At 38.1% G+C, this 72,089-nt stretch overlaps 1 long non-coding RNA gene across 1 annotated transcript; it reads left to right on the top strand.

The window, feature by feature from the left end:
• The first annotated feature begins 33,224 nt into the window (after positions 1–33,224).
• On the top strand, positions 33,225–56,470 carry LOC116912031. Its single transcript, XR_004389414.1, has 3 exons — positions 33,225–33,365; positions 45,416–45,498; positions 56,267–56,470. It is a non-coding gene; the product is annotated as an uncharacterized LOC116912031 (long non-coding RNA).
• Positions 56,471–72,089: the final 15,619 nt, after the last annotated feature.

Below are 72,089 nucleotides of genomic sequence, written 5' to 3'. Positions count from 1 at the left end.
ACTCATGAAGAAATGAAGCTGGGAAAGTTAGCCATATTCTTTACTGCATGCTAAGAAGTTTGGATTTGCCTTTCAGTGTGATGGGAAGTCATTGATTTGCTGCTGCTGTTTATCAGAATAGCAAATCAGAGCTAATTCTCAAGTGTTAAACTGTAGAAAGTATTTTATGTGAACAGAAAGAGATTTCTTTGTAAGCTTCATGGCAGTTCACTTGAGAAAAATGATAGAAATTTAGAGTAGTGAGAAATTCTAATAAAATTAAGTAAACATATTTCACACTGCCACAGAGCAGAAGAAAAGAATAGGAATGATCAGCACAGTATTATAATAAACACATACAAACATGCCACAAATCCATTAGATTAAATAAAAATTCAAATCTTATCACCTAAGATTTTAGACACGGGGCAACTTTCTTCCATTTTTATACTGTTGTATTCTACAAGAAATAAATTTACTAGAAATATCCAAGGCATGTTTATACTCATTTATACATATATATTTAGCTCAATAAAAGTTGGAAAATCATCTTCTGTATGTATCTTCCTTTCACTTGATGGCAATTTGTTTATTCAACAAATACTCTACTGAATCCTTAATATTGGCTAAATGCTTTTCTAGAAAATGGAATGTAATTTAACACATATACACAAGCACACACACAGGTGCACATGTGCATGCACACGCGCGCGCACACGCGCGCGCGCACGCGCGCACATACACACACACACACACACACACACACACACACACACACACACACACACAGAGTAAGCCTGGCTGAGAGGCCTATGATGCTAGTCATTCTGGAAGACAAGGCAGGAAGAACACAAACTCAAGGTTGGTCTTGGTTACTGAGTGAGTCTGAGGTTAGCCTGAGTAACATAACAAAACCTCACCTCAAATAAAAAGCTAAAACATGCCTGAAGGCGTCATATAATGGCAAAACACTTGCCTACCAATTCAAATCTTAGGTTGAACATCTAGTACAAAAAATAAAAGACAAAATATTCTTAGTCCTTATTGAGTACAAATTTTATTTTATTTGAAAACACAAACTAGAAACAAGAGTAGAATATAGGAAATTTTGTTTGGTGACAGGAAATAGCAGCAAAGACAAGCTTTTGTTGAGAAGATGTGACAGCTCTACAGTTTAAAATCAGAAGCATTGTCCTAATGATTTAAATAATGAGCCAAATATTTTAATAGTTCTCCAGTATCCCTTCTGTTAATCTAACTTTAAAAGTCTGCTTTAAAAAACTCATATATATTCCTTGGGCTCCATGCTTTTTGTGAATTCTGAATGCTTCTATTGATTTAAATTTGGTTTACTGTATATAATTTTATGTAACCCTTTATAGACATGTACATTTTTCTTATTTTCTTTGAAATAGTATTAGTTAGGAGTCTTAAAGCTTGAAGCAGCTTGCCTTCCAACAAGAAATCACAATATATATTTCACACAACAGTGTTTGGGAAAGATTTGCTAATGAGTACTTATGTGGGGCTCTTGCTTCCTAAAACTGGGAAAAAAAGTTGCCATCACCAAGAGGACTTACTCCACCTTTATTTTTAGTAAGAACTGCTGCATGACTCACCACACTCAAATCATGTTTGTAAGAGGTGAAGTTGATGCTCAGAGGAAACTAGACATTGGCTAGGTTTTCAGAAAATTAGTACAGATTCTGGGTGATGTCCCAAATTACCTAACCCACAGTTCCCAAACTCTTGCTTCTACTAATTCAATTTTTTTTGTCAAGCAGACATAAGACTATATGTTGTCCAAGGAAATTTATCATATAATTACCAACATTACTTTTCCATGCCGTACCTCCAAGTGTGTCTCCCATGGTGTGCCTCACTCTCCTATGAGCATGGTTTAGGGACAGCTACCTATATATTTCAGCACCGAGGAGAGCTCCTTCTAATGCGTGACCTCTGATATTCATCAGGTTTCAGAACTTCTTGGTGTCTAACCTCCAGGGATAATTTTACAAACCTTAAGATATTTAATATATTAATGTGAACCCTTGTCTTTTATAATGGTGGCCTATGCCTTTTCTCAGAAACTATTGGTGTCATCTATGCTAGAGAACTGAGTTCTAATTTCACATGGGTAGAAATTTTGGGTGCTGTCCTCAGGTTTGGGATATTAAAACATCAGCATTTTCTTCCATGGGTAAAGCCACTCAGGAAAAGCCACTTGGCAGAGTTATGTCATATATAGCAGTGATGCCACAGGGAACTGTTTAGGTAGCTCACACTGAAGTGGCCACTGCTTTTCTGGTTCTCGTGAGAAATCTCCCCCCAACCTCCACACATAAGCCACTGTGTATTACATTATTCTCATGTGTAGTAGGTTTACTTTATCCTAACAAGCACAGAAGTTGTATGCAGTCTTTTGAAATTGCAGTTTACAACAGAATCTGCTGTGTTCCTCATGTTCTCCCTCCTACTTACACTTCCTTTTTCTAATGAACCTCTTCTCTTAGTATCTATCCCTTTGCAGTTTCTCTCCTGGACATCCATCAAGTATATCTTACTTTTCTTATCTTTCCATTTCTTTTCCTGAAGGAGATGTGCCTATGACTTTCTTCTCAATTATATCTTCTCTCATCTTCAAGGATTTGTGTGTGTGTGTGTGTGTGTGTGTGTGTGTGTGTGTGTGTGTGTTCTATTACAATTATCTGCTGTTTCCACTGTAGCATCAACTTCTACTTACATAGAATTCAACCCTTGTCTCTATCAGAGTGCTGTGCTTTTCCTCATCGGTCAGCAAATTCTTCCCTTCACTCTTCTTTTTTGCTTTCTCATTGCTACTTTTGCTTCTCCTTTATCTTCATTTGGCAGCACATTATGAGACAGCTCATCCTATATGAGCTGCATTGCTTTTCTTTCTGAGAACACTTTTTCTCTTGAGTTTAATGTATTTCATGCTTTTTGGCTGGGAATTCCTTTCAGAAAGGTCAACATCATGCCATCCGTGGTATTTTTGCATTGTACTCTGCTTGACTTCTCATGAACTTTGGATCTGTTTATCATTTCTTTTTTGAAGAGACTACGTACTTCCAAGCTACTGGCATTCAGGATTTCCTTCCTGTATTTCCATCTTTGTCGTTGTTGTTGTTGTTGTTGATTTTTCTCTCAATGGGCTGATGATGCTTAAAAGTAAATATTCCCTAAGGATGTCCCTTCCCTCTGGGTCCAATGAGTTTATTCTTTTTCCAATACTACTCACAATAAATTCAGACATAATTGAAGACCTACTAGGATTCAAATTTGAGCAATTTATGTGACATTGCTCCTTTTCCTTTTTGCTTAATTTTTTTATTTGTCTTACTTTATCTTTTTTTCTTTATTAACTTGAATATTTCTTATTTGCTTTTCGATTATTATTTCCCTTCCCGGTTTCTGGGCCAACATCCCCCTAACGCCTCCCCCTCCCCTTCTATATGGGTTCCCCTCCCCATCCTCCCACCATTACCGCCCTCCCCGCAACAATAACGTTCACTGGGGGTTCAGTCTTAGCAGGACCAAGGGCTTCCCCTTCCACTGGTGCTCTTACTAGGCTATTCATTGCTACTTATGAGGTTGGAGCCCAGGGTCAGTCATGTATAGTCTGTGGGTAGTGGCTTAGTCCCTGGAAGCTCTGGTTGGTTGGCACTGTTGTTCATATGGGGTCTCAAGCTCCTTCAAGCTCTTTCAGTCCTTTCTAAGATTCCTTCAACGGGGGTCCTGTTCTCAGTTCAGTGGTTTGCTGCTGGCATTTGCCTCTGTGTTTGCTGTATTCTGGCTGTGTCTCTCAGGAGAGATCTATATCCGGCTCCTGTCTGCCTGTACTTCTTCGATTCATCCATCTTGTCTAATTGGATGGCTGTATATGTATGGGCCACATGTGGGGCAGGCTCTAAGTGGGTGTTCCTTCTGCCTCTGTTCTAAATTTTGCCTCCCTATTCCCTGCCAAGGGTTTTCTTGTTCCCCTTTTAAAGAAGGAGTGAAGCATTCACATTTTGGTCATCCTTCTTGAGTTTCATGTGTTCTGTGCATCTAGGGTAATTCAAGCATTTGGGCTAATAGCTACTTATCAGTGAGTGCATACCATGTATGTCTTTCTGTGATTGGGTTAGCTCACTCAGGATGATATTTTCCAGTTCCAACCATTTGCCTACGAATTTCATAAATCATTGTTTTTGATAGGTGAGTAGTATTCCATTGTGTAGATGTACCACATTTTCTGTATCCATTCCTCTCTTGATGGGCATCAACCCCATTGATTCTTATACTCAGTATGTCTCATACTGAAGATTCCCCCTAACTCCTAACCCTCATCCATTGCAGATTTCCATCTAGCCATCTCTCCTTCCCCACACCTGATTCTGAACCCTCCATTCACCACCCCACCTTCTGCCTCCCATTTTCCTCCCTCCATTTGCCTCTTATGACTACCTTATTTTCCCTTCCAAGTGAGATTCAACTTCCTCTTTTGGATCTTTTTCCTTGTTTAGCTTCTTTGCATTGTGAAGTGTAGAATGCTGCCTGTATTTTATAGCTAATATCCACTTATAAGTGAGTATATAATCTACATATCTTTTGGGGACTGGGTTACCTCACTCAGGAAAATATTATCAAATTCCATCAATTTGCCTGCAAAATTCATGATATCTTTGTTTTTTAATAGCTGAGTAGTATTCCATTGTGTAAATGGACAACATTTTCTTTATCCATTCTCCAGGTGAGGGACATCTAAATTGTTTCCAGTTTGTGGCTATTATGAATAAAGCTGCTATGAGCATAGTTGAGCTCCATATCATGGCTACCATATGCTATCTAATGATTATTTCCTACTTTCTCTTCTATGCAGTAGTGTCTTGATCCACTTGGACTTGAGTTTTATGCAGGGAGATAAGTATGAATATATGTTCATTCTTTTACATGTAGACATCCACTTAGTCAACTACTAATTGGAGATTGTTGAAAATGCTTTTTTCCATTTAATAGTTTTGGCTCCTTTATAAAAACTTGTAGCCATACATGTGTGGCTTATTTCTGAGTCTTCAATTTCTGTCTGTTTTGTACACATATCATGCAGAATTTTATAACTATGGCTCTGTAGTACAACCTGAGATCTGGGATGGCTATTCCTCCCAAAATTATTTTATTATTCAGGTCTGATTTGCCTATACTGGCTTTCTTGTTTTTCCTTATGAAGTTGAAATTTCACTTTCACATTATCTAAAAATTGAGTTGGAATTTTGATGGGAATTGCACTGAATATGTTGATTGCTTATGGTATGCTGGTCATTTTCACTGTTACTCCTACCTATCCATGAGTATGGGAGATCTTTACATATTCTGATGTCTTCTTCAGTTTATTTTCCAAGGACTTGAAATTGTTGTCATACAGAGATCTTTCATTTGCTTTGTTAGAGTTATAGCAAGATATTTTATATTATTCATGGCAATTGTAAGGGTGTTTTTCCATAATCACATTCTCAGCCTGTTTATTATTTGTATAAAAGAGGGCTAGTAGGCTAACATCCACTTATCAATGAGTTCATATCATGTGTGTTCTTTTGTGACTGGGTTACCTCACTTAGGATATTTTCTAATTTCATCCATTTGCCTAAGAATTTCATGAAGTCATTGTTTTTGATAGCTGAGTAGTACTCCATTTTGTAAATGTACTACATTTTCTGTATCCTTTACTCTGTTGAAGGACATCTGGGTTCATTCCAGCTTCTGGCTTTTATAAATAAAGCTTCTATGAACATAGTGAAGCATGTGTCCTTGTTATATGTTGGAGCACCTTTTGGGTATATGCCTAGGAGTGGTATAGCTGGGTCGTCAGGTAGTACAATGTCCAATTCTCTGAGCAACTTCCAGACTGATTTCCAGAGTGATTGTACCAGTTTGCAAGCCCACCAACAATAGAGGAGTGTTCTTTCTCCACATCCTTCTCAGTATCTGTTGTCACCTGAGTTTTTGTTCTTAGCCATTCTGACTGGTGTGAGGTGGAATCTCAGGATTGTTTTGGTTTGCCAAATGTTGCACATTTCTTTAGGTGCTTCTTGGCCATTCCACATTTCTCAGTTGAGAATTTTTATTTAGCTCTGTACCTACTTTTTTTTAGGATTATTTGGTTCTCTGGAGTCTAACTTCTTGAGGTCTTTGTGTATATTACATATTAGCCCTCTATCAGATGTAGGATTGGTAAGGTCTTTTTCTAATCTGTTGGTTGCTGCTTTGTCCTATTGATAGTGTCCTTTGCCTTATAGAAGCGTTGCAATTTTATGGGATCCCATTTGTCAAATTCTTGATCTTAGTGCATAAGACATTGTTGTTCTGTTCAGACAAATTTCCCCTGTGCCCATGTGTTTGAGGTTCTTCCCCACCTTCTCTTCTATTAGTTTCAGTGTATCTGGTTTTATGTGGCATTCTTTTATCCACTTGGACTTGAGCTTTGTAAAAGGTGATAAGAATGGATAGATTTACATTCTTCTACATGGTGATCTTCATTTGAACTAGCACCATTTGCTGAAAATGATGCCCCCCCATTGGATGGTTTTAGTTCCTTTGTCAAAGATCAATTGACCATAAGTGTGTGTGTTCATTTCTAGGTCTTCAATTCTATTCCATTGATCTAACTGCTTATCTCTATACTATATAATACCATGCAGTTTTTTAAAAATCACAATTGCTCTGTAATAGAGTACAAAGCTTGTAATACCCAAGATACCATTGATGGACCATATGAAGGTCAAGGAGAAGGGAGATCAAAATGAAGATGCATCAGTTCTTCTTAGAAAGGGGGACAAAAATTCACAGGGACAGTGAGTGGGGCAGAGGCTGAAGGAAAGGCCATCCAGAGACTGCCCCATCTGGGGATTCATAACATATGCAGCCACCAAACTGAGTCACTATTGCTGATGCCAAGAAATGCTTGCTTACATGAGACTGATATGAATGTCTCCTAAGAGGCTCTTCCACAGCCTTACTGATACAGATGAGGATGCTTACAGCTAAACTTCAGACTGAGCATGAGGATCCCAATGGAGGAGTTAGAGAAAGGACTGAAGGAGCTGAAACAGTTTGCAACCTCATAGGAAGAACAACAATATCAACCAACCAGAACCCCCCTGTCCCCAGAACTCACAGGGACTAAACCACCAAACAAAGGGTACACATGGGGCATCCATGGCTCCAGCCACATATATAGCAGAGAATGGCATTGTCTGGCATCAATGGGAGGAGAAGCCCTTGGTCCTGTGATAGTTCACTTCCCCAATATAGAGGAACGCTAGGGTATTGAGATGGGAATGTGTGTGTGGGAGGGCGAGCATCCTTGTAAAGGAAGGAGGAAAGGGGGTAAGAGAGGTGGAAAACAGGAACGGGAATAACATTTGAAATGTAAATACATAAACTATCCAATAAAAAAGTATAAAAAATGAAAAAAAAAGAGGGCTAGTGATTTCTTTGATTTAATTTGCATGTAGCCACTTTGCTGAAGGTGCTTATCAGCTGTAGGTGTTCTCTGGTAGAATCTTTGGTATTGCTTATGCATACTATCATACTATCCACAAATAGGGGTACTTTGATTTCTTCCTTTCCAGATTGTATCCAGTCAATCTCCTTTAGTTGTCTTAATGCTCTGGATAGAACTTCAAGTACTATATTAAATAGATAGGGAGAGAGTGGGCAGGCTTGTCTTGTCCCTGATTTTAATTGGAATGCTTTAAGTTTCTCTCCATTTAGTTTGATGTTGGCTACTCGCTTGTTGCGTATTGTTTTGATTATGTTTTGGTATATGCTCTGTGCCACTGATTTTTCTAATATCTTTAAAATGAAGGGGTATTGTATTTTATTAAATGTTTTTACATTGTCTAATGAGAGAATTATGATTTTTTCAGTTTGTTTATATGGTGGATCATGTTAATAGTTTTATATATGGAAGCTGCATCCCTGGGACAAAGCCTATTTGTTCTTGATGAATGGTATCTTTCATGTATGTGTTCATGGATCCTGCTTGCCACTATTTTCTTGATTTTTTTTTTGAGTCTTTGTATGGATTGGGTATCAGGGTGACTATGGCATCATAGAATGAGTTTGGCAGCATTCTTTCTGTGTTCCTTGTGTTTTTATTCTGTGGAATAGTTCGAGGAGTATTGGTACTAACTCTTTTCTGAAAGTCTGGTAAAATTTTGCATTAAAACCTTCTGGCCCTGAGCTTTTTTGAAAAAGAGACTTTTACCTACTAGTTCTATTTTTCAGGGGTTACTGGGCTGTTTAAATAGTTTAGCCTTTCTTGATTTAACTTTGGTAAGTGGTATCTGTCTAGAAAACTGTCCATTTTTTTTAAAGAGTTTTCAATTTTGTGGAGTACTTGTTTTTGCAATAAGACCTAATGATTCTTTGAGTTTTCTTAGTATTTTCTGTTATGTCTTCCTTTCATTACTCATTTAATTTATTTGGATGCTTTCTCTCTTTCTCTTGGTTAGCTTAGCTAAGGGTTTGTTTATCTTGTTGATTTTCTCAAAGTTCTGTTTTCATTGACTCTTTGTATTGTTCTCTTTGTTTCTAACTGGTTTACCTCTGCCCTGACTTTGATTATTTCCTGTCTTCTACTCCTCTTTGGTGTACTTGCTTCTTTTATTTTTCTAGAGCTTTCAGGTATATTTTTAAAGTACCGATATGAAAACTTTCTAATTTCTTTATGGAGCCACTTAGTGCTATGAACTTTCCTCCTTGCATCACATTCATTATGTCCCATAATTTTGGGTATGTGCCTTTATTTTCATAGAATTCTAGAAAGTCTATAATTTCTTTATTTTCTCCCTGATCCAGAGATCATTGAATAGAGGGTTATTCAATTTCCATGAGTATGTAGGCTTCTGGTGTTTCTGTTGCTCTTGAAGTCCAGCTTTAATACATGGTGGTCTGATAAGATACAATTATTATTTCAATTTTCTTGTATCTCTTGATGCTTGCTTTGTGGCAGACTATATGGTCAGTTTTGGAAAAGAATACATGAGGTTCTGAGAATATGATATATTTTCTTGTGTTTGGGTGAAGTACTCTGTAGATCTCTCTGAGGTTAATTTGATTCATAATGTCTGTTAGTTTTATCATTTTTCTGTTTAGTTTCTGTCTGGATGTCTTGTGAGTTGATGACAGTATGGTATTAAGGTCTCTGACTATTAATGTGTGGGATATGATGTGCGATTTAAGCATTGGCAATGTGTGTGTCCTACCCTGTAGTCTCAGTTAACCTGGACCCCTGAGATCTCTTAGACAGTGGATCACCAACCAGGCAGCATATACCACCTGAGATGAGGCCTCCAGCACATAGATAGCAGAGGACTCCAGGTTCTGGGTTCAGTCAGGGAAGATGCACCTATTCTTCAAGAGACTGGAGGCCCCAAGATGTTTAGAGGTCTGGTGGAGTGGGTGGGTTGGGGACATCCTTGTGAAGACAGGGGTGGAGAGTGCAGGGGTGTGAAGGAGGTGTGGGATGTAGAAACCTCATGGGGTCAATCAGTAGGGAAATAAAGTCTGGAGTGTAAAAATAAATAAATAAATAAAATGCAAAAAAGTAAACCAACAAATATGGGTGACCTTGTATTTGGGGTGTAGATGTTTAGAATTGAGTTATCATCTTTGTCGATTTTTCTTTTGATGATTCTTCTTTCCTGTATTTTTCAACTAATTTTGTTTGAACGTCTGTTTTATTAGATATTAGAATGGCTATTCCAGCTTGTTTCTTGGGTCCATTTGCTTGGAAAACTTTTTTTCCAGCCCTCTACTGTGAAGTAATGTCTATCTTTATGGCTGAGGTATGGTTTTCGTATGCAGCAGAATGATGGATCCTGTTTTCACATCTATTCTGTTAGCCTGCATTTGATAATGAGAGATAGTAATGACCAGTGATTGTTATTTCCTGTTATTTTGATGGTGGTGGTGGTGGTGGTGGTGGAGGTGTGTGTGTGTGTGTGTGTGTGTGTGTGTGTGTGTGTTTGTGTGCGCACGTGCGCCCATTCTCTTTGGTGATCTGTAAGTTTCTTATATGTTTATAGGCATCTCTTTCTTTGTGTTGGGAAATTTTTCATCTATGATTTTTGTTGAGAATATTTTCTGGACCTTGGAGCTGGGATTTTTCACCTTCTTCTATTCCTATTATTCTTAGGTTAGATCTTTTCATGGTATCCCATATTTTCTGGATGCTTTGTAGGGCTGGATTTGTAGAAAGATATTGTATAAATTTGGTTTTGTCATGGAATATCTCGGTTTCTCCATCTATGTTAATTGAGACTTTTGCTGGATATAGTAACCTGGGCTGGCATTTGTGTTCTCTTAGGGTCTGAATGACATCTGTCCAGGATCTCCTGGCTTTCATTGTCTCTGTTGAGAAGTCTGGTATAATTCTTATAGGTCTGCCTTTATATGTCACTTGACCTTTTTCCCTTACTGTTTTTAATATTCTTTCTTTGTTTTGTGCATTTGCTATTTTAACTATTATGTGATGGGAGCAATAGTCCCGTCCAATATATTTGGAGTTCTGTAGGCTTCTTGTATGTTTATGGGCATCTCTTTCTTTAGGTTAGGGAAGTTTTCTTCTATAATTTTGTTGAATATATTTACTGGCCCCTTAAGTTGGGAGTATTCACTCTCTTCTTCCCATACATTTTGGGCTAGGAGCGTTTTGCATTTTATATTATCTTTGACAGTTGTGTTGATGTTTTCTATGGTATCTCCTGCCCCTGAAATTCTCTCTTCTATCTCTTGTATTCTGTTGGTGATGCTTGTGTCTACAGCTTCTTGTCTCTTCCTTTGATTTTTCTACATCCTGGGTTGTCTCCCTTTGTGCTTTCTTTATTGTTTCTATTTCCATTTTCAATTCCTTCACCTGTTTGGGTGTGTTTTCCTGTAATTCTTTCAGGGATTTTTGTGTTTCCTCTCTAAGGACTTCTACTTGTTTACTTGTGTTTTCCTGCATTTCTTTAAAGGAGTTCTTTATGTTTTTCTTAAACTCCTCCATCATTATCAAAAAGTGTGATTTTTAAATCTAAATCTTGCTTTTCTGGTGTGTTTGGATATCCAGTATTATCTTTGGTGGGAGAACTGGGCTCTGATGATGCCGAGTTGTCTTTGTTTCTGTTTATTAGGTTCCTGTGCTTGCCTCTAGCCATTGGGTCGTCTCTGGTGTTTGCTTGTCTTGCTGTTTCTGAGAGTGACTTGTCCCTGCTGTAGGCCTCTGTGTCAGCTCCTGTAGAACTGTTTTCCTGTTTTCTTTCAGCCTTTCCTGAGAACAGGTGCTCTGCTCTCAGCTGTGGCAGTGCTCCTGGAGACTGTCTTCCAGCTCTAGGCGCAGGCAGGAATCAAAGGGTCCTGCCCCTGATTGCTTGTGTAGGTACTTGTACCTAGTGGGCCCAGTTGGCACTATGTGATTCCCTCTTGGGTCTGGACTGTGGGCAGAGGGTATTCTCCTCTGACTTCTCAGGAGTATCCACACTTCTGACGTTCTCTCCCCCATGGGACCTGGGTGTAGGGAGCTGTTTGACCAGATCAGTTCAGTCCTGGGCATAGACCAGAACCACTGGTACTGGTGGCTGTATGTTCCTATATCCCTCTGTCCAGAGGAACTTGGACCAGGGATGTGGGCCAAGGTGTGCAGAGGTGGCATTCTGTCCTACGGCCTCGGGATGTCTGCATTTCCAGGTGATCTGCTCTCTTCCCCATGGGATTTGGGTGCAGGGAACTGATGGTATCCGTTCACTTCCAGGCAGAGTCAGGAAAAGGAAGTGCCCTGACCCAGAGGACTTCTGCCTCTGTGTGTCCAAGATCACTTGGTTTGCTCTCAGCTGTGGAGGCGCTCCTGGAGACTGTCTTCCAGCTCTAGGCACAGGTAGGAATCAAAGGGTCCTGCCCCTGTAGGTCCTTTGCACCCAGTGGGCACAGTTGGCACTATGTGATTCCCTCTTGGGTCTAGACTGTGGGCAGAAGGTATTCTCCTCTGACTTCTCAGGACTATTCACACTTCTGAGGTTCCAGTTCTCTCCCTGATGGCATTTGGGTGTGCAGGGAGCTGTTTGGCAGGATCAGTTCAGTCCTGGGTGCAGACCAGAACTGTGGGTACTGGCAGCTGTCTGTTCCTATATCCCTCTGTCCAGAGGCACTGTGCAGTTTCCCCTTGGACCAGGGATGTGGGCCAAGGTGTGCAGGGGTTGCCAGTCTGTCCTGTGGCCTCGGGATGTCTGCACTCCTGGTTGGTCTGCTCTCTTCCCCATGGGATTTGGGTGCAGCATCACTTTCTTCTATAGTATCTTCCATGCCTGAGATACTCTCTTCTATATCCTGTATTCTGTTGATGATGCTTGCATCGTTGTTCCTGTTCTCTTTTCTATGTTTTCCATCTCTAGGATTCCCTCAGTTTGTGATTTTTTTTTTATTGCTTCTATTTCCACTTTTAGTTCTTGCACAGTTTTATTTATTTCCTTCATCTGTTTAGTTGTATTTTCCTGTACCCCTTTAAGGGATTTACTTGTTTCCTCTTTAAAGACCTCTAACTGTTTGATTATATTTTACTATATTTCTTTAAGGGATTTATTCATTTCCTCTGTCAAGGCCTCTATCATCCTTATGAGTTTTTATTGAAGGTCATTTTCTGGTGGTTAGGTTGTGTTGAGATATCCAGGGCTTGCTGTAGTGGAGTAGCTGTGCTCTGGAGGTGTCATATTACCATGACTTTTGTTGACTATATTCTTTTGGGGGCCTTTAGCTATCTGGATGGTTTTGTCCTCTGGATGTTTTGTAGTAGGTATTGCAGGCAGGGTAAACCTCCATGGTCCCGATGTGGCTAGTCTCTGATGGGTATACTTGGACCATATGGTTCTAGACCAGCAGGTCTGTATATTTCGGGAGCTTCAGGTCTGATGAACATGGGCAGAGGCAGCAGGAAAATGGAGGTATCCCTAGCAGGCTGCTCTGAGAAGTTTGTTTGTCCCAGTGACCTTAGAGAACAGGAAAGATGAGTGAGGGAAGAAAAGCTCACTTGTATGATTCAGGAGCCTGAAGGGGGTGGAAGGGAGGTAATGGGAGAATGGTGGTCCCCCCTGGGATAGCAGGTTGTTTGAGGCAGCTTCGTTGGCCCACATGGTTCACCAAGCAGGGAAGGTAGGTTTCTTTTTCCTTTTTTGCCATAATTTTCTGAACATAATACTTATAACACCGTGACAATAAAAATGTTACAACCTCTCCAAAGCTCTCTATGAATCACCCAGATGGTAAGAATTTTATCCTTGAATCTTCTTCTGTTGTGTTTATCCCTGTAATTTGAAGTAATTTTAATGTAGCTGTGTAAATACCATATGATATATAACTGTCCTTACCCACTAACACCTTCCTGAAAGGAGCAGAGAAACAGAAAGGAAGCTACCATTTCCCTGGAAGATTTTGGAGTGCAGCAATCAAACATAACCAGCAGAGCCTGCAACCGTTAGGGTCTCCAGTATAAATTTCAGCTTACTCGAACAAGGCTTTATCATCAGCTCTGGATGTGTCTACTGCTATTTTCTACTGTTTTTTGAAAATGATAAATCAGACTCATCACAGTATTCAATTAATTTCACACAGTTGGTTCCTCAGGGGGGTTTGTTCCCAATGTCCTCTAGCTGATGATCAATCATGCTCCCTTGGCTGTCCCTAAGGCCAGAGGCAGCAGGCCCCTGACATGCTCCAGGTTGTCGAACAGAATGTGTCCCCTTCCAAGCAGGAAAGGTTCCAGTGACCTTTGATGGCATTTGAGAGAAGTCATTTGCTCTGGCTTTTCTGAGGCCATATTGATCTCTGCCCAGGATTCAATTTTAGACAAACAGGCGACATAATTTATGTAAACTGGGCAGGTAATTAAACTCTCCTCCCAACCAAAAAAGGTCAGAGCAGAATATTTAAGTTCCATTTCTAAGTGAGAGAGAGAGAGAGAGAGAGGAGAGAGAGAGAGAGAGAGTAGAGAAGAGAAATTCATTGAATTATTGAGCCTTGATTGTTTTGCTTGAAATAGCTTTGGGTTCTTTGTCCTGAATAAACTAGAAAGGGAAACAGTACTCATTATTAAGTACAAGGGTTACATAGTTATGATGAAAGATGAAAAGACATGCTACCTTGTGATAAACGTCAAAGACATTTTCCAAGTGATTTTAGAATAATATCAGCCTTAAAAGTTGCAAGTTTGACATGAATATTTACTTTATCTCTCCTTGAAACATTTGAGAATAATTTTCAAGCAGATACTTTCCAATAATTCAGTGTTCATTTTCTATAAACAGTACTATTCAGCCCCATAATCACAAAGCACCTATCAAGATCGGAAGTTAACACTGATCCATTGCCACCATTTAATCTTCATTCTCCACTTAAATTGCTCCAATGTCCTAATAATGTGCTTTTTGCCAAAGAATGCATTTTAATGTTGTAATCTGATATTATCTTCAGTCAGTCTGGAGCAATTATTCAGCCTTCCTTTGACTTTGATGACTCTGATTTTATTGAAAATGTATCAGAGAGTTATTTGTAGAAAATCAGAAGTTACTTCATGTTTAAACTCTATTCTTCACATTTGGTAGGAAGATCAGTGATAGGACACCGTGTCTTTGGACATTCTAACTGCTCTGTTCATACATGGTCTCTGTCTCATTTCTGGTGAGAAGTTTTCTTCTTACTGGGATTTTCTAGACTTCATCATTATAAAATTATATTTTTTCATTTTGTGGTTAAAATATGTTGAAATAGATACTATATATAAAATTACATAAATGTTCTATTATTCACCAATCCTTAAATTCATTCTTTCCTAGGTTTATATTAGGATGAGAATTTAATTTCTCATTTTACTAAGCATGTTACAATTCATTGTTCTCATGTTTTGCTGCTCTAGTTATCCTTTATTGACTTGGCCCTTCCAGTTCACACATCTTGTTCATGTACCTTCATCTATTTTTGATAACTTTTCCACGCTATTCAAGGAAGATGCTCTAGGTTTATCTGTGCTTTCCTTTCCTTCTCTCAGAGCTTTCCTTCCCTTCCCTTCCGGTTAGCTGTAGATCCTACTCCCCTATCAGTGGAAAAGTAATATGAGAAGCAAGGATGTATATGCTATATATTGCAATATGTATTCACTTTCACTTAATTTACTCTTCCTAGGTGCTCTATATGGGTCAATCTAAAGACTTTCTGACAGGTTGCTTGTTTGTTTTGAAATAAAGTCTCACTATGCAACTTAGGCTGCCTTGAAACTTGTTATATAGACCACACTGGCTTCAAATTCAAAGACATCTACCTGCCTCTGCCTTCTTTCATTACGGATATTAACAGAATTAAAATATGCTATCATACCTTGATATAATATTTCATTTATTATGTGTTCTAGATATTCTTGTATATACTTTTACATCTATTGAAAAATATAAAATTATGTTAATATTTCCAGCTTCACACAGTACTACAGGGCCCATTCTGTTTTCCTTATCCTTGAATATTCCTAGTTTTCTTCCATCCTCATGGATAGAATTCCTAGTTCTAATTATGCTTAATATGTTTATGTATTTAGTATCTCTCTGTAAAACCAAACTCCCCTCATTACTCCATGCTGTAAGACAGTGATACTGTCCAAAGACTGGCTGTCATTACCTATCCTGCCATGTTTTATGGACATCACCCTCATAGTACATGGTGCCTGACATACCTTCCTACTACCATTGTGGCTTTCTCCACAGCATGAATGCTATTTTTCTCCTCTTCTGGGCTCCAGTACTGCAGACTAAGCTTCTTGTGGGTCTATTTCTTGGGTGGATACATTCTTTCGTGTGCAAAGCTTTGATACACTGATACTTCTTTTGCATTATCAGGCCTTGAAGCTGTTCTGAAATACCCTCTATTTGAGTGTTTCCTTCATCATTATTGGATTCAGTGTCCTTTACATGATTCCCAACAAATCCTTTCTCAGGTTCTTCCTCCTCCTCATACTCTGTTTAGGCGCCAGTAAGCCTACAGAGCAATGCTATTACACAAGTATTTTGTGTTCTGATCTACATGGCTGCTATGCAGTTAGTCGTATTTGGCCATCTTGCATTGCAGACAGTCCTAACTCGGCTCAGTTTTTATCACTGTAGTGGATAACTTCATGAAGCTCTATTCTAGCCACAGACCCGTGTTCTAGTCGATATCTTCACCTTTGCAATGAATTATTGGGGGAAGGAAACAGGAAGAAGAAGGCTTTGATAAATTTGTTTAGGGATTACTGTTATTTGGTAAATAGTCAACTGGAACACGAAGAGTTCTGACATGCTTGATGGAAATTGGGTTTAAGAAATTATCTTCTTTTTTAAGTTTAAAAACTTTATATATCTTCTTTTATATTTATCATTTAATAGAAGAGGACATTACAGCAGTGGTTCAAGGGTTTATGGATCCTACTCATGTGCATCCCTGAAATGCTTGTTGCTGACCAGTTATGATTAGTGATATTATATAATGTATTTAAGCCCAAGCTTCCTTGTAATTGGTTTCATTTTTAAGAACATCAAGATTTGGCTACTTCTACGCAATGTGGGATGAGGGGTAAAGGATGCTCCAACAATGAATTTTCTGGGTCTCTTCATAGCATTGGCTGAGACTTTATCAGCTCTGCCTTGGAGCAGGAGTCCTGCTCTACTTCTTGCCCCTACCCAGACTTGTCCCTCATCCTGTAGGCCTGTAGCATAAGCCTACTGCAACATCCATTTTGACAGGACTTTCTTGTTAGAGAAATAGTAAAGAAACCATAAAGAAAAGTCCAGGCTTTAGATAACAATATTCTTTCATATATTTATTCTGTGCTACACGATTAGGACTGCTCTAAGTCTAAAGAGAGTGAAGATGGATGATGCCTGGATTCTGTCTCCACTGACTTCATCATGTAACAAAAAGTCATACACATATCTGTAAAAAATGATAGAGAAGAGTTACTTGAGTATCTTCATTTTTTTCACTAGATGTGTAGAATCTTAAAGACAAAGGTGACAATTCACAAATGTATAGCAAGTTATAGAAAGGAAGAATCAGGACTTGAAGATGACCACTTTTCATAGTAGAATAGAAATTCCTAGATATGTGCATTGCCATTGTATAATAATGAAGGGATTGGGGCATGAAACACACCTGTAAGACAAACTTAATGATTTTGTTACTTGAATTCAGAACGAGCCATTAACACCGTGAGTATCCTAATTTTTCAAATTAAAATTCAAATATTGACGCTAGTACATCACTTTCGCCAGTTGTGGAGGTATCTGTGAAATTTTTTTTTTTTTATTAACTTGAGTATTTCTTATATACATTTCAAGTGTTATTCCCTTTCGGTTTCGGGCAAACATCCCCCCCCCTTCCCTTCCTTATGGTGTTCCCCCTCCCAACCTCCCCATTCCCGCCCTCCCCAAAGTACAGTTCACTGGGGTTCAGTCTTGCAGGACCCAGGGCTTCCCCTTCCACTGGTGCTCTTACTAGGATATTCATTGCTACCTATGAGGTCAGAGAGTCCAGGGTCAGTCCATGTATAGTCTTTAGGTAGTGGCTTAGTCCCTGGAAGCTCTGGTTGCTTGGCATTGTTGTACATATGGGGTCTCGAGCCCCTTCAAGCTCTTCAGTTCTTTCTCTGATTCCTTCAACAGGGGTCCCTATTCTCAGTTCAGTGGTTTTGCTGCTGGCATTCGCCTATGTATTTGCTGTATTCTGGCTGTGTCTCTCAGGAGCGATCTACATCCGGCTCCTGTCGGTCTGCACTTCTTTGCTTCATCCATCTTGTCTAATTGGGTGGCTGTGTATGTATGGGCCACATGTGGGGCAGGCTCTGAATGGGTGTTCCTTCAGTCTCTGTTTTAATCTTTGCCTCTCCCTTCCCTGCCAAGGGTATTCTTGTCCCCCTTTTAAAGAAGGAGTGAAGCATTCACATTTTGATCATCCGTCTTGAGTTTCATTTGTTCTAGGGATCTAGGTAATTCAAGCATTTGGGCTAATAGCCACTTATCAATGAGTGCATACCATGTATGTCTTTCTGTGATTAGGTTAGCTCACTCAGGATGATATTTTCCAGTTCAACCATTTGCCTCAATTTCATAAACTTCGTTGTTTTTTGATAGCTGAGTAATATTCCATTGTGTAGATGAACCACATTTTCTGTATCCATTCCTCGGTTGAAGGGCATCTGGGTTCCTTCCAGCTTCTGGCTATTATAAATAACGCTGCGATGAACATAGTGGAGCATGTGTCTTTTTTATATGTTGGGGCATCTTTTGGGTATATGCCCAAGAGAGGTATAGCTGGATCCTCAGGCAGTTCAATGCCCAATTTTCTGAGGAACCTCCAGACTGATTTCCAGAATGGTTGTACCAGTCTGCAATCCCACCAACAATGGAGGAGTGTTCCTCTTTCTCCTCTGTGAAATGTTTTACACCTAGAGAAATAACACCCACATGAAGAATTTTAAGTCATGGTCAATCATATGTTTTGGCTCTTTCCCTTCAGTTATAGAATCATTCTTTAAGGAAACTTTAAAAGGATTAATTATATTTAACTCAGAGAAATTAAATACTGACAGGTGAGAACAATTATTCCTATCATAGTGGAAACAATTGGTCTTTAAAATAGACTTGTGTATAACTATATTTCAATGAAAAGTAAGATGGTAGAAATGTCCACATCCATTACATGATGAACTGTCTGTCTCCAAGCACAAGCACAAAATTCTATGAGAGATTTCACAGTGGGACTTTATTGAATGATCACCGTTTTTACTTAATAAACATGCTAGTCTGGAATAAATTATAAATTTACATAAATTTAATGATGTCTGCCATAGTCCTCTCTGGTAGAGTTATTATTTTCCTACCTTCTGTAATCTGTATCCTTTTGAGTTACAGTGAGATCATGAAATAAACTTCATCTCCTACAAGAGAAAAGGTGTATCCACTTAGCCTTTTACTGTAAACATCCTCCATGCTTATTACATCAAACAAAGGGACAAGTCAAGAACATGAGAGTAAGCTCTGATCCAATCATATGCCTTCTATATGAGTAGAGAAGTATATAATGCATTTAGTAAATATATATCATTGATATACATCAAGCTGGGTGTATAGCTTATTGGTAGAGAATTCACCTAATATTCATGGGGCCTTAGATTTCATCCAGTATCACAAATGAACAGGCATCTACAAAGAGTTTTAACTTAAAAGAAACAATACTCCAAAAGGGAAAAAAGACACAGGAAAACCAACTTGAATACCATCCCTGGGATGATGCAAGATTTGCTAACAAGTTTGAAATGACAGACATAACATGGCAGTTATAATAACAGAAGACTTTAGTTTCAAGGGATTCATTGTATGAATTAGCCTCTGTTTCACACTTTCAATCTGCATTTGACCAATTTTTAACTATTTCTAGTTATATGGGATCCCAAATCCTCAGAGACAATTAGTCTTTGGACCAAGGCTTTGGAAATATTGATATGAACAAGGGATAAACTAAGCTTGTCAAACTCAGTCCTTGCCTGAGCAAATCTTTGGGAACTTATGCTTTAGCAATTGGTGAGGTAACTGAGGACCACAAAACAGCAGAGTGTTAATAATCATCTTATGATAGAAGCAATGATGTATTTGTCAAGATGAACGGGCCAAACTTGTTTATTATTCATGTGACTAAATTGTTCTCTTCTCCACATACCCATCTCTTCACTTTTTTTTTTTTACTTATCTGCCATAGCACTTGAAAGATATTTTATTGTTCTTTCAAAAGTACTGTCTATTTTGCTAATCTTCATCATGAAGAAAAGACATTCAGATCTGGAAACTTCCACATCTTCATAGGTAGCATGGTTCCAATATCTTCTTAGCAGTTCAGTTGTGGTGGAAAACACAGATGGTTGTTTGTCAAGATCTCCAACAGAGAAAGAACTTTCTTAAAACGTGTATATCAAACTATCTTCTTAGTTTCACACAAGTGTCATCTATTTTGAGGTGATTGCCATTCAAGTCATGCGACAGAAAACAGTCATCCTTTTTTGTTTAAATTGGAGACAAATTGTCTGAAAACCCACAATTACTATGATATCAAGGGAGGAACGGAAGCAGACCTTACTGAGCTGGTTGACTGGAAGTAGGTCAGAACAGATTCGTCACTGCGAAGACCAATATCTGCACTCCCTTCTCATTATTATTAGTCAAATGGAAACTATGATTATAACTTCCAATATGCAACTCCCACCATTACCCCTTCACTAACCACCATCATGAGTTCTTTTCTTGTTCATCTGATTTCATATAAGTAAACATGGCCCACATATTTGGTTATAACATGTTCAGTCTCTAGCTATAGATTCACAACATTCTCTTCACTAATGTTTCTACTAACATTAATGTTTTTGTTAGATATTATTCTATTCCTAGTACCAGAATTGCATACTTTAAAATGATTACAGTCATTACTGCCTATTTTAGTCTATCTAGAGTGTATTTATTTATACTCTTTTAAGGTTTTTTTTTGACTTAAAGTTGTAATAATATAAATGGTGATGATTACTAGAGAACTCTATTTTAGGAAGAACAATCACATATACCATTGTCTTAGTCACAGTGTTTATTTCTGCTACAAAAGCACAATGACCAAAAAGTAAGTTGGAGAGGCAAGGGTTTCTTTGGCTTAAACTTCCAGATTATAGTTCATCAATGTGGAAAGTCAGAAGAAGAACTTAAGCAGGGAAAGAACCTAGAGAAAAGAGCTGATGCAGAAGTCATGAAGAGGTGCTGCTTGTGGGCCAGCTTCATATGGCTTGCTCAGCATGCTTTCTAATAGGACCCAGGACAACCAGCCTAGTGATTACACTAATGACAAAGGACTGGATCGCTCCCCTGAACTGATCACTAATTGAGAAAATGCCTTAAAGCTGTATCTCATGGGGACATTTCCTCACTGAAGTTCCTTTCACTTTGATGACTTTAGCTTGTGTCAAGTAGACACAAAACCAGTCAGCACAACCGTCTCTGGGTTAGAGGAAAGTTTCAGGTACATTATGTTATAAGGACAGTTATACTATGAGAGGACAAGCACATAAAACACATGGATAAGCTCATATCTCAGGTCTTAAAAGATATGGAAAGTTGTTTCAATAGCAATGCTTTTACCACATTGTATTAGAAAAATATAGTCAAAAGAAAGAGTCTCCAAGCAAGTGAGTGTTAAAGAAACTCCTTAGAGCAAATACTGCATGATGATTCAGATGGTTAGGAAAATATTTTGTTCAACTCTAGTGGTCTCTTTTCTGGTCCCTACAGGATTCTTCCAAACTACCAATCGACATTCAGCTTCGCTTTAGAAACACCTGTATTATTTTGGACTATGTAGATCTGATCCCTAAAGTCTGTAATAGTTTGACTTTGAACTGTCATCCACAAGCTTGGGAGTTAAAATCTAGGTCCATAGCTGATGGTAATATTTGGGAGATTGAGAACTACAGGAGGCAGAGACCTAGACAGAACAAATAATTCATTGAAGCATCAGCCTTGGGATATCGTGTCACCTATCATTTTCTGTCTTCCTGTCTCCACAGCCTGTCCACTACGAAAAAAATCCTCCTTGCACTGAAAGTTCATAGGGTCAACGACACACAAAGTGAACCTTCAGTCTGTGAAGTGCAATCAATCAATTTTCCCTTAAGTTCTTCAATGAAACTAATTTGTCACAAAGACTCAAACTCGTATTAGCAAATAATCACCTTTCATTGACCTAGAATTGACCTTGGCATGTTTTTCTTTTAAATATTACACTGGGGACTTGATCCATTAAAAATTATTGACTAGAAGAAGAAATAACATTTAATATACACTATCAATATTGCCTGTTGTTTCTTAGGTACATAGGTGATTTCTTATGATGTAGAATTGTCTAAGGTCAATCTACACTGCTGAACTGATATACCATGAAGTAGGTAGAATAAGAGATTGCTTTGGATCATTTATTAATGACCTTGGCTATGGTGTGTTCTTAGATAGTGAATATCTTTTAGAGACAGGGACTGACAGGCAGGATCTGAGTAGGGAAGAGATGACTCTTTTAATGGAGCATGTCAAAAATATTTAAATAGCTACTTGCAAGTGTGGGAAGTGTGGGATAAAGCCTTTAGGAATACTGATGACACTGGGAGCCTTAGCACCCATAGGCCTATGGCGTTCAATGAAGGATCATCAACTGAAAGCCAGAGACATGAACGAAAGCATTATAACTCTCAGTTAAAGGATGCTCTTAGTCGGTGTCCATTCTGAAAAAATGAAGGCAAGGAGATGTGTTTCTTGACTTCATCCTTGTGCCTCTTTCCAATGCCTTACCATGACCCCAATTTATAAAAACTCATCAGAATCCAAAAGTCATAACATTCTATTGATAAAGTCCAAGTAGTTACATCCCATGACTGCCAGATCTGGATGAATGTGGCAAATGAAAGATGGTGGATCTGACAGAAAGATGAAGGAAACCACACAGAGAACAAGAAACTTCTCATGTTCCCCTCCTCTGCTCAATACCTACAGCTGATCCAAACACTGTTCTCAGCAAGAACTATGAAAATTATTTCATCAATGGCAAATGAACAGTAGAAGGAACATTTAATTGACCACTTCTCAGTTACTTGGTTTTGTTTAGTTTTATTGTATCTCCCAGTTACTATTGCAGCCAATATACAATTGAAAAAATAGCACATCAAAAACGTTAAACCATTCAATGCAAATGTACCTGCTGTAGACAGTGATGGAAAAGGAATTACATGGCTGACTAGAGGTTCAAGCTTCCCCCGATACACTTTTCTTAAGCCAAATGTAAGTATATGAATTTTGATTAAACCATCTCTCAAATTAGACCAAAGTCTAGACTGATTTGATGTCTGTTGTTATGTTACAAGGATGTAGAAGTTCATATTTTCCTGCCTGACAGAATTATAAATCTTAGAGATATTTCAAACATCCATGGCAAAATGGCTGCACAGGTGTCTCCGCTTTAAAAGGAAAAGCGGTAATTCATTATTCATCAATTTACTCATTTATTTTCCCACTTATTCATTTATTCAGCAATGATTGACTTCGTTCTAAATTAGGACAATATGCCTATAAATAATCAAAAGTCCTTAATCACAAAACCAAAACAATGGACACCAAAGCCAGTAAGTAGCGGTTTAATGAAGAGAATTAAAATGTGTGTTGTCCTGAAGATTACCAAGTAGCTATGTTAATTGGATAGTCAGGAAGAGCTCTTCTGAGAGCTTTTCTTTTTGTTGGTTTTTAGAGACAGGTATGAAAGGACTTACCTGGCCCTTCTAAGTACTTTAAACAGTAGAGATCTAAAAGGGCTGACTCAAGGAGTCAGCTAAAATGTATTAAGTGCAAGGGAGTTCCCAGAGGATTAAAGAGAAAACTGAAGAAGCAAAATCACAGTGAGGAGCAAATCATTCTGAGACATGAAGTGGGAAAACACACAGAGGCTAGATCATAGGGAATTTCATCACTTATCCAAGGCCACAAGAAATTGTAGAAAGGCTTGGGACAAAAGACTGGAATGAAGAGATGCATACTTTGAGAGCAATACTCTGGCTCTTTTCTGAACAATAGAGAGAAGGAAAGAAATGGGAAAGATCTGTTAGAGGCCTAGGTTTTTTCATTCATTCATTCATTCATTCATTCATTCATTCATTCACTTTATATCCTGATCCCTGCTCCCTCCTCCAGCCTCACCCTCCTCACGCAGTCCCTCTTCCATTCCCCTTTCCTCTTCTCTTAGAAGGTGGACCCCACTCCCCAGGGTATCCCTTCACTCTGACACATCAAATCTTTGCAGGGCTATGAACATTCTATCCCATTAAGGCCCGGCATGGCAGCCCAGTTAGGGGAACAGGATCTACAGACAAGCAACAGCTTTAGGGACAGTCCCTCACTCCAGTTGTGGGACCCACGTAACAACAGAGCTGCATGTCTGCTACTCATGGGCAGGGGCCTAGTTCTAGCCTGTGTATGCTTCTTGGTTGGAGGTTCAGACTCTGAGAGCCCCAAAATGTTCATGTTTGACCCTGGCAGTCTTCTCAAGTAGAGGAAAAGATACCAGGACTGAATGTGGCTGATGATAAACAGAAAAAAATAGGTGAAAGCTACAATATGGAAGAGAATAGACTCAACCAGATTTGATCAATGTGTTATGAGACGTTCAAGGAGATAGGAGTAAAGGAGAAACCCACCAGTGTGAGGAAAACTGTGGGAGGAGTAGATTGGGAGATAAGACTGAGAACAAAACCACAGAATTTTGTTTTGGCCACACGAACCTGGGAATACAAGCCATAACTGGAGTGGAGGAAAAAGCTGAAAAGTACATGCAGATTTCTGAACCCCAAGACTTTTTGAGCTCTCACACATGACTAGAAGGAAGCCATGGAACTAGATGGGCTCCTCCTTCCAAGGAGGAAGATACAAGAGAGGAGAGTCAGGGTCCTGAACACTGTCCAATATGTTGAGACTGAGCAGATTATTAGCCAGCAAGAGAACATCAAGCATCTCACGTATATGTGAAGGATATATATATATATATATATATATATACACACATACACACACACACACACACACACACATATGCGCTAAGGGAATTAGTCAGCTGCCAAATTTACAAGAACAAAGATATCTTTCTTTCTGCCTAGTACTATATTGTAAGCTCTAAGGTAGGACAAAATTAATCTTCCATTTTCTATAAACAAAGTTATACATGTAAGTACATAGTAGTTTGTGAAGCATTCTAGAATGTATCTATTGCTCATCATAGTTTCCAGCATTTAAAAATTAGAGGTCACTTATTATTTATTTTACATTTTGAAAAAAATTGCTTGAATCTGCTGGCTTAATAGAAATAGAAAAGGAAAACAGGTAATAGGCAGCATCAAAGAACTTACATGTGGGTGACAGGTTGCTAGACTACTTTCTAGATGTCACCATTTCCTATATTTCTTTATTCCGAAAGGTGTAGCTATCTGAGACATTAGTGTTTTTCAGTCCAGTTAGGTGCGCTCAGCCTACTATGCCGTCTGGTTTTGTTTTGTCTCAGACGACAGTGAATGTCAACTTTGAGTTGTAGGGACTTTGTTGAGGATTCTCACTTTGCCAACTCTTAGCTATATGATGTTCCAAACATCACTTAACTTCCTTGGATCTCTGTTTCTTGTGGGATAAATTAAGGAGACTCTAGTCCACAGTGGATGATTATTGGTTTGGCTTTTCTGTTTCTCTTCTTATTCTTAATTCCCTTCTTACAGAAATATTGATTTATAGCTCTATCCCACTCAAACTGTTGTGGCTGACATTGTCTCTAGATTCTTACATCAGGTCATCAGTTTAAGATTATGCTAATCTGTAAAAACTAGTGCATTGTATTTGTCAGTCATTGGTAATTCGATTAGAGCTTGTCACATGACCCAATCTGGCAATTCAAAACCATAAAATGTAATTCTATTGAATCATTTCTGAAATTAAAGAACTAGCTGTGTTGGATGAATAGGATTTTGTGGAGTTAGAATCATCAGAATGTCTGAGAATAGGACCATGACTGGGAAAAATCGGAGGTGTCATCCAAGTTCTTGTTTGAATTATGTCTAAGTCTCTGTATTTCCATCTGGATTTTTATGCAAGCCTATAAACATTCTGCTTTGTCTTTGTCAGACTTAGATTTTATGTCAATTGCAAGTGTTAAGAGTCTAAACTGGTACTATCACTTGAAAAGGTAATGGTGGGAATATGATTAATAAGAAGACATGAGCATGGGAGAACTGGCCCTGAAACTTTGATGCTATGCAGTGGCATGGGTAAGGGGGGCGGGATGCCAACCCCTTGTACCTTATCACCTACATCAGGCAGAAGAGCTTTCCCTGAGGTCAGGAAAATGGGAAAGCTGATCCTGCCCCTCACCAGCTGCAGCATTTGGGAGAGTAAGCCCTGTCGCTTGCCTGGACATCAGAATAGAGTTAACCCTGCTGGTATGGTCACAGGTGAGGCAACTCCAAAGGCATGAGAGAAAGAGGAGAGGTGGCTCTGCCCCTTGCTGGCTGTGGCATTAAGGGAACTAGCTTGTGCAATACTGAAGAGCTTGCTATGGTGGTGTGGACACAGGGAAGCTGTCAGGCTGACCATCTTAGACACCCCCAGAGCCACAAACCAAGAATTCAATTTGGGTTACTCTAATATTGCCCATCCACAAACTACTGGAACATATAAAGTGGCCAGTCCTACACAACTCCATGCACGTGGCAACAAAAGGATATCTGATAATACTCCTGGTGAAGACAGTATTGATTGTACAGTAGAAGCCAGAGACCTAGAACCAGACTAATCACTCATTGTAATGAACATTTACAAGTAAAGAAGTATGGACAAAGGGTATACTGTGGTACATACTGTGGTACACTACAGCTTCTACAAGTTTTATTTTTCTTTTTGGGGGGAAGGTTTCAAAGGATAGGTAGGTATGGAGGAACAGAGAGATGAGTGGGATTGGGATGCATTATGTGAAATTCACAACGAAACAATAAAGGTTAAATAAAACATAATTCTGACTACAACTAATCCCATAAGGCTCTCATTAAACAGCAGCCATTACAGTTGTTTTATATTTTTTAAGTTTTTATAAATACTACAATTTCCCTTCATAATGTTTGCTCTCAAAAACTGGGAACTGTAAGGAGATTTAAATAGAATAAGGTGAAATGAATTTTCAAATACTCTTAAGGCATCAAATAAAAATACCATACACACACACACACACACACACACATACACAAATATATCCTACAAATATATAAGCCTCCCTAAGGCAAAATAGTACAAAAATAATATATCCTATCAGCTTAATTTAATGGAGTGTCCACAGTAGATTATGTTAATTTCAACAATAATTTTTAATATTTGTAATGTAATATATTACTTGATAAGATTGTGAAAACTTCTGACAGCTTATTAGCCAGTGCCATTAAAACCAAATGTCAACTTTATCAACTGCTGTCAGTGAAATTAGCAATGAAACTGTCTCTAAGGGATGGAAGTTCAATTTGTGTTGGGTAATAGCATGAATAATCACTTGGATTTATATAGCACCTTTTCTCTGAAGAGTTTAAAGAGTTTTTATGCTCCCTTGAATAGAGAGAATGACCAAGCTTACTCTTCTTGTGTGGTTGGTAATCACACTGCAGCCTTCAGTTTATGAAGTCAGCTCTTTCAATAGGCTTTCAATTCTCTTTAGTACCTTTGCAGATGTTTGTGATGTTATGCCATCAAGTTAATAAGAGATGTTTCAGTAGAGTAAAAGCCATGGAAAGCAGTCAATGTAGACTTTGAGGATCTCCAAAGTATAGGGATACATACTGTGAAATGCTACCTTCTGTAAATGTTACGACTGCCACAATGAAGAACTCATACAAGTCATGATTACCTAAACAAGACCAACACAAGTTCAGGCCAGAAAGATACCCTGGAATAGATGTTCCCCAGGCTTCATTTCTTACCAAGGAGTTATTGTCAGGACATACCAGCTTTGGAAGGGAGATTGGGAGGTTGGCCACTGGTAGACTTCCGATGCTATAAAGGATGGACCCACATTGATGCATGTATGAGAGGTACTAAATGAACATAGAAGTTTGCCAAAAATGTTAATATGAGGTTGGGAGGGGTCATTCGAGGAAATAAGAGGGAAGTTAGAGAGGGAAATGAGGGTAAAATACGATCATATTTCATTGTATACGTGTATGAAATCCTCAACTGTAAAGAAATAAATAAAAGAGAATGCCTACAAAGGGATTATGCCTACAAAGGGAGCTGGAATTTTGGTATGTACAGTTACTCATAAAAAACTTTATTTATGAACCTAAACATACTTAAAATGTATTTGGAATAAATGAACATCACAAAGTCCACCCTGTTGAGAGCATTTTGGCTCTGTGAGTGACTTCTTTACCTATTCTTTCAGTCATTCACTCCCCCTCCTAAATAGGAAATTGTAGCTGTCATTTAGGAAACCACATTTTCTACTCTATGCCCTTTGAAATTGTTTAGAATGATTCCCTACCTAATTCCCAAGGTAAGAATATATATAGCAATGAGATTTGGAGACATGCTAAGATAGTATGATTCTGATATGGAAATGATTATTATTCCCCCTATATAGCAAACAAAACAGAATAGGATGTTAATATTTGATTAGTATTTGGTAAAGGAAAGGCTTAAAAACTCAAGATGCCTAGATCATTTCTGTTGAAATAGGCACATAATATACTACAAAGGCTCCTAGAGTTTTTATCACTAATACATAGCATTTCTTTCATTCTTTATTGAAATTTGTTGACTCCTATTAACATAATAAGCTGCCCTTGTTTTATGGGCTGTTATTTTGAGACAATAATTTAGGAATGGTAGATTCTTAGTTTGCATACGGGTTGGGCTTTAAAAGATTCTGATTATTGCTATAATGTATTTGCATAAACACCACAGCTTAAATACCACAACTATTTTAGATAATATTAGTATGGCAATAAAGTGGTGCTGATATCCTTTTGGAATCTCTAGAGGAGAGGCCATTCTCTTTCCTTGGCCTGCTTCAGAAGGCAACTTTTCTTTGGATCAGGTCCTGGTTCTCATTCCCCAAATCAGATAGTTCACATGTCTCTAGTTATTCTTTCATCGTTGTTCCATTTGATCACAGCTGGCAAGAGACCTATGCTTCTAGGTTTTCTTGTGATTGGAGTGTGAATGTATAGATGATCAAGTATGAAACTCTATCTTGAGGCCTTGAGAGTTTGATTATGCTCATCTTTACTGAAGGCATGATCTTGCCTGTTGTAGGGCAAAGCAAGTCCAGAGTCCTCACATACTGTGTACAGAGCTGTGTACATAATTTACTCTCAAAACTACCTAAGACAAGACTGACCATATCTTTCACTATTTATTAAAGATGGACATAAATTTGCATACTTGTTAGATCAATGCCCATGTTTAGTTGTACATAAAAAATGAAATCCAATCCAAGATATACTATTCTGATTCATAGGTGCTGATACGTGACAGTAAGAAAATATTAAACTTCTTTTCTTTCTTTAATTAAAGCATTATAATTTCATAATGGTAGAAAACTTTATATGTTCAATAGAAGCACTAAAATATAAAATATACAATGGTACCAAATCTTTGCCCTTACATGGTATGGCAAAAGCACATTACAAATGGAACATACAGCCAAGACTGTGGTGAAGTTGTTTGATATAGTACAGGAAAGTGGTGCTACAAATATTTCAGTTTCAATTCACATTTAATTTTGAACCATTTTTAATGATTGTGATGCAGGAGAGTCAATTACACATTCAGAAAGTTGTTATTATTGATAGAATTTTGAGACTTCCATATTTAGGAACAATCCCATGTGGGCTAATGAACTATGGTGTGAGAAACTAGACCCAGCCTATCAGAATCAACATGAGATTAAAAGCATCATACTACATAAAACAGGGGAAACACCCATTAATACAGTGTAAATTAAGCTGACATTTAGAGCCACTTTAGATTGAATTATAGTCAATGATTGTTTGTGTGTGTATTTGTGTGAGAATTTTATGAGTTGGAGACATCATTATAAGAAAATGCATATATTCACATTACCTTAAATGCACTGGTTGTGAGTCTCAGAAAATTATAAGTTTCTAAAAGTCCATCTAAGAATTCTAATGAGTTAATTTTTTTCATATAATCTATCTTAAAACCTCAGTTAGAAAACATGCTGAGTTTGCTTGAGAACTTTTCTTCTTTTTGTAGGCAGACTTTCTCATGATTCTAGTATTTGTGAATATTAATTAAACTTAGAGAACATGGAATTGGCCATATAAATTCAATAAAGCATGTAATCCACATACTTTGCTACTTGAGTAATGTATTGGGAAAAGATTTGTTAGGGCTTCATTGATGTCTTCATAAATAAAATTTTTAGAAATATTACCCAAGAAGCTATTATTGACATGGAAAAGTTTGACTAGTCATATTTAAATAGTATTAATGATGACACTAACTCATAAGGGAGAGGAGTCTGACCCGAAGACGGATATGCTGGTTTAATAGTTCTATCTGTTATTTTGGAGTTTGTATAGAAAGTACATTTGGGATAGAAAAAAAATGCAAAATATAAAATGAACTGCAAGAATTGAAATGCTTGCGGAGGGGGGCAAATCCATAGAATGAATTAGAAATGTGAAATCAATATTTAGTGTGATGACAAAATATATGAATGAAAACTCATCGAATATGGAGTTAATAATTTTTATTTCTAGATTTCAAATTTATAGAATCAACTAAATGCAGATAAAATACTTAAATCCAAATTGTACCTGTATACACCCTAAACTGACTTTTTTCTCTTGCTATTTCTTAATCAAACGTGACAAATAATTGCATACCATTTGTATGACATTAGTGTTATATATAATCTAGAGATAATTTTAAGTTTGAAAGAAATACGAAGAGTATATATAGATGTTCACAATTTTTTTTCTAGGTCGGAGATTCGAATTATGGACTGGCAACGTATAAGGGATTCTAGAATCGATCCCCCTTAGCTTCAAATTCTTATGAACTAACATCTCTGAATATTAAGAGAGCTCAAAAATTATTTCAGAAGAAAGACTGAATAATCAGTTGTGTATTTGCTGAGGAAATGATATCATTTTTCTCTAGGCAATTAGACTTAAGATCTCTAAGGTCCACTCTCTCTGCAGTGTATTATGAGGTTTGACATTCTAACCAAATAAAAATCACTTGTTCTTAAAAATGGGGAATGACCATAAAAACCTGAGAAAATAACGATTCCTACATTCTTTCTTGTGGCTTTTGTTAGTCTCAAAAGCTTTACATTGAACTGGATATTTGGTAAATCTTAATAAATATATATTTGTTAAATGCCAACATATGGTCAATGTCTATATACCTTTTGTCAAATAGGTAGTATATTAATTTCATCATTCAGGTAATAAAGTTGAGTCAGAGGGACTTCGTATATACAGGCATAGATGGGTACTGTATATATGGTGATGCTTTAGTCACCCTGCCATAATGACACCTCTCAACTTCCTCTTAAATTCATTTTCTTGAACTATAATGTGTTGGGCTTGATATTCACAGCTGTCAGGAATATCAGGATTTTTGTTGCTGCTGTTTATTATGAGTCACTTTTGCTGCTTTAACCCTTACCCTCTTATAACACCAAGACAAATGCCTGACCTTGACAAGCACTTGAAATGTAAATATCAATGAGAAGCATATAAAACTATTTAGCAGGCTCTCAGGAGTTTCCATAAGTGAATCAGAGGAAAGAGAGAAAGGGACATCTAGCTGCCCATTAGTACACACTTTGAAGAGTCACAGATGTGATACTTTATAAAGTAGATTTGCATTCATTAAAGGTCACTTTCAGCTGAGTATTTGCACTTATATGTAAGACATGAGAAGGCCACTCTACCTCGTTTCTCCAATTTGTCTGCTCCATGATCAATATTGAAGTCTAGACGAGGACAACTGCAGAATCTTAGCACTGCTTAATTCTCCATAAGATTGACTGGACTTCCTGAACATCTGGGGTAAACAGCAATGGGATGTGTGCAGGAGTGACAAATGTCCTTATGACACATTAAGTTTCAGTGATGGAACTGAGTGCTTCCTGTTATTTTTACTGGCGAGTCTACTGAGATCTTCCAGAGAAAAGTTTATTTCTTACTTACCAAATGAAAGAAATGTTACAAGACTGAGTCACGGAGTTTGGTACTGGAGAAATGTCAGAGATGTATTTATCACATCACACTCTGATAATGGTCTCAAAGCATCCTCTTCCTGCTAGGATCACTATCTCCCATGGAGCCCCTTGCCTTCCATCTAAAATGCTGCTCAGTTTCCAGCATATGTAGTAAAGTTATCTTTATGCTAGAGGCTTCAGAAAACCTTGGGAGAGTCTTTGTGGGAATCCACAGCCAAGTTGTCCCTTCTGTTTCCTGATTCTTACACAGCATCTTCCACACCCCCCTTTTAAACCCAGGGCCTCAAGAGGATCAGCATCACTTCCATTTTTAAACTGTAGCCTGATGAATTTCTTAACCTTTGATTTGAAGAATTGGAGGTAGCCACAGAAAGCCACAGATGCCAGGGACCCAAGAGGTTCCCAGGACCCAACAGGGATGACATTAGCCAAAATACCCAACAAAGGGGAGATAGAACCTGTAGAAACCATATCCAGTGGATAGACACACCCCCGCTCGAGGGATGGGGCCACACACCCACCTCAAAAATATGAATTCAGAAGTGCTCATGTCTAAAGGAAATACAGGGACAAAGAGTGGAGCAGAGATTGAAGGAAGGGCCATTCTGATATTGTCCCACCTAGGGATTCATCTCATCTGCAGACACCAAATCCAGACACCATTGCTAATGCTGAAAAGTGCTTGCTGACAGGAGCCTGATATAGCTGTCCCCTGAGAGGCTCTGCTAGAACCTAACCAATACAGATGCAGATGTCTGCAACCAAACCTCTGAGGACAGGGGGAGTTGGGGGAGTTGGGGGAGTCCTTTGGGGAAGGACCGAAGGAGCTGAAAGCATTTGCAACAACATAGGAAAAACAAAAATACCAACCAACCAGACTCCCCAACAGCTCTCAGGGACTAAACCACCAACAAAAGAGTACACATGGAGGGACCCATGGCTCCAGCAGCATGTGTAGCAAAGGATGGCCTGGTTGTGCACCAATGGGAGGAGAAGCCCTTGGTCCTATGGGGGTTCTCTTATTTAATAAAGGTGTATTTATAATTTGCTGGATCTCAGACATTATTCTATCTAATCTGTTGTAGACACAGCAATGCTATAAGAGAGAAATTTCTCTCATGGACCTTTTGTTCTATTTGCAGGAGAAAAAAATATGAATTAATCAATCAAGATAAACAAAAAGCTTTACTTAAAAGTAAAGCCGTGAGGGTATCAGTGGAGCAGAGAGGTGACCAGCAAACGAGACTGTGTTCAAGCAAACAGGATAAAAATCTAAAGGACAAAGACATGGAAAATGAAATCAAGGAGAAAGAAGTTCGCTTTCTATGTTTGAGGAAATGTATGAGGCCAATAGGCACAGTCAGCAGTAGGAGAGAAGCTGGGGTTGTAACTCAGGGTTCTGATCTGATTCAACTATGCAAATTCTCTGAATCTTGTCCAAGGCTACACAACTGGAAAACAGGAAAGTTCACTTTCAAAGCCAGGTAAGCCTGAGAATCTTCCTCAAACTCATCCTTTTCGAATGCTATAAGTAGATACATATTTTTCATGCAAAGCAGATACACCATTGCCTATGTGGTTTGATTATGAATGTTCTCCATAGGCTCATGTGTTGATCCTAGATCCTTGCTAGATGGCCCTACTGTGGGCGATGGTAGAAACTTAGGAGGTGAGGTTTTGCTGAAGCAAGGTCACTTGGTGTGAATTCTTGGGCTATTTTATTCCTGGCCTCTTTCTGTTTACTCCTCTGCTTTCTGCCTTTTGTAAGGTGAGTCACTGCCACATGTGACTGCTACCGTGAGGATATCTTCTTATGTGTCTGGGGCTAAGAGGCTGTGTGACTTTCTGAAACCATGGGTCAAATAAATATTTCCTTACTTAAGGTGTTTATGTTAACTGTTCTATTATAATGACAGAGACTAGCTACTTTGTTGCCAAGAGAAGCAAAAGAACTAAAACACACACAAAGACACACACATATGCACACATGTATGCATATATGCATATACATATATGAATAGAAGTACATATGTACATTCATGTGCACACATTGTCTATTCAGGCTGCTATACAAGAATATAATGGAGTGATTTAAAGATCATAAATTTATGCCTGTCTTCAAAATAGCTTTCAAATAATGTTACTTCTCTTCATCCCTAATTTGATTTACTTCCCCTCCCACGCTAAGACCATTGCTATTACTTTTCAAGCAGCTCCCAGTTTCTACTTTGGGCCTCTTTATTTTATTATGGATTATAGCCAGTATAACATTTTGCATGATGACAAATCTGATTATGTAATTATCTAATTACTATCATTTAAACAACTTCAATGACTTCCAGTTTTCTGTATTGTAAAACAAAATCTTTAACTGGTTAGTATTTCTCTACTATGCCTAAATTCCTTCTTTTCAAAGAACCATCTTTTTCTTAAATTAATCAACCCATTCATTTATATCTCAAATGATATCCCTCTTCCCAGTTATTCCTCCACAAACCCAGCATCCCACATCCGCCCTCTCCCCTCCCCTTTGCCTCTATGAGTGTTCCCTCCCCCCAAGTCCTGTTCCACTATTCCAGCATCTCCTTATGCTGGGGTTTCAATCCTCCACAGGACCAAGGACCTTCCCTCCCATTGATGTCACAAAAGGCCATCCTTTGCTACATATGTATCTGGAGCCATGGTTCCTTCCCTGTACACTCCTTGGTTGGTGGGCTAGTCCCTGGGAGCACTGTGTAGTCCGGCCAGCCACTATTGTTCTTCCTATGGGGTTGCAATCTCCCTCTATTCCTCCAATCCTTCTGCCAGCTCCGCCACTGGGGTCCCCAAGCTCAGTCTGATGGTTGGCTTCAAGCACCTACATCTGCATTGGTCAGTTGAAGGGCCTTTTCTATCTCTGCAGCAACTAAATGCTCTTTCAAACATGCCTGTCTCTTCTTCTCATTAAGCCTTGCATCTTTTATAGGATCAGGCTTATCATTTACCTTCTCAGTTCCAATCTGAGCACGTGATACTCATACAGTATCATGGCCTTGACTCTGAAATGCCTCCTATGCATTTTTATTTGAATAGCTGTTTCTCAACCAGGGTCATTGTTTTGGAAACCAGTGGGAATTTTAGGAGCTAGAGACTGGCCACTGGGGACAGGGCTTTGAAGATGATAGTTCTTCTCTGTTTTTAGTCTCAATTTTTGTTTCCCGCCTGTACCAGCAGGACAACTTCCAGTACACAGATGAAGCCACAATTACTGCCTTTTCTCCCACCATGAATGATTGAAATCTCTATAAAACCATAGGTTTAAATTACCTTTCCTCTCTTAAACTGCTTCTGTCAGGTACAAGAAAATTAACTAACACAGGTTTCCAGGACCTCTGGCATACATTCACTAAGTTCCTGTTTACAAGATCTAAAACTGTCTGTGTTTCTCAAAAACATATCTAGTTGTGTTTTTGAGTATTTTTTCTCTAGACAGATTTTAGAACTCATAAGAGTGAGGATCAGGACTACCTTGTATTCAGGTAAGTGTGCAGTCTTTCCCCATGAATAGTTATCAAATAGTAGTATCTGAGTGAACACTGACAGAAAACCTTTTCTTTATCACACTGTGTATCTGGACATTGATGACATGCTCTAGAAGCATGTCACTTAGCTCAAACTGCTACAACACATATACCTCATGGTCACTTTATAACTATGTGGGCTTTATCTCAATTTTCACTAGGTAAATTATAAAATGCCATGAGAACAAATTCTGGGCCAATCTGGATAAAAAACATCCCTAAGTTAGAGTGAGTTAACCAAAGGTTTGTTCTCTGTTCATCTGTCCTGTCCTGCAGGTCCTTAGAACCAGTCTTACATTTGTCATGACCCCGGGATATCTGGAGTTTGCTGCTCTCATTCCATTCCTAGGCCACCTCACAGAGGAGTAATATACCAAAGGGTCTCCTCTTTATCCAAGTCTTAGTCTAGTTAGGATTTTCTGGAATGGACACTCAGTCCTTCTTTCCAGACCACCAATGAGAATAATGATGTGATAATGTCCAGTCATGGTAAAAGTAGAAAAGTATGATCTTTTTATGTTAATGGAAACAAAAACAGATCTGGATGTAGGTCATTTGCAAAAAAATGCATTTAGGGTTAGTGGGATAGATTGCTTGAAATTAAGCATTGCTGTCTTCCATTGAAGTATGTGGTTTCCTAGGCAATGAATACCCAGGGTTATAACAAAACTGAACGAAGCCTTAGTATGAATAATATTTTGCCAGATGGCACATGACTAGAATATGTTTTTCAGGAAATTAGACTTAGGTATTTATTAAATTAATGAAGAGTATATTTGGTCAAATGATTATTGTTTTTTACATTAATTGAACTGGGATGCAATGCTAAATGCTACCAATTCTCTGTGAGAGCCTAGTTGTTGATTATTGATGCTGGAGCACTGTCCCCAAAACTGGGAAGATTGTATCTAGACAAGAGCGCTGTTTTACAAAGTCAATCTCTCTCTCTCTCTCTCTCTCTCTCTCTCTCTCTCTCTCTCTCTCTCTCTCTCTGTGTGTGTTCACATGTAGATGGGCATACATTTGTGTGCCCATGTATGTACATATGTGTGGAGACAGAAGATGAAGCCAAGTGTCTTCCTCTATCATTGTCTACCTTATTTACTGAGGCAGGGTCTCTCACTTCAACTCAGAGCTCAGCAACCTGGCTAGTCTTGCTAGCTGGTTCACTGAAAGATCCTTGATCTCTGTCTTACCACACTCTTCAGGCCTTTGTGTTGTTATTGGGAATCTGAACCCAACTGCTTCAGATTTACCCATTCAGCCATTTCCCCAGCTGTGTGTCTATCTGTGGCAGGAACTGAATAGGTGTAGAAACACTATGTGATCTCTAAAGGACTATGGGTATATATATATATATATATATATATATATATATATATATATATATATATATATATATGGTGTCATTATGCAATAGTTACTAAAAGAAATAAAACTTAATCTGACACAGCAGAAGAGAGGCTCAGAGTGATCCTCTTTTGAGTATTCACCTAAGTGTGCCTCTGTTGATTTGTATTCCTGGAAGGAGGAGCATGAAAGCCTCTGTGTTTAAGACATATTGATGCGATTCCCCATTTGCATATTATGGATTGCCACCAACAGGCATTGAGTGGAAATCTTTATGAAAAAAATGGTACTGTCACAGAAGGCTGTGCTGTAACAGGTTTTTTTTTTTTTAACCCTCTTTTCTGAATATTTTAGCCTTAGTCTCTAGACTTGGGGAAATGTATTTCAAGAAAGCAACTTTAAATTGCCATGCGAAAAACAACAACAGAAAGCATGACAAGAGACTTTTGTTTAGTCCTGATGCACACAAGCCAACTGTAAAATCACATCAAGAGAACTGAATAATTAGGACCATTTGAATACAGACAGCACATGAGATGAAATTAAGAGTTGCTTGTTGGGTCTTTTAGGTGCATTACTGTCATGGTGCTAGGGAAACTGTATAAACAAAACATGACCTTATCAGTCAGAAATCCAGGCTGAGGTATTTGCACCCAAAATGATCTGGCATCTGGGATTTGCTTTAAGCCATTCAAGAAAGTAATGAAATAAACAACCAAGACTGAAGAGATGGGGTTTCATAGATCAAAGATGATATTAGGAAAATTCTTGTTACCAAAGATGGATACCTGAGGCACAGGGATTTATCGGGGCTATCTGTGCTGCTTTTAAAAGACTTGTAAAACCTGCATAATACAAGAACTAAAAGAAGCATAAGAAATTGCCTTGTAAGAAGATGAAGTCATTCCTGGGATGTGGAGGAGCATCAGGAAAGTCCTTTTGAACAATGAGTACTTTTGGAATCTTCTCATAGGAGGTTTGTGCCAAGAGAGGGATGGCTGTCTTCCACTGAGAGTGTGCTCCTTTTGTGAGTAGAGCTGAGGGATATATCCAGACATGTGGTCACAGTACAAGTGTTCTTCAGAAAGATGTACTCTAATACTCTAGTTACTCTGATAACTAGACAAATAAATAGAGTCAGTAGAAACAGGCAATCACTGTAAGTGGTTGGAAAGTCAAGGTCTTTACTGGTCAATCTCTTCCTTATCATTTATTCTGGCCCAGACTCTTGAAGGCTTTGCCATCCAATAGACCCATTTATCTGAACACAAGCAAGTATATCCACACATCTTTCTTTGACTCACAACTATTCTTTTGTCAAGTGATATAGACAAATGGCTCACCAAAGCTATCCAAAAGCTTTGATGATTATAAGAAAATCTTATAATAGAAATTACAAACAGTGCTATAAAGTGGATTGCTGAGGGATTTGTTATTCTATTGGTTGGTTCTATTATTCATTCATCTAAATATCAATACATATATATCCGAAACACTAGGATAGGCACTGGGACTTTAAGGTAAGTCATTTAGGGAATTTGCAATTTAGTGATCCAAACACTCAATATCTTGTTATAAAGACTGAAAAGAAAATTTGGTGTTGGTGGTGGGGTTTGTTAAATCATGTACTAAAGAAAATGCAGATATTCATAACACCACTCCACAATTTTTTTGTCTTCAGTAATTGCTGTCTTTTTCTGTTCTTTCTTTAACCACCTTGGATCTACATGGACATGCCTTCTTTTGAGTAGCCTTAGATTGTTTCCTATGTGTGTGTCACCTAGTTTGATGTCTTTCTATTTTCTTGCATAAACTGGCTCCCTTTCCCCACACTCAGGAGGGCAAACTCTTCTCCATTCTTCAATACCTAATTTATGCATCACACCTCTTAGTGTGACTGTGGTATACATTTTCTTGCTGCCTAGAGGGAAACGATACTCTACTACAAACATCTGTCATAGTATTTAAGATTGGTGTGGTTGTTTTTGTTTTGTCTCATATGCCTGGATGCTTTGTTGAACTCTGAAATGGTAACAACAGATTCTATACCTAAAGTGTTTGTGGCATCAGTACCTGAGATGATGAGTGATGCAGAGGAGATGATCGATAAATATTTATTAAACAAATGAGAGAACGAGTGACCCATGGTAGTGGAAGCTCTTCAATGTAAAGGATTGGTCCTTTTATCCCCTGAGAGCAATATACAGCAGTTCCTTCTGAGTCATAGGATTTCAAAGTTGGAAGACATTTTGGAGATCATCTCTTCCAAACCATAATTCAGTACATATTGCAGAGAACTGAGCTTTCTTGATATGCATGGGATGAATTTCCTTATTCTGTGTTGGTCCAAAAAGATACTTTGTGTGGCCAAAGTATATGATAGGGACAAGCAGGGACAAGTCTATGAAAAGTTAAACATTTCGGAAATAGAATTATTTGCCTAGGAAAAATGACCATATTCTTCTTTAATGTTCATAGTGTTTAATACTCCATGTTCCTTTCCCAGTTTTGGGTTCCTATTGCTTGCTTTAGTTTTTAAGTTCTTCCACATATTTATTAATTTATAACATGCCATTTCATCTAATCATTTATTAGGATCCTTGCTTATTATCATCTAGCTTCTGACTCCGTGTTCCCTTCTCTACACAAATGTTTACCTCACTAGTTTGCTATGTTTGCAGCAAATACTTAGCGATATGCATGATGTTTTCAACCAGAGCTCATTAGACCTTCTCCGTCAGAGAAATTATAAACTTTCAGTGACTGAAAGATCTATATGTTGCCCTACTGTGGATGAACAACTTGTGCCATGTGTAGCCTCATTGTATAGGTTCCACACTGCTGAACCACTCTGTAATTCTGTTGCTGGAGAGGACACTGCTGAGAGCACACTTGGATGCCAGGCAAAGAGCAAATAGCTATAAAGTTTTGCACTCACTCTCAGCTTCTATTCTTATCTCTTCATGAACTGCCAACAAACAGGTCATAGGCTGGACCACATTCAGAGGAGTAACTAATTTCAAGGCTGGATTCCAGAGTTCCTGGCCTTGCTTTGAATGTTCTCTGTCCTCTTTACTAGCCCCGTGAGTTTGAACCAGTTTTCCGAAAATTGGTAGCTCTCAGTTTACTCCCATTCAAAATGGAGACACTTAAAAGCAACTAGCGGAGGGTTGCTTCAGATACAACATGGGCTCCTGCATACGGATGGCTAAGAACACACAGCTGGTACAGTCAGTGCTTGCTAAATGTCAGCTCTTGTTATTGCTGCTTGACATTTCCTCAGTCAGGAACACACTCTTCACATCCGGGTTCATGAATTTCAAAGCTTCAGTGTCATCCAAGGATGCCATCCTGGGAAAACAAGTAAGCTGTGAGGAAGACCAAAGGACCAGTGTACCTGTTCAGACCAAGGGCAATGATTTCTTTTGACTTTTCTGATAAGTAACAATGGAGGCTATTTTCTTCCTCCAGCTGGGAAAAGAAAGAAGACCAAAGATAAAAGGGGATACCTTTTACTGGGATTAGAAATTGTGGTTGGTTTGCTCTATCTTCTCATAAAGTTTGCTCTTTTATGTGGCATTCAACATGTCCTGAACGTGGTAACAATGGGAGGGAAGAGAGCATTTAGCTCAGTGTCTGTTGATGTCAGAATCTCAGCATTTGCTATAACCCCTGTTTTGCAACAGCCCTTCAGTGGGACAGAGCTCGCTCTTTCTTTCTTTCTTTCTTTCTTTCTTTCTTTCTTTCTTTCTTTCTTTCTTTCTTTCTTTCTTCCTTCCTTCCTTCCTTCCTTCCTTCCTTCCTTCCTTCCTTTCTTTCTTTCTTTCTTTCTTTCTTTCTTTCTTTCTTTCTTTCTTTCTTTCTTTCTTTCTTGAGTTGCTAGTAGTAATGTCCCATAAAGATATATCCTCTTGGATGTGGAACATCTCTAATTTAATATATTTATTTTTGCAAAATAGACTCGAATTAAAAAAACCCAAGAGATCTCAAGAATATCTAGTAAATATATTACTTTCACACATTGGATATGCTGAACAGATTATAACAAAGAGGACTTAGATACTGGATAGGAAAAAAAGAATTGGAGAGATGGTTCAGCCTAGTTAAAGGCTATAGTAACAAGCAATGATGTATATACATTCTGTTATAATTGGATTAGCTGATTTAACTAACATGTGAGAAATAGCAGCAAATTATTTGCACCCATGTCACATACATACCTTACAGACTCTTGTATACCACATTCCAGGTGCTTTTCAAGGTCTTCTTATGCTTTAAATAATTCAGCTCCACTTAATGCACTGAGAGATATCAATGCCATTCCTATTTAAAGCAACCACAACAACAACCTTAAATGCAAACAGGTTAATTAGTTCTCCAAGGTTACTCAGTTTATAAGTGTCAGAACTAGAATTTCTTTTATTTTCTATTCAGTTTTTGGGCATTTCATATAATATGTGTTCAGCATATTCTTTCTTCTCCCCAATTTCCTCCAAGGTATCTCCAATGTACCTCTCTGCCCTCTCAGCTTCATGATCTTTCTCTCTTGGAAAAAAAGAGAAAAATCTCAAACTAAACAAAATACAGTACAATGTGCTAGCATTCCTCCACAAAGACCCAAAACAATGGATTATGATTTGTATTGAACTAATGTATTGACCTGACCTGCAGTATGGTTCATATACCCATGCCATGTCGTTGAGGGAAACTGATTTTCCCTGTGCCAACAGTTATCAATTGCAAACAACCTCTTGTATAGGGGTAGATTTTTGTCCCTACTTGCCTTTCTACATACTGATATTTTATCTACATTGAACTTGTACATGTCTTGTGTATGATTTCATAGTCTCTGTGAGTTCACATGTCCATAAACTCTGCTGGGTCTGGACAATATTGTTTTCATACTATTATCCAGTTCCTCTGGTTCTTACGATCTTTTCACCTCATCTTCTGCTTAGATCCCTGATGTTCGGGAGGAGGGCTGTGCTATAGACACTTAGGTTTGAGCACCCTAGTGTCTCTTACTTTCCATACACTGTCCAGTTTTGTGCAGTGTGTCCGTGTTAATTACCGTCTACTACAAAAAGCCCCTTTGATGAAGGTTGAGCAATGCACTGATTTATTGGGTATAACCATATATCAGTAGGATTCCTTGATATAGAAATGAAATTTAAACTCTTGGCTAAGTCCTGTATTCTCTAATACTATGGCTTTTATAAGGTGATCATATTTACCTCAAGCAGAATCTACCAAGAGAAGCACTAGTACATTCATTTTTGGTCATCTAAAAGACATTATGTGTTTGGTAGGTGTACTGAGTGGTTCTGTATTGGTAGCTTCACATCTGTACCATAGTTTGCAGTTTTCATAAATGCTACCTGGTGAAAAAGTCTATTCATTGGTGTTACATCAAGGTATAGGCTTGTCTACTTCTAATCACTCATTGCTCTTCAGCTCCTTTTGGGTAGCTCAGCTTGATTAGGTCATCTTTCCTTTTCTTAAAACCTTCTTCCATTCACGGATGCTCCCATTCCTTCCTCTATTTCCCTTGCACCAAGATGGATGGAATATTCTAAGATGTTTCTGCAAGAATGATAGTAAATCATCCATGCACAGTCCTGAGGCAGTAAATAGCACTGAGCATTCTCAGACTGAAGAAAATCAATGGATACTACCTATAGGAGGATTGTTTCTTAGCTCTTTCTGCAGTTTTGAGGGAGAAGTTTAAAATTCATAAAAGTTAGAAAATGAAAAGCAACTGAAAGATGACACCAAGTCACAGTCCTGTAGAAGTGTGGGACTGTATTATGTGACATACTTGTGCATACTGGATACCCATCATGGTTCCCAGTGTATCCTAAATACACTTTCTTATAAAATAAAGGCTCCTCAATACTCTCCCTGTAACGTGTGTGTTCCAAAGACAGACAATGTTCATGAAGTAATATTGAGTTTAAGATTTCTCACACTCGATTCTTTCTAGACTGTGCTGAACCAAGATCAACCCATTTTCTACTTTGACACAGTACTTTCTTCTGCAATAGAAAACACATTTCTGTTTTTCTGTCCCCTTTTCTGAAAACACAACAGAGTTTCATGTCAGAAGCTTTTTTTCCTGAGGGTACTTTTTGTGTCAAAATTTCTCCCCAGGCACTAAAACCCAAAGAACAGACCTTCCAAAAACATTGGTAGGTAGCAGCAATTCTATGATTCAGTTCTGCCTGACATAGGGTAGGCAGGACTTCCTCATAATTTTGATAAAGATTAGCCTTGACACTGCCTACTTCTCAAGTCACCTTCAAATTGAAGGGCAAGAGCAAATCTCTAGGTGTGATTAAGAACCTTTTAATAGGGCAAAGTTTAGCAGGAATGAAAACACAGCCTGCATAAAACCATAAATAGTTGTGGTTTTTTCAACTTTTGAAAATTCAGATTGCTAATCAACTACTTGCCCAAGGATGGAAGGTGTACTATTTGCGTTTGTGCCAATCAAATGGTGCCAAACATTAGGCTCACACAAGACTTATCCTTCTGCAAAGTAAATATGGCTTGCTATTGGTTATCACTTCAACTACAAAGAGTTCTAAGCCGTGTACTATTGATCCAGGTAAAAGAGATAAAACCCAGAGGACTTAGTGTGCATGTTCTTTTGCTTGAGGCAATTTCCTTCCCTCCAATTGCACATTTCAGAGCATCATAAAATGCTCAATGGGAGTCCCGCATGACCACGACAGTTACTGTTATTGCCAAGAACAACAACCTCTGAGAGGCTGTGGGTGAGAAGTAGGTATAGTATTTGCTTTGTACGAGGAACAGAGGCTGGGGAGCCAGACTGGTCAATTTCTTCAAATAGTAATAGTGTTGTCGCCTGTTTTCCTCTCTGAAACCTAAACAATACATTTCTGAAAGCTATGTTGGTGTCCACAAATTTAGGATGGTCACATTTTCCTGTTGACCTCGGATTTCTATGATTACAAAATGTCTTTGATGGTAACTCTAATGATGGTCCCACTTTAAAGTCAATTCTCCCTCTGTTAAAGCTACTAGCACCATAGTGGGTGACGTTTGCTGTACACATGGCACGGCGTTTCCTGACTTTCTCTTCCACAGCTCTAACATCTTTGTAAAGGTGCTTCACAAAAGCCCATCACGCGATCTCTTTTTTTTTTTAACTTCTCTTTAAAATCTAGACTGAAAATTTTGTCAATGAACTTGGATAAACAGTAGATTTATGGGTAATTTCATTATTAATAAACCCATGCATAAATCCATGTTTTGATATTCATTACTACTTGTCATATCTCCTCAATTTTCTTATTCTATTATCTTCTGGATAATCAAATATTTTTATGACTATTTTATTTCTAATATCTTTTGTAGGTATTTTCTTTGTCACTCTGTTTACCTCTTTAAAATCTTAATATATGCACCATCTAAACAAGGAAAATACCTAGTGTGAAATAAGTGTTCTGTAGGTTCCTTTTCTATGGAAATTCTGTGGCGCACAAGTCTCCTTTTGTTGTCCGTGGCATATGTGTGTGTTCTCTACATATGTGTATATACATGTGCTTCCTTATGTGTGCCTACCTGAAGGCTAAACCAGGGCATCAGGTGGCTTCTTTTGTTCTCACATTATTTCCTTGAGATAGGGTATCCTGTAGTACCCAACGCTCATCATCTTTGGCTATGCTGACTGACCAGTAAGCTCTGAGGATCTACCTATACTCAGTTCTCTATGGTGGAGTTATGGGGACTTTTATTTGTGTACAGTTTTTACATGTTTACTGGGAACTGAACCCACATCCCCATGCTTAGAGAATAAGCACTCTAATATATTGTCATCCCCAGACCATGTGACTCAAAATTGTGTTTGAAAAATCCTCATGTCTCTTCACCATCTCTGGTAGCTGAGGCTCCTCTGGGTTGCAATAAGTCAGATATCATTGAATGTGTACATTTTTCTTTTTTCTTCACTGAAGACCAATAGAATACACAAGGCCAAGCTTTTGCCTTATGTCCTGGCTTAGCAAGTGCCTTCTGAGAACAAATGATAGATTTTCAGTCCATGTTAGACATGATTTTTTTCTCTTTAGAATTCTTTCAGTATTCTGAGCCCCCAACTTAAGAATGACTTTATGATTGTGATATTTTCATAATTCATCATTTTAAGTGGAGCAATGATTGCCACTCCTCTCCCAGAAGCAAACGATGTGACTACTATTGCACATCTGAGATGCAAAGGCTTATCTCAAGGTTAGAGGGCAGAGGAGGATTGCGCAGTTTACATTCCCACTGGGCCCTGGGCAAGTGATTTAACCACTGGACCTTTGTTAATTCTTCTTGTAAAATAGGATTAATGATTCACCGTGTCTTTAAGGTCATTGTGAGGATATAAAATAATGAATGCAAAATATTCCACATGATGCCTGAACATAATGATGTTTTAAAGGTTAGTTACTCTTATGACTTGGATATGCTTTGAGTTTGTTCCCTAAGGGTTTGCATGTTCAAAGCCTGGTCTTCAGTTTGTGGATGGCCTTAGGAAGTTGTGAAAATCTAATAGGAATATGGTTGGAGGTATTCTGTTACTTCCTGTCTGCTGACCTGAATTCTTCCTTTCATAGGTTCTCCATTATGCCATTGGCCTGAAGTCTTAACTGGAGCCAAGTATGGTAGATTTATGCCCTTAAACCTGCCCAACTATGAGGTAAGGATGCCTCAATTCTTACAAAGAAGTCTGTCTTAAGTGCCTTGCTATATTAGCTTGAGCAACAGGAAGTAGACCAGCATACCTATTATTAGAAAGGATTGATTATGCTAGATGGGAGCCCAGACATCATCAATTTTGAATCAGATGCCACTTAGGAATATGGTAACATTGTATAATCTGTTTAACTTCTTTATAGCTATTGCTTCATTGTGAAATTTAGCATTAGTGATAGTATGTCATAAGTGGTCATGTTTTCATGTCATAGAGGATAAGGTTTCCTTCATAAGGGGTTCAAATGAGAACAATATTGACCTGTAATTGCGGACGTGCTAAAATATCAGCTGTAACTAAAGTTTAGGTCATGAGTGTGAAGTTGAGATCAAGTCTCTGGGAAATTCAATTTAATTGATCACAAAGCATTATTTTCATTCTCTTCGTATAAACATGGGTTGCTCAGAATGGCACATCAGATGATAAGGGTGCATCTCATTTTACTTACTGTGCCAAGGTTGCATGTAGGCTCCTGGTTCTTAAGCAAGCTTTAGGAACAAAATGCATACATAAAATCATCATCTTTCTAAGCGTGCTGAGAACTGGATCAGTTGAATGTCATCTGAGTGTATTTGGAGGATAAATGTCTATATGAGTTTCTTTTGTGAGCCTCTGTAGAGGGGTATAACTGAGAAAAAATTCTACTCTGAAAGTGGTGACACCATCCATAGGTAAGGACCCCATATTGAATAAAAAAGGAAAAGGGGAAAGCTAGAGAAGGTGTTGACATCCCTTTAAAACTGCAGTTGTAGAAGCCATTGTTGCTCCTATACCCTCCTCACCATGATAGACTGTGCCATCAGCAAACTGTAAATCAAAATAAGCCCTTCCCCCCTCAAGTTGTTTTTTTGTCTGGTCTTTGTATATTTCCATCAATTTTATCAATAATACTTCCTTTTATTCTTTTGATTTTTTTTTAGTTAAAAAAATCTCACTTCTAGAAATGATATTATATAGTAGCTATCATGTTTTTATTTTAAATATTATTTAGCCCAAATAAAATCTTAAAAATCTTGTAAAATCATAATTAAAAATAAGAGCATTTAAATTTATTTTTTAAATTATAATATGGGATATCATCCCCTACCTTTTCCTTCTCCCGAAACTCTCTTATATACCCATCCTTGGTCAATTTTTTCAAATTCATGGCCTCTTTTTCATTAATTGTTGTTTTATATCTATTATATATGTCATATATGTAATGTCATATATGGCATGCATAATTGCATAAATGCATAATAGATCCTTCTCATGCTACATAATGTTAATTGTATATATATATATATATATATATATATATATATATATATATATATATATATTTTCAGGGATAGCCATTTGGTACTGGATAACTAATCAGCATATACTAAAACCAAAGCCTGTGATCCACTAAAAAAAAGTGAATATTTGAAAACTTCACCTTGGATTCCTCTTAATTTGTTCTCTCCTCTCAATTTGAGATATCACACTTAGCAAGTGCTTACGTGTCACAATTCTTCTCTAATATTTCAGCACATTAAATGGAGATACAAGGGATAGCTGGTTTCAGAAATGCTCAAAATTGATCCATTAGTGACACTTGTCCACTCTTCTTTCAAATAGGAGAACCTGGATCACAAGCAAATTTAAATGACGTGTGGGAGATCTTAGGATCTATGTATAAATTCATGTTTAGTTCAGAGTCTAATGTTTTCCAGTGAATGGGTGGTCTTACTTTCCTGCAGGCGGGCCAAATGGAAAAGAAGGAAATAAATCTCTTTCCTTCTCCATCATACTTCCACTAGCCCCAGAATCTATACCAGAAAATTTCATCTTTTTTGGTGGACCCAGGTCACTAATCTACTCCATAGATAGGCCTTCTCCTCTCCAGAGGCCACCTTGATTTGCACCCTTCGTTCTTACCATGGTTTCAGCAAAAGCACAGAAGATATTTTGTCTGCCTGTGCTGCACCTCAATGGCTTTCTATTTGTCCCGTCATCAGCACAGACTGTTCATCTACTTTGAGCATACTTTGTGGTTTTCTCCTGTGGAACTTGCAGCCCTGGTAATAAAGCTAGTGTTCAGGGAGGAGCAGAGTGAATGTGACTCTTTCAATGAAGCTGAGAGCACAGCCCTTGCTTGTCTCTTGAGGTTGACAGCTGCATTTTTCTGGAAGCACTCAGGCCTGCATGTATTTTATTCATGTGGGCCTCACACGATGAGATAGATTTAATCAATGGACGTCAACTACCGCACATTAGATCCTAGAAGTTTCTGTTCTTGGCACTTTATGAACTCTGAGAATTGTTGATTTTTCAAACAGGAGTGTCAACATTTGTTTGGTTCAGCGTCTTATCCTTGAGGGAGCAAGTTACAACTGACCCTGCTAGGGATGAGTCAACTGAGGTTGACCAAGACAAATTTCTCCACAAGATCTAAACAAGCATTAGAGAAAGAGGAGGTGATGCTTTGTTATATTTTATTATCTCTACCAATGAATGTTTTTTTTCCCTCAGGCAAACTCTTATGTGGAAACTGAAGTAAATCTTTTAAAGGAATTGGGGTGAAAACATTGCATAACTTTTGACTTATTATTGTTATTTTTACTCGTCAATAAAGGCTCCAAAAATTCAGAAGCTCTTTTATTGATGAAATAAACATGTGAAGTTGAAGATCAGTGATGATAATTACTTCACATTAGAGGCAATATTCAATTACTTTTGGCTGTTCCTTCTTGTTTTGTTCTTCTGTGTTAAATAAGTCTCCACTCCATGGAACAGTAAACGTGAAAGTTCTAGTTAGGTAAGGATTTGGCTTGCAATTTCTTTGTGTCCTTTGGTTCAATTGACTAAGAACTTTGAGTCTTTTCTTAGTTGAGTTACTATAATCTCAATACTCTCTCTATGCATTATTACAAATATATCAATTAGAGAGATCCAATGCCTACAAGGACAGAAATAAAAATATGATTCTCTGGTGATGTGTATAACATGTAACATCTATAGTTCTTCTTGTATCACTTACCCCACACTGTGATGAAAATAGTCACTGTCTATTATCCTTGTATATCCTTTCCTGATGCTCAAGTACAATAGAAATGGAGGACAATTGTTTATGTAAATATGTATAGTCCTACATCCCAAGAAGTGTAGACTTCAACCAATAATCTTTCTAACAAATGATTTATTCCCACACATTTTGACTGTATGCACAGGGAAGAGAATAAAGACTTTCTTCTAAATTCTGCCCCAAATATCGCAAGATCATACAGTATAGGACAACTGTGATTTCACACTCTAAAAACCGTGTTTCAGTGTACCTGCTGCTACTGTTAAAACGATAAATATCCCTCAGTAAGCACACATAGGAATGGATGTTTGAGTCCATTGGCTGTGTTTCATTGGGTCCAAGTTTTAAAATACTGAAACATGTCTGAAGAATCTTTGATGTGGTCTATTCTGTGGCTATACAGGGTCAAGTCAGCATCTCCACTTGTCCTAAAATGTCTATAGTGCTCTCGTCTGTATGTTCACTCTAGAAAATTCCTTGTTTTTAACACACTTCATGTAGGTTTCTAAAGTTTTATTCCTATTGTTCCATTCAAAAATAGGTTCCTAGTTTGGAGTGCTCTCTACAAAAGAAACATTCCTTCCAGTAGCCCTTTCATGATGGCCACCATCTATGATCTTCCCAGCCCAGGCTCACCTGTAGTGTGCATCTGTTCTCTCACTTTATAAAACATATTTCAATGGCAACCAACTCTCTGGTTAACTGCCTGCTTCAATACAGCAGAACACTCTTATTTTTTTTTTCATTTCATTGGATTTTTTTTTATTTACATTTCAAATGTTATTTCCTTTCCTAGTTTCCTGGACATAAACCCCCTATCCCATCCTCCTCCCATTCTTTTACAAGGGTGTTCTCCTTCCCATCTACCCCCTCCCCACCTCCACAACATTCCCTTACGCTGAGGTTCAACCTTGGCCGGACCAAGGGCTTCTCCTTCCATTGGTACCCAATAAGGCCATCCTCTACTACACATGCAGCTAGAGCAGTGGGTCAGTTCATGTATATAATCTTTGGGTAGTGGTTTAGTCCCTATGAGCTCTGGTTGGTTGGTATTATTGTTCTTACAGGTTTGCAAGCCCCTTCAGCTCTTTTAATCCTTTCTCTAATTCGTCCAACGTGGTGCCCATTCTCAGTTCAATTATTTGCTGCTAGTATTTGCCTCTGTATTTGACATTCTCTGGCTGTGTCTCTCAGGAGATATCTATATCTGGTTCCTGCCAGCATGCACTTCTTAGCTTCATCAATCTTATCTAGTTTTAGTAGCTGTATTTATATGAGTCACATGTGAGGCAGGCTCTTAATGACTATTCCTTCAGTGTGTGCTCCTAACTTTGTCTCCATATCCTCTCCTATGAATATTTTTGTTCCACCTTTATGAAGGAGTGAATAAATCTTGAGCTTCATGCAGTCTATGGATTATGTCTTGGGTAATTCAAGCTTTCAGGCTAATATCCATTTATTAGTGAGTGCATACCATGTATATTTTTCTGTGATTGGGTTATCTTACTCAGGATGATATTTTCTACTCCGATCCATTTGCCTATAAATTTCATGAAGTCATTGTTTTTGATAGCTGAGTACTACTCCATTGTACAGATGTATCACATTTTCTGTATCCATTCTTCTGTTGAAGGGCATCTCTTATATACTACTATTTTAATATTAAGCCTAGTATAAGTACCATTCCATTATTATTATAGAAGTATTATATTTAGGACAATTAGTAATGTGTTCATTTTAGCCATGCATATTTTATAAAGCAAAGTATATGGTACATAATCAGTGACTCCTATTTGCACCATGAGTTTTTAAAAAGTAGTTTGGCAGTTGATTAAGTAAAGAATGCTTGAGTGTTCACTTCAATAGCACATATGCTAAAAGGTATGCATCTCAGATAGGAAATCAGGCATATTTGGTTCCTATTTCAGATCCAATTGTGCAGTGGATCAAATATCCCTGAATGGAATAGGAAAGGTACAAGTTATCAGCCTGTGTTTTTTCCTTTTCTTTTTTAATGATTTAAGAACATCAACATTTATTTATCATGATAAAAAAGAAATGAGCTATGAATTATATCAAAGTGATAACAGAATACTTTCAGACCAAATTGATTTGTTTCTGGAGATTTGCAAATGCTCAGATCTAATTACTGTTTCAAAGCATTGACATAGAAAAACAGTTTGTTATTCCAGGAAAAGTTGTTAAGCTAGGGAAACCTCCAAAAGCTATGGGTAGCTACTGCTACAACTGTTTGGTTGGGTTCACAAAGATTGTGTATGATTTCCTGTCTTGCCAGTTAATATCTAAGATCCGTAGCTTCTCTTGAAGACAAGTATTCTCATGTATAAAATATAGAATATGACATCAGTGCTTCATATCAAGTCTTCACATCTTCTCTGATTTGGTGAAAAAGTTAATAAATTATTTTAAAGTACAATGATCAAAGCATATGTTACCATGTCATTGAGAAGACAGCCTAACATATGAAATGAGGGCTGAGACACTGCATGCAATATATAAAGAGCTGTGGTGAGCCTTTCCAGATCATCTAAGACAGAGACACAGCTCTTCCTGACTTTGGTTGTCTCCATTTCAGACCTTTTGATGTGATACAATAATGGCTGTTTTGCTTCCATCCCAAGGTCAAATGAATGCTGTTTTTTGGAGTGGATGCACTATGCAAAAGTGAGAACTTTGAGAGGATGTCTGACATTAAATGGGACCTCTTCCCTGTCCAAGTGGAAGTACCTTGAGTAGTCAGAAAGTCTTCTCTTTGTCAACTTGGTGAAATGATACCCTTATGATCCTAGACTCCTGATCTCTTTTCTATGTGAATGAACAGATATTGATGGCAAGAATGAAGGAAGACTGGGTAAAAGCACATTTTGGCACCTACTGTGTGTCAGATTGTGTCTCATGATGACATTTATTTATCATGCCATGTTAGTTTACTTTCCCTATTGCTGTGTTAAAGTTTAAGAAACAACTATGAAAACTTAAGAAATAAAGAGTTCCTTTGCCAGGTGATATGTTCCTTTATAGTCAGGAAAGCATTGGGAAAAGAGCCAATGGGTGTGTGTGTGTGATGTGGTTCACACCGCATGGACAGATAGTCAGGAAGGAAGCTAGGCTAGAAAGCCAAAAGACCCACTTCCTCCTCCAGTAATGCCTCACTCCCTTGAGGCTCTATAACCTTCCCAAACCATGTCACCAGCTGGAACCAAGTTTTCAAACATGTGAGTCACAGGGGATACATGTGAGTCACAGGGGATACATGTGAGTCACAGGGGATGATACAAGGCCAACAAGACAGACGTTACTTTGTGTGCAAAACAAATGAGAAAACAAAGGCTAAGAGGGCTTACATATTCTAGGCAAAGGACATCATGAGTACATAGGCCTACGGAAATTCCATTAGAACTTAAGATCTATGAAGCAACACCATGGCGGCTTGCTGTATTTGCCAAGGTAGACTTATGCCCTCCTTCATCACAAACTTAAGATTATACAGAACATTTCCTCGTCCTTTCTCCTGGAACATACTCATTCTTGCCTGCATGTCATCTCACAACTTGAGGCCACTTCAGTGGTTAACTGGGAAAGGGTAGAAAGTGTGTCTTCATCTGGATTCCTGTCTTATGTGTCCTTCACAACTATGGTCTGTGGTCTGCTTATGTAGTAATAAAATAACCTTAAACTGAATTCCATCCAACATTCTCAGCAATCTTGAGACCCAAACGCATCACCTGTGGTTTGGCTTAGGAAGGCGTTGCTGTGGCAGCACCGATCCTGACCATTTATCTTTCATTGCATTGCATTAATAATTCTCATCCATGTTTCAGTAGCTTGGCTAGCTGGCTCTCTTAGGGTGGTGTGAAAGGGTAGATCTATTCTGTGAATACAAAGAATAATTCTAAGAAAGAAGGACTTCTTTCAAGTTCCTTCGAAATTAAAGGGAGGGGGGACATACAGCTGCATGGAGGCTTTGAAGATCCAAATCTCAGTAAGAATCCAGTCCTAGTGGAATACAGTGGTTGCTGATTTTCAAATGTTTTTTTTTCCCTTCTTCTTTGTTGGCAAATGGGCTGGAATTAATGACTAACCAGTTCTTTTATCATCAAGGACTATTATTTTCTCACAATGACCTCAGAGTAGCCATGGCATTTATGATCTTATTCATACAGGCTTTTTGCCCAGAACCATAGGGGAATGAATCTTTCCTTCAAATGAAGAGTGTTACTGACTTCAGGGTACTCCACTTCCTAAGATAAGTTAGATATTTTTTCTGTAAATAACACCATATTTTAAATACATGTGGGTTACACTTATTCTCTGTCATTCTCTATCAAATGGCATATCACCTCATTGGCCTTCATAAGACTAGGAAAAGACAAATCATGCCTTTCCAAGTGTTGCTGAAAGTTTTTCTTCTGAGCCTGCTAGAGAGGTAGAAAGCTCAGCCCAAAGTTTGTCTGTCCATCTCAGTGATAGTTCCTAGTAACTCAGGGTTTGGTGGTTTTCTCAATAAAATGCCTATTGTTTTGTACTACTGTAGGTAAGAATAGCATAGTCAGAACACCTGTCTTCTAAGGACTTGATAAACCTATTTGTCTCTTCTATGTGACATATAGATAGGTCACAGCACATTTTCTTTAGCTTCCTCTCCATTGCAAGTAGGTTCTATTGTAATTACCGAATTAAATTAAAAGTATAATTAAATGTTGTCAAATTATTATATATTTTTTGTTCTAGCAAGATAATATCCCTTCAGCTTTATCAAGTCTTCAACCATAGATGCAGTCACATACATGGTAAAATTAAATTTCTCTTTATTTAGATTTACAAGTATCAGAATTTTCAAGACAATTGCATATATAAATGTATATGAACATGCAGTTTAAATACTATCTAAAATAATATAAGCTAAGTGAATGAATAATAAGACATTTAAGTAATAAAATTAAAACTGAATTAAAATGATGATTATACTATTAAAATATTTTGGGGACAAATATAATCCTTTAATATAACTATCACCTCTATTTGCTTATCATACTGTTTTTCTGGCATTATTAATTTCTCTATGATTATAAACATACATTATAATAGATGCATAATGTTCTATCATATAATCAATTATTTTCTAAGTGGCATGTGTTTTATATTTACATATATTTTAAACAGTACATAAATATATATATTTTGAGTCTAGTCTGCTCATTTAGGAAGAGACAAATTCTGTTTTATATTTTAGACATATGCTATCAGTCAACATGAACTTTGCACACCTCCGTTTCTCTCTGTATAAACAGAGCAAATGTAGTTGCTTTAAGGTGTGATGAAGATCACACCAAATAATGATAAAGAGAAAGAAAGTAGATTAAGTTGTGTACCTCTCAGATTCATTTGTTGAAGTCTCCTCCCCAACATCATGAGATTTGGAAGTAGCACCTCCTGGAGGTGATAAAGTTAAGAAAATTGAGTTCTCATGAATGGATTAAAGACCTTATAAGAGACCTCAGAGAGCTCCCTTCCTCCTTCTTCATGTGAAGACATAAAGAAAAATGAGAAATAGTTGTGTTTCTACAAAGGCTTCTTATTGGACTAGAAGCCAAGTCTTTCAGCACTGTAATTTTGGTCTTCTTACCATGGGTAGTAGTAAGTTTCTATTACTGATAGGCTACTCGACTATGGTATTTTATCATACCAGTATAACTGAATTTTTAAAAGGATGTAGTAAAACTATCTTTAATGGGAATAGGAAGCACTTGCTGCTCTTACAGAAGAGCTGAGTTCAGTTGTCAGCACCAGCATCAGAAGTTCTTAACTATCTGTCTCTAGTTCCAGGGGTCACACCACCTTCTCCTGACCTCTATGTATGTTATACATACATGGTACACATACAAATAGGTACATGTACATATATATGCTATATAGATAAATGATAGATATAGATATAGATAGTAAAATCCTTGAGTCCATTTCTGATGAGTACCAAAGCAAAAGTAATGATTCCTACCTCTGGCTTAGGAACAGGGCTTCCTCCTTAAAATGTGGAACTCAGGAACAAGACTCTTCTAGTATGTGCTAGTATAACTGGTATAGTTAATGATGGTTAATGTGAGCAGGATGGATAACGGCATCATAGGACTTAAACACATTGAGGAAATCAGCAGACCCATTCCCTTTTAAGGTCATACCACATTGTAGTGTTCACTGGGCACGACTATTCCACTCTCTGGTCATTACTATTCTATTGGGATAAACTATACTGATAAAAAGTAGCTAAGGGAGAGGGGGCTCATTTTGACTTAAAGTCCTATAGGAGATATGATCTGTCATAGTGAGGAAGCAATGGCAACACGGAATGAGTTGCCTTGGTTATGTTCCTTCAGAGCAATGGAACCCTTACTAATACCACTTTTATATCCTGCTTTGGTGCTTTTGTGTGCCTGCTCTGAATGTGCAACATAAGAGTTATTTCAGAACAGAAGTAGTGAGTCTGAAGCAAAAATACATGTAAGATTCTTAGAACAGGCCTTAGTGTGTGGTAGAAGCACAGGGTAGGTAAACTGAGGCTCAGTGAAGTGTAAAGGTAGATTATGAGTACCTCATGTGTCTAGGTCCTGGAATAGAGGTTTCATGCCTGAGGCCCCTGTTTCTCACCTCTGAGCCGCACTGCTTCTCTATACTTTAAAAAAAAATCCTGAATGATCTACAACCCCACCTTTGTAGAAAAAACGAATTGAGGTTAGGTTAGGAAATAGGAATGACCCAACCTCATGTGACATTGAACACTCAGAGTTGTGTGATTCAAGAGGCACTCCACCATAAGCAGACTGATTCTGGGGTCCTGACCTGGGCTTGCACATGCCCCGCCTACTTGAACATAGACCAGAGGGCATAGCCGAGAGTGTAGGAGTGACAAAAATCAATTCTAGAACCTACCTTGCATGGTATTCAAGTGGTCAGTTTCCCACTTGTGCCTCAAACTCATCACCTATGAAATCGGGATATGATTTTTATAATCCACTATATACCTGCCAGTCCTGTCAAACTTTTCCCCCAGAGTGTAGTTGTATGTTACCTCTTCTCTGCTGGAAGCTAAATGCTTAAAACCTTATTGAGTACAGGATCGACCACAGTTCTATAGACAGGCTAAAGAACTAGTGAGCTACTTAGATTAATCTGAAAATAGATATGGGGATTAATAAAATTCCTTTACTTCCTGCCTCAGGTAGAAAATGTATCCTAAATGTATTGTCTGCAAAGATGATGCCTAGATTCAGGACCTTAAGAAGGGAGCAAGCCCTCATGCAGTATAAAGTCACTAGGCAGTCTGTCCAGTGATATCAATCTCAATTTCTGGTACAATGATTCAGCCATCTTTAAATGGTTCACACCTGTCGTTACTATATGTGAAGATAGGGCTTGAATACTTCAGCATCAAAACAAGAATGGTTGCCCAGAGACAGAACAAAGACACAGTAACCATAGACACTTGTGACAGGATTGTGGAGTGCTTAGGCACATATCAACCCTAAGAGTCTACAGGCGCACTAGAGAAACAGTTACATGAAAGAGGAACTCCTAAACAAAAAGGCCAAGAGTCTTACAATTAAAAGAATGCAACTTGTACGCTACTTTCTTTCTCATATCTTCTAGCCAAGGATCTGTCAAGTTCCTTTTGAAAATGTCCCTTGAAATGGAAATTCTCCTTTTCCTGAACACCGTCTAAAGTCTAACCAACTCTGCCTGGTAGATCATCATGACTTCCCTATAACAGTCTCCACTGGGACAGCACTGTCAATCCAATCATTTATCCACATAGCTGTCAATTCCTCCCGTTCCTTAAGATGTCTGCTTGATATGGTTGCATTCAGCTGTAATTCCAGCATTTGGGGGGGGGGTAAAGGAAGGGGAATCAAGAGGTCAAGAGGCTATAGAGAGTTTGAAAACAGCCTCTGCTGCTCAAGAACCAATTTCAAATACTAAAAAATTGTGTGTGTATGTGTATGTGTATGTATGTATGCATGCATTTATATATGTACATATGATATAAATATCTCTTCTTTCACATACTTTTACAATATTTCTCATCGGAAGAATCTCAAATTTTACAATGATCATTGTCAGTGAGAAAGACTAAATCTTGTTTAATAATTCAATTAATCATCAAACATAAATGTCTAGGAACATGACACAATTAAGACATTATAGAGGACTGAAAATTGAGCAAGAATGCTTTTCTTTCTGAAAACTATGCCATCTTTTCACCTTCTCCTGTCTGTGAGGTTCAGTGAGTAATTTAAACTCACCAAATCCATCCTCTGCTCTTTAAGATGTGGCTATATTCTGTGGCCTCACAGTGGTTTTTAAGAGACTCAGATACAACAGGGTATATGATGCTCTTTGCAAACTGTAAAGTACAATAAGCCTATTGATTAGCTCTTCAAGAGGAGGAAAGAAGATGGCAAACTCCCCCATTAAGGCGAAAGTAATCATCATTAAAATAATTATTGCAAATGCTAAGGCTGGTGAGCTATATGCCCAGGGAGAGATAGGGCAATGTTAGGAATGTTCCTGCAATTCATTCTAGGGAAGGAAAGCAGCGATTGTATTTTTATCTTTGAATATTTCATATATGTGTACATTATACCTCACCCTCCAATTGGTACTGTCTGCCTCAGAATGTCACTCTTCCAATATTTTCATATCTCATTTAAAAATGTATTTTTATCATCCTCTTAGTCCTATCAGTAATGTTCATACACTCATGGTGTGCATAGCCATTTAGGCATAGATAACTGGCCTGTATCTACCCATTTCCCCAAAGTGAGTACTCCTTTTCCAATAGCTATCAGCTTGTAGTAGCACTTCAGCAAGTGGTGGGGATTTGAGAAACCTTGATCTCGTGAAAATCTTGGAACCACAGTTCCAGTGAATTCCTGTGTGTAAGAGCATGCCATGCTCAGAAGATAGTATTTCACAGCAGCCCCTCCCCCATCCTCCAGCTCTCAGATTTGTTCCAGTCCCTCTTCCACAATGTTTGCTGACTTTGGAGATACAGGACATCGATCCAGAAATCCCATTTGCATCACTTACAATCACATATTCTCAGGAATCTGAACAGGAATATGTTTCTGCATTAGCCACTTCCCACTGTAGTTAGGAGCTTCTCTGATGAAGGTTAGAGTAGCATCATTCTATGAATATTCAGAAGGCAGTTTGTCAACATGACCACTTAGCAAAAACATTAATAGGGCTTATGACTTCAAGAGCCACGGGTTTTGATCATGACTACTGTATGAGACATGAATTGCCCCCTGTCAAATAGACCTCAAATAGAGTCAAGAGAATGGTTGGCAAACCCATAAACATTATTACTTCTATTGCATCATCAGGAACATGTTGCTTTGCAGGTTGGCATTGTATCCTGCCAGGTCCATAGCTGAGTAAGACAATTGATTTGTTTTTTTATTGTTGTTGTTTTTGGTTTTATTTGTTTGTTTGTTTTCCAGGAGCCAAAATATCACATTCCAGCATTATAAAAGATAGGCAGCAGTATTTTCCTGATCAATCAAGGTTGGATTCTCTGTGTCCTGTGGTCAAATTATATGAAGATTTAGCAGTAGCTTCTGTGTGTAACTTAGAAAAATGACAATAGGGAGTATTGTTTTGGCTGGCTCTGAAGCCTTCCTGATAACTAATAGGAAGATAACCTATGCCTGAAATGAGATTTTCATATAATAACCCATATCTTAGAGCAGCACTACTCACCCATGAGGGGTACTTTATTAGGCAATTTCTGCTTGCCTAGGGAGACAAGATTATTGGCAGATGACTAGATATACTGTTGAGAGTACAAAAGTGGCTTTATTAATGGTAACAGGACAGTGTAAGTATACTTGGATACCAGCTTTATGTAGTCATATACATATAAGAAAATTCGCATTATAATTAACCTGGGCAAAGTTCTCCTTCAGTTCTTAGCTGTGCCACCTTAAACAAGTCATTGACTGTGGAGGGTTGAATAACAATAACCCTCATAGGCTAATATATTTGAATTCTTGGTCCCTAGTTGGTTAAACTGTTTGCAAAGATTAGGAGGTATGCTTTGTTGGAGTTGTTTCATTGGGGGAACACTTTGATGTTTCAAAAGACTTAATTCTTTCTGGTATGTCTCCTCCCTCTGCCTCCTACTTGTGGATTAAGATGTTACTGGTCAGATGTTTCTACCCCATGTCTTTCTTTTGCTATCATGGAATCTAACCCTCTTAAACCATATAACAGTTAAATGTTTTCTTTTATAAGTTTCCTGGACAGTCTGTTTTATCATAGCAATATAAAGGCAACTAAGACACCAACCCTCTCCAAAACTTTCTTTGCAAAATGGATCCAATAATAGTAATTTTGAAAGTGTATTAAAAGTATTGATGAACCAATACAGGCAGAAGTCTCAAATTCAACCATTCTCAAGAAAATTTGTGAACTATGTAGACTTTTCTGCTTGCTTATTCTGGATCATCTAAGCCTCACATTCTTAGGTCTCTGGTCCTGTATTCAAAATAATGGGTAAGCAGACTCAGGCTGAGTTAGTTCATCTGGGCATAATGTACTGATTCTGAACTCAGTTGTGCCTGAGAGTAGTTAAAAAAGCAAGGCAAATCCATAAAAAGAAGCAACCCATTGGTTAAGGTGTTTTATTGGTATATGGAATTTGGGGATGACAAAACATAAATCGGAATAATGAAGAAATAAAAAGAAAAGAATTCTAGCTTTCTTTGGAACTAACCTGGGCAAGGTTCTGTTCCTTAGAAAAGGTAAACTGCACATTATGCTCCCCCTGTAAGCATGAAAATGCGGTGGTAGTTGCCCAACACGCTCATGAATCTGACTATATGAGATTCATGATACAGAGTTTCGACAGTGCTAAATGACACAGAATTCTTCATGAATCTGTGTAAGAAATTTATAAAAGTATCTCAGCAAATTTGTCCAAAGCATTTTATTATAGCTGACATTTTTATCTGTACTCACAAAGCTGCTTATGGGTATGTAGAAGTCTTAAGTTGCTGAACTGGATAGGAATTTTGTGGCCAGCATTCATTATAGTAAATTATTATCTGTTAATGGCATATCTTCTCATCCGGGGCTACTTTTGTAAATGAAGTTTCATTGGAGCGTAGCCACATCAAGTTGTATACATATGGTCTGTGGCTTCTTTTGTATAGTGGAATTGAATAGTTGGAACAGAGATCTTAAGACTCATTCTGTAAAGTATTTACTATCTAACTTGGTAAGAGAAAGTTTCCCAATCTTCAGTTCTAATGCTCATTGCATACTAACAGCCTCAAGAAGTCTCATATCCAAGAAATTTTGGTTTTTAACTAAGAACTTCTGGGTAGGCAACTTCAAGAAGGAACTCAATGATGCCTACCTCTTGGTATTCATGCCCTTGTGTAATATTCTCCAATAAGTTTGAACCATACTGATTTGGATTTTTAATGAGGAAAATAGAGAGTGAGGACATGCCATTTGGATATTACCATCATAAGGGGGTTGTGTTTTTCTCTGAGGCACTCCATGGTCCAGAGGCACCACCTATTATGTTAGAAATGTGTGGAAGAAGTCTCTAGGGAAGACCATGTGGAAAGAATCCAAGTCCTGAAGTGACTACATGTGTACAACAGAAAGTGGAGCTGTTTTGCCTGCCAAGAGTCATGTGAGTGAACTTGGAAACTAACTCTCTAGTCTCAGTTGAGCCTGAGAGGACTGAGGCATGACCAGAAGCCTCAATGCCCCTCATGAGAAATCTGAGCCAGAGACATTCTCCTAACCTCTAGCTTAGTCCTTGAACACCAGAAACTGGGACACAAAAAGAAAAATACTTGTGACTTTAACTTGCTAAGCTTTGGCTGAGTAATAAAGCAATTGGTGATTAAACAACTTAAAAAAAATTCAGCCATTGCAAAAGCCATGGTGAAAAGACACCATGACCAAGGCAACTTAAAAAGAACACATTTAATTGGGGGCTTGTTTACAGTTCAGAAGGGGAGTCCATGGTCATCATATCAAGGGGCATGGCAACAGGCAGATGGGCATGGTACTGGAGCAGTAGCTAAGACCTGCTTATAACTTATCTGAAAGCAGAGAGAGAGAGAGAGAGAGAGAGAGAGAGAGAGAGAGAGAGAGAGACAGAGACAGAGACAGAGACAGAGACAGAGACAGAGACAGAGACAGAGACAGACAGAGAGAGACTGAAAAACAGAGACAGAGAGACAGACAGAGACAGGTAGAGAGAGACTGAGAAACAGAGACAGAGAGACACAGTCTGTACTTGGCATGCCCCGCCTTCTTGGCTCAGCGTATACCTCTTTCAACAAGGCCATACTTCCTAATCTTTCCCGAAAGAGTTCTATCAACCAGAGATCAAGCCTTCAAATATCCAAGTCTATAGAGCATATTCTCATTTGAACTACACCATTCTCAATTCTTCCCACCATAGCTTGATCCCGTAGGTCATATATTATCTTTTCTCAGATTTCAAACCTTCAGAGTTTAGAAAGTGAAGCCTTAAATAACTCCATCTTTCAAATAAGAGAAAGGGAAATTTTGATTCTGTCTTGACCATGAATTAAAATCTGAAGGAGTTTGATTCATCATTGTTTATCTGAGGCAGTATTAGTAACCATGTTAGAAAAATTGCTTCTTCAGGTTAAGGGTCCATTCTGTTATCAAGAGTATTGCTTATGAAAAATCGCTATAAATAGCTAGTGCTATAGAAGTCAGTTGGTCATCTCTACCTCAGTGAACTCTTTTTCTCCTGCTTTAAGAGCAATGGAAATATAAATGGGACACAGGGATAGAAGCCTTGGCACTATCCCTGCATGTACACCCAAAGACGCACAACTAATTGATGCTTGTTACTTTCAGGAAATGCCTTGGGTGTGTAGAAACTTTCATTGCCTTATTCTTTGGCTAACTACTGACTCACAGTTTTTGAAAATTTGCCCTGCTAATTCATTGATCTCATGCCTTAGTGATGTATATTTTCCACATTAAAAAGTCTTTTTAATTGAGTCAATGTACAGTAGTCAGCAGCAAAAATGACAAGAAATTACAGGTCAAGAATTCCTCAAAGCTTGTCCATTAGTCTCTATCTTCCATTGGGGCTAGACATTGAGCAAAATATTCAACCCAGTAATGTCTTTCACAGGCCTTTCCTTAGTATCTATATGATACTCAGCATGGGAATTTATATAAGCTAGCATTCCTGTCAGGAAAGAATGTTGGCTCATACCTGGGTAGACCCTATGACAACCCAATGGAATTTGCACATTAGAATTAAACAACAGTGAGTTCACATAGCATAGACATCATTGTTTGGTTGTACGAACCTGGGCATAAATCCCTGCAATCTAAGAGCATATTTCTTCATCAATAAGAAATGTAGCATCATGACTTGAGAATTAAAATTATGTACAACATCTCTCACAGTGCCTGGTTCACAATCAGCACTGAGAAGTGCATTTCTGTTTACTCACTTCCTTCAATCAGAGCCTATCAGAGTGGGACTGTATTTAGCCACGTTTATGCTTATATCTGCTTATCTTTTTGTTGTGTCACCTTTCCCCCTCATTCATTCTTTCTGGCTTCTTTTTCTTTTCTTTTATTTTTCTTTAAACTAACATGGACTTTCTTGGACCTGAACAACACAAACCTTTGTAATTTATATATTCATGACTAGAATGTCTGTGAGTTAATGAAAACTTCAGTTTTGAAGATTTAATTGTCAAGTGATTATCTGGAAGCTATCCAATCTGCGGGGAAGTTTGGCAAAGCTGGTTGCCATCAGTGTTTGTAGTTAAAGTGTTCTTGGTATTTACCTGTATGCATTTTGTTTATGTATTGCTTATGGCTGCTTTTGCAATACAGGGACACCACCAAGTAATTGAAGCAGAGACTATGTCATCTCTAAAATAAGCCCTAAAATACTTAGCATCTAGCTTTCATAGAAAAATGTTTGTCCACTCTTGACCTCACTACTTGCTCTCTAGAGGCATCTTCAGGAGCAAAACGTCTAAAAGTCTGAGCTCAGATATAAATTTTATGTAAGTATGTGAAACTTGAGAATACATCAAACAGAAACCACCACTTCTCATCAGGATATGGGAAAGAACACATTCAAAATCTAGAAGTATGATCCAAATACAAGTAAAATTAGTTACCCAAGGCAAAGAGGAGCATATAGGCATGAATTTAAGATTGGGAGTAAAAATGGATAAATTTGTTTCATAGTTCCATGGTTTTCAAAAGATGTGACTTTGAACTTATAACCTCCTCATTGAATGGGTCCTTTAACTATATATAATGATTTCAATAATTCTTTCATCAGAGATTTATTTTTTGCAAGAGTAAATGAGATAATGTACTCCATGAACTTTAAAACTACATACAAATTCTTTTTGTGATTAAGGTGTAGACACTCAAACTATGTTTGTTGAAAGAATTAATATAAGCATTATATCTCTAATATTGTTGGCAGATTTCCAGCCATGTACACCACAGGGCAGGCTGAATGAAGAGTCAAGCATGAGTTAAATTCTTCCTTGCCCAAAGTCCCTATAACATTTTTGTTTTAACTCAAATGGTACATTAGGTCTTTAACCTTGCAGGCCAACTTCCAATACAGACATTTTTTAATCCATGCAGACTGTGCTTTGTGAGCAAAGCATTGAAGTCATGCAATGCTATTGTACTTACCCCATCCTGCATCATAGGCAGCAGAATTTATCCTACCTCGCTCTCCTACTAGGGATATCTTTGAGGTTGGAGCTACCTTCCTATCTCAGAACTGTTGGAGCCATGTGGAATAAAGTATGTTCAGTCTTCTTTAGTCTTACGTGTCTAATACATAGGCAGCTTAGGTAAATATTTTTGTTTTGTCCCTCTCGTCTCTTCTGGACTCCGTGAAGTAGTGGTACTCACTATGTTGTTAAGCAGGAGTCTATAAATAACATCCCTAAGAAAAGCCCAGGAAGATTCCAGTTTTTATGCCACAAGAATGGGTAAAAAGGGAAAATCAGACAGTTAAGATGATGACAGAAAAGGAAGTCTGCCTTAAAGGGGGAGAATGGTGTGAATTTAAATGAAAAATTACGCTTCTGGGAAGATGCTGGCAGAAATCCCAGTTCTCCCTTTGTGTGAATGGTGTTCAGTTCAGTTAGGCTTCTAGCCATGCTGTGCTCCAACTGTGATGTGTGCCTGCCATGTCAGTGATTTACTCTCTGCCACTTCTATTCCACACATTCTCAGGGCTGGTGACAACACACCCAGGCATCCAATTTGCAGTGACTGATGTCATTCTGACACAAAAGCATAGTTGAATACGCAGTGGCCATTCTGAAAATTCCTTATGTGTATGAACTGTAGAAGACCCAGGGTGTCTTCAGGACATGACACCCAAGGAAGATCTGTGAATGGGGGTGTGAGGCATGCACAGCCTCTCCTCTTTGCCTCACATTTAGTTCAAAGACTACCTATGAGTAGATATTATTCTAGCCACTTGAGATTTGGAAGAAAAACTTTGGGTTACAATTTATACTCACTACCTCAGGTAGTAAGTGTAAAACTGGGGAGAGAACCCAGGACTGCATATATTCTGTTTGCCCTAATGTGCTTGTTTCATGAGTTTCAAAATCATTTGTGTGGTTTTTCATTTGTTTGGTTGTTTTTGTTATAGTCTTCTCCTAGTTCCCTGATTTTTTTCTCCACTTTTCTTCTTCTCATTTTTAAAAGATATTTTCCTTTGTAATCATCTGGATTCCACCTGCCACCCTTCAATAAAGTACTTTTGGTGCCATAAGGACTTGCAATGGGAGTGAGAAAAACATCCTCTGGCTCACCCACTACCTAATCACAGAAAGTCATTCAAGTAACTTAGACATCTGGCTTGATGTACAAAGGAAAGCTCCTCTACAAGAGCAGAAGTTTGTTCAGTTTTCTCTACAGAGAAGTAGAGAAGAATTCTTTCTGGCTTTGTTGGTTGTGCAGAATGTGTTGCAACTACTCAGAAGTTCTGCCAAAGTTGGAGAGCTGTTGTCGACCATCCATAAATAAAAGTGCAAGGCCATGACCAATAAATCCTTGTTTATAATATAATCATCATGTTAGTTTCAGATATAAGGCCAGCATTTGACAACATTTTGTGCCACATTACCTTCAGGAACAGACAGTTGATGGGGGACTTCTCTGTTATCCACGACAAATAAGCCAAGCCAAGGATACTGCTGGGAGAAACATCTGATTGGCACCTGGGGAATTATCTGACTAGCAATATAGCCACCAGCAATCCTAGATCTCATAGATTTTGGCTGTTGTGGCCAATGGGATGGGTTGTTGGTGCTTGACATTAGTCAAAGCCAAAAGCAGCTGTGCTTGTGATATGGAATCCAAAATCTCATTGGTCCTAGAGCTTGGTGATCAGAGTCAGAGCCTGAATAGTGGGTTGAAGAAATATCAAAGATAGGATAACAATTAGCAAAGTGTGATGGTTGTGGTGAGGCTTAGGGTTCAATTAAAAAATTGAGTAAGTCTCTACGTTGACACATACAAAAATTTACTTTGAAAAGTGACATCCTTAATTTTCCCATGTTCTAAGCACTGGGATGACGTTTATTCATCTAAATAATCACCCCTCATTTGCTGTCTAACAGACATGATCATTTATATATTTACTCTAGTTATACTGTTTGGTATGAGGCTTGTGTTATAGGAACTTATTGTCCTTTAGCTGACTAGTGACACTAGATTGGGAAGTTCACATATAGTGAATGGAGGAAGGAATTATCTATCTGGAACAGTTCAGAACAAAGTACAATTCCACATTAAAAAACCTGAGAGAATAAATGATAAGCATGAATTCAATTAACGGTGGTTTCTATTCAAGTTCATCCAGGCACAGTCAGAAATAAGCACAGTGGACAACTGATAATCTCATTCTCACCTGGGTCTTAGGAAGTTCAGGACTCAATGCAAATTGACTCATTAGGGTCCCACAACATAGAAAGTAAAGGCTTGCTGTTTTCTATACCTTCAGATGTGGGAGGTCCCTGTGGATAAGACTACGATGTTTTCTACTCTAAAATTAGCATCTGTAATGATCACAATCTCCTATAGTATCCTATATCTTTAGGGAAAAAAGTGAGTGGAATTCTTTTTTTTTGCATTTTGGATATGAACTCTCTACCAAAAGTCCTAGATGATGAATAGTTTGTCCCCAGTTGATGGATCTAATCAAAATGTGATTAGACTATGAGAGTTCTACTCAATACATGAATCCAATGACTGATAATCATAATCGAATGAACTGAGAGATGATGAAAGCTGGTATGTGGAGCCTGATTGATTAGAGGAAACATTTTTGAGGGTATGGATTTGAAGGACAACATTTTTTCCTGGCTCCCTTTACTCTCTGCTTTATGGCCCCCTAAGATGAGGAGCCTCCTTGACCACATGCTCCCCCATGATATTCTGCTTTCAAGAGTCTCATAGTAGTGGATATAGCTGACAAAATCTTTTCTCCTTTTAAATGAAAAGTCAGCCCAATACATTTATTTTGTGCTTCTGTTAAACAGAGCTTATTACTTATTATTCTATTACTAATGCTGATATTGATTATTCACAATATATGTAAAGGAATGTAGCAGTTTCAATGATTTTATGTCCATTATTTGCTTTTTTTGCCTGTACAACAGTCTTATAAAACTGGATGAAGTAATTGGAGATCAGAAGTATGGATGTAATACCTTTGATGAGACGATTAAACTCATTAGATGCTGAAACCAAACTTCCAACTTAATTCCTGTGTGAACTGAAGATGAATTATCCCCTTTAGTTTCACATGCTTGGATACTTGGTCCCCTATTAGTACCATATTTAAAAAAGTTTTGGAACCTTGGGAAGGCAGAGTCTCATTGAAGGTGATAGGTCATTGTTGGAAGGCCTTGAGGGCTTATAGTCCAGTTCTACTCCCAGTATATTCTATGCTTCACACGCGCGCATGCACACACACACACACACACACACACACACACACACACACAGAGCCTTTATATTTAATATGCCTTAGGCAGCTGCCTAATCTTCATGCTGTTAGAATCTACTTCCTTTCGATAACCCAAGTTATTGCTTACTATGTTCCATCTGGGCTGTTCTTAACTCCAATTGGCCAGCCAACAAGGCCACATTTTTATGACTTAGCTATCCCATTACTGCTCTCCTCCCTCCTGTATGTTCTCCTTTTATTCCATAGTAGTTTCTCTCTCTTCTTCCCTCCTCATGGTGTTTTCTGACCCAAGCCTGAGAAATCTCAACCCCATCTATGTCTCTTCTGCCCAGCCATGGGCTGTTGACATCTGTATTCACCAATCAGAATTAACTTGGGGGCAGGGTCCCATGGGCTACACAAAGACTCTAGGTCTTGGGGGCCCACACAGCATTAGAATACAAGAAGTAATAGGTAAAACAACTCCACCTCCTGATGGCAGACACAATGTGATTAGCCAGGCTTCTAGTTCCTGCTACCATACTATCCCCATCATGATAGACATAAACTGCAAGTCCAACAAACCCTGTTTCCTTTAATAGTTTGTGTCAGGTGTTTTATCGCAGCAGCAAGATAAGTAACTAATGCATTGCTCCAACTACAATACCGGTTTAAGACCTCCTACGAATACATTATGATAGTTTCAGTTCTGTTGTCCCCTCTAATGCAGCTATTAGGTAACCAAGAAATATCATTTAGTATGATAATGCAATTGCAGGAATATAGAATTCCATGGAGCTGTAGTGCAGAGGCAAATCAATTGCAAGGGATTTGCGCTATTAGCCTTGCAAATGGGAAGGACTTGTTAGTGGTCAAAAATAAAGCTTATGTTTCTTATGTTCTAAGAGACTCTAGAAGAAAGGCCTTGTTTGGTAGGGAAAATTTGAAATTCCTATGGAGAGAACAACCTCATAATCCGGTACTAGAGATGTGCTTTTCAATCAGCAATGGGAAATATCAGTTAAGGGGATTATCATGTACCACATGGTTACTCTGTTTTCTGTGTATTATCAGGAGAAGGTAGTAGACACAACAGAAATACATTTCAGACTTCGCTATGATCCAAGTAATATCTCCAAAGTGTGGGGCTATTGTTTCCAGTAGATATCACCACCCTCAGGAGATAAAGAGCTGAGTGGGATAAAAAATTCATATTTGTTCAATAAGAAAGCTCTCTCTCTCTCTATATATATATATATATATATTTATATATATATATTTATTTATTTATATGCGCCCCAATTTTACCTATAAGCAAGGCTACTTCTTTGCTTGGCATGTTTTTTCACTGCATCAATCTGTTTAATCTTGTCTGAGTGTTCTGAGTGGGATTGTCATTTTTAGCCTACTATAATTTCAATTGTTCCATAATTGTACAAAACATTAAATTTCTGATTCTTGTCCTCTGTTCTGCCTTGCTGAGTAGCCCAAGTGCTCCCAGACACCTATCACATGCACAAAAGATAAGTTCGGTCAGTATGAGAAACCTCAGTTCACTAATAGATTGAAGAATACGTGTGTATTGACCCCTAAACATAGTACCTAATGAGTTAGGGCTATGACATTTATTCTTCTCTAGGATCCGGCTTTGAAAGTGTTTAAAGGTTAACCCAGGGAGAGTCTTGAATTCTATCAATCCAACCTCATGGTACTTTAGAAATGAAAAAAAGAAAGAAAGAAAGAAACCACTTTCTCAAGGCCAAGTGGTTTAAGGCTACAAGCTTCACTCAGCTTCAAGATCATTGACCATCATTTCCCAAATCAGTGCACAGAAATCAGTCACAAGGTACAGCAATTTGAAGGAAAAACTACAGCTGCCATATGGACCATGGATAGACTTTATAACATGGAATGCTTGAATGAATAAATCCATTCTCATTTCTAGAGCTGGATTTTGAGTATAAAGCATAATAAAATGGGTTTTCCTGTGACTGTTGGTAGGAAACTCATGATGTATTAGTGGGTCTATTCTGGAAAGGGATAGATAGGCTTCAGCAATTCATTGACTTCTATCAGGTAGTTTTAGTGGACAAGTACAAGGCTCCACAACAGGGGCTTTGTAACTTTTAAAGATCGACTTCCATTGACAAGATATTAAACATCGTCTGGCTTTTTATTTCCAAAGATGATAATTGACTTAACTCTTGCTTTCTGCTTCTTGCAGAGTATTTGAGGATCCAGTTTCTTCCTGTAGAAAACTATTTACATTATAACAGATAAATGTAAATCTCAATGAGCAGGCATGCACATTTCCAAAGAGCTCATCAAAGCATAGATGAGTCTGTTTGAGTTTAGGAAAAGGGAAAAGAACAAACAAAACTATGCTGACTGTTTTACAGGCATTTTAATGTTGTAGGAATATCAGTTAGTCCCCATGATCCCAGAATTAAATCATAGACCTTATAGAAATAAAAGTTTTGAATATTCTAGAACATCTGTTCTCTGAAGGCTTGTGAAAAAGCACCTTTCATAAATAAAGTCAATCTGTATATACGTTTAAATTAAGTAGCTCTGGGTTTTGGAAATCATACTTTACAAATAAGGGCTATTTGTGTTGCAAAGTAAACTGAGCAGGCCTTGACTTGAAGGGTAGAGAGCAGGCTCCATTGTCACATTGTTTCCTATCTGAGTAATTTTGCAAAGGCAGGCCATGAATGATCATTGATGTGAAATAGAGATGATCATATTAGTGCTCAAAGTTTAAACTGCAAAAAAAACTAGTGCACCTAGTGCTACACACTTGGTTCATGGCTTCATTATAATCTGTGCCTACAATGTGAGGAACTCATTCTTTCACTGACTGGACCTTGAGCAGGCCCAGTAGTGAGAAAATGACTGCATTTGTATTTTGAGACACTGAGAAAAGTTGATTTCTGAGAGTCCTTCCAACTATAGTAATTATATAAAATTACTTTATATGCAGAGCCCTATGCATATATATGCACACATATTTTCCATATATGCATACATAGTATCTATCTATATATAAATTACTTCACTTAATTCTCAGCACACTCAGGGAATTTGCATATGTCATACCCATTCCTAGAGAAAAAAGCCAAGCCTGGCAGAGAGCTAACAGCATCCAAGGTCACAAATTGAAAAGTAGAACTCACTGAGATACAAATATGATTGAGGAGCTCCTCAAGAACCCTTAAGGACTTACCATGTGATACAGTCATCTTAAAAGCAGCACCATAATAGGGTAAAGTGGCACTCTGGGGACATCCCAAAGGCACTGAAGTCTCTGTGTCATGCCCTTATAGTGATTACAGCAATGTCTACCAAATCCAATCCCATGAAATATAGAAAAAACATACATAAATGTAAATAAACAACTCATGACCATTTTCTTTTACTTCATTTAAGCCAAGAAATAACTAACAATTAGGCTATGTTGTCTCCAGAAAGGATAGCATCTTGTACATGTATCTCTTACATGTACCAGGGCTTTGAGCTTTTTATAAAAAAAAGTAAAATTATATATATGTATGTATTCTGTGGTATGTTATATATATTATATATTATATATGTGTGTGTATAGATATACATATGTATGTGTGTGTGTGTGCGTGCGTGTGTGTGTGTGAATGTAAAGCTATATATGGCATGCCATAGGTGTGGATATTAGAGGATAACTTGAAGGAGCTGGTACTTCTACCTTTGGTCTTATGATGTCTCATATTTATAATGTATTTTGGCATATTCATTCCCTGTTATCATCTCTTGTTCACTTCTTGCTCCCGTTGACCTTTTCCTTCATCCAACTACTCTCTGTATGTTTTTCCTGTTGTGATAAAACATCACAATCAAGCCAATGTGTGAAAGAAAGTGTTTTATTAGGCTGACAATTCCAGAGCCATAGAGACCATAATTGTGGAGTGATGGCGTAATGGCAAGGACAGCTGAGTGTTCATACCTCCAATTGAAAGAAGGAAACAGAGAGCACACTGGAGTCTTTTGTAACCTTGAAGCCTCCTCCAGTGAAATATCTCTTCTAACAAGGCCATACCTCTTAATCCTTCTCAAACAGTTCTACCAACTGAGGAACAGGTATTGAAACATATCTGTCCTCAGAGGCCATTTTTGTTAAAACCAACAGAATCTCCTTTCGACTTCCATATCTTTTCTTTTGATGACCCAGTGAGTTTATTTAGTGTTGATGGCAGGAGTATGGGTAAGAAGTAACTTACCACTTACCAGTAGCTACACTATTGGAAAAAAAGTCTTTCATTCCTTAAGCAGTCATTACATGCCTATGGATCCTCAGAAAGGAAGTGAAACTTCATGAGTTCCTCCCCATTACATGAGAGAACGTTGACTGTCCCAATTATATACAAATCTTGCACAGGTGATCACAGCTGCTTCAAATTACTGGGTATGATAGTCATACCACACCCAGAAAATAGCATGAATTATAATGCTTCCTTGTTCTCCTAGAGTAAGCACGTGACTGGGGATGCCTGCTCTACTCTCAAGAGTGAGGTTCTTCTTGCCCTGTCAAGGCTGTCCCTTCCCTTATTCCCGTGATTTCATGTAGCAATGCAACACCTTTTCACTGCAGTGGATAGTTGGTAAGGAGTGCATTTTTCCTATGAAAATGGCTGATTATTTGACTAGCAGGTATACAAATAAGCTGTTGGAACAAACGTTCTTATTTTTACTTACAGCAGTTCATGAGTGCTTTGGTTTTAAAGCTGCTTTAGCCAATGCCACACCAGCAAAAAATCAACTAAGTAAGAAGTACTTTTGAGGCAGAGGACTCCAAGGAAATTGGAGGAGAACAAGACAGAAAGAATATTTAAAATATGTGCACTAATATTTTATTCATTTATCTTCTGTGAAAACTCTCAGTGGGTTATGGCATGTTTTAGCAAAGCAAGTTTGGCAGTGAGATAGCTGTCTCTTTTATAAAAGGAAAAAGATATCTTTAATCTCATTAGGATTGGGCTTTGTCCAAAGAGGGCTGAATTTTTACTGTTGGCTGAAAAAAAGATGTATAGGACAGAACCTATTTATAGTTTACCCCAAGGCACTGGAAATGATTTTATATTGAGAAGAAGAAAGAAAAATGAACATTTGTAGAATACCCATGATTCTTCTAAGTTAATGGTCCAGCTAGCAAAATGACACACCTGTGACTGATGTAAGTACAACTTAAACTTGCAGTGCACCATGCTATCCTTACAAGGGTTAAATAAAATTAGCTATATAAGGTCTCAGCATGCTTTCTAGCATGTGGTAGGTAGCATTGCCAATTGTTATCTCTTACTCTACTGGGGCTTATGGATCATGGATGTGGAATTGGTGTCTTGAATAGGAGGGGCATGCTGGATGCCCAATTTCAGAAATTCTTTCTGTTTAAAAATGCACATAGCA

Source organism: Rattus rattus, chromosome 1, assembly GCF_011064425.1.
Source record: "Rattus rattus isolate New Zealand chromosome 1, Rrattus_CSIRO_v1, whole genome shotgun sequence".
NCBI lineage: Eukaryota > Metazoa > Chordata > Mammalia > Rodentia > Muridae > Rattus > Rattus rattus.
The sequence above is the reverse complement of the archived record's forward strand: the minus strand, read 5'-3'. Positions and strand labels throughout refer to the sequence as shown.